This window comes from Hibiscus syriacus, unplaced genomic scaffold (assembly GCF_006381635.1).
Source record: "Hibiscus syriacus cultivar Baekdansim isolate YM2019G1 unplaced genomic scaffold, ASM638163v2 tig00110123_pilon, whole genome shotgun sequence".
NCBI classification, from domain to species: Eukaryota; Viridiplantae; Streptophyta; class Magnoliopsida; order Malvales; family Malvaceae; genus Hibiscus; species Hibiscus syriacus.
In genome coordinates this window covers 121272-193360 of record NW_024062599.1, presented here as the reverse complement: position 1 = coordinate 193360, position 72089 = coordinate 121272, and the positions used below count along the sequence as shown (strand labels likewise).

At 34.1% G+C, this 72089-nt stretch overlaps 1 pseudogene; it reads left to right on the top strand.

Moving 5' to 3' along the window:
• The first annotated feature begins 27831 nt into the window (after positions 1–27831).
• On the top strand, positions 27832–34470 carry LOC120215574 (annotated as a pseudogene).
• The last annotated feature ends 37619 nt before the right edge of the window (positions 34471–72089 follow it).

Sequence of the window (72089 nt, the reverse complement as noted above, 5' to 3'; positions counted from 1 at the left end):
TCCTTCAACTTTATCCATTCCTAATCAAGAAAATGTAGTTGGTGTTGTTGATGATGATGATGAAGATGAGGAGAGTGAAAAGGAATACCAACCTAGAAAAAGAAACCCTCATCGAAATAAACAACCACCACCTTATGGAATGCATTCAAGAAGGAGGGAATTTAAGTAACTGTAATGTTTTTATTTAATGTTATGTTGTTTTTCATTAGCTTACATGAATTATATTTTTTATATTTTGTTTTTTATATGTTTTTATTTAATGTTATGTAGTTTTTCATAAACATGGTTTTTTATTTATTTAAGTTTATCTTTTGTTTTTATATTATATTTTTAAATCCCATTAACAACTAAGGAAGAACATAACTCAAAAATGAAGAAAGACTCATTTTTACATGAATCACTTTTTAATACCACAAAATTTTGGTAAGTAACCAAAATGTAATTTTTAAAGTTTAGTGACCAAAGTATAAATTTTGAAAAATTTTGAAAAAATTAGGGACTAAAGTGATAATTTTCCTAAAAACATTATCTCGTAAATGAATAGTTCACCCCCAAGATTGATTTTTCACGGGTTTCATATTTTTGATCCGATTTTTTTATAAAAAGCTATAAAGTGATAAAGTTTGGTAAAATATTCGGATAATCGGATCAAACCTGGAATTCAGGAAAATTTGAAGGATGACAATATAAGGTTAATAATGTTATTTTGATATTTTAATTTAGTATAACTTAACATGGATCATTGGATTTATGTTGATTTTCCATGTTAAATCAAAATCTTTGGATTAAAGTGGCCAGATTGTATTTTTGGAAAAGTGCAAGGGAAAAATGGAAACTAATAAAATATTAGCTTATATTTGACTTGATGATGTAAGGAATGATGTCATGATAATTGCATAGTGGTAATTATCATGATTTAGTAATGATAAATTGGTAATTTTTAATTAAATGAATTTTTAATTCATTTAATTAGTTATAAGACAGGTGTTATTAGATATTTTTTAAAATAGAATCAAGACTTCTCGTTCCTCCATTCTTCTCCAAGCCGTGGGTTCTTCCATAGGTAGGAAAAATTTATTTTTGATTTTCAAGCTTAATTATTTGTTTTTTTTTGGATGAAATAGGAAATTAATCTACTTCAAATTCACTATCATTTTATATAAGTAGTTCATGCTTTTCTTGCTTGAAAGATTGATTTCATGAATATGGTAGATGAAGGGGAAGTTGAATTTTGAAGATTTAAGGATGGATTTTAATGTTATTGATGTTGTAGAATCATTTCCATGCTTGATACATGATTGATAATAATTAGAAAAGGTCGAATCAAAGTTTGATTAATTATGGAAAGTTGAATGTGAATTGAAATTGAAATTGATATGGAATTGGTTGAATAAATGGAAATACTATTTAGAGGTTGAATTCATTCTTGAATCAAGTTGGAAATCATGCCCAAGCATGCTTGATATGTTCGGCTATGAGGAAAATATTACGGAAAATATGGAAAAATTTCCGTAAGGCTAGAAATGATGTATGGATGATTCTACATACTTTAGAATGTTGTTTGGATCAATTTGAAAGTTTGTACAATTATAGGGATCAAATCACAATTGAAGGAAATTTGGGGAATAAAATTAAAATTGTTTTAAAGTTGATTCACTAAGCTTGAATACATTGTTGGAATACTTGATTGTGAAGTTTGAAGCTTAAATTGAAGTAAAATGGCAAGAGACCATTTTGAATAAATTGGAAATGTTGAGATGAAATCTAATTTTCATGATTAGATTATGGAAATTGAAATGAATATGCGAGTTATTAGTTGGTATGAATATTAGAAGGATTGAAGTTGTATTTTTAAGTGTCGTGATATGAGTTGATGTTATGGAATAAATTTAGCATCGAACAAGTATTGAAATAATATTTATGATTTTTATTATAAGGTTTCATTTATATTAGTATGATACTAACATATGATTCGAATGGAAAGTGTTCGGTAAATGATGCTTGTGTAGATTGTGATAGAGATCGAGATATAAACAAGCTTAAATCATATATATATATGAGGAAGACTTGCAATGAGTCAACCTCAAATGTTTTTGGAAGTGAAAAAGTTTTAAATCATATTATGGTATATTTTCCATAATGAGATTTAGAAATGGTTTATGAATGATTTAGTTATGAATTGCCCAATTACATAATATTTTACTAAATGATCATGTATGATTTCGGGTATGAACTGCCTCACTGCACTTTTTATATGATATTTTGAGATGCTAGTATCTTTGGATACTCTTTAGAAATGAATGATACATGAAATGGTTAAAAAGCCCATTGTATGTGCATTGAGATTTGTTTGTACAATTGGCATGCCATGAGGTGGAGTGTTTATCGATCGATCATATATGGATATATTCGTATACATTACAAAGAGAGGACAAGATACATTTTATGACACATATATAATATGTTGTATACAGATATAATATGCTAGTGCGATGTATCATGGTTATAGGTACATTGTTGATGTGTTCTACAATACCTCTACTAGTAGTACAAGGAACTATAAGTGCAAAGCGGTCCTATGGTACCAATGGTGCAATTGATTCGTAGTGAACTAATGTGCAATTTATTCACAGGTAGTTATATTGGGTACAATACATTCATATATTTGATTCGCACACCTTACATTTTCATTCATCATACATTGGGTCATATTTGAAATGAAAAGTACATGTTATATGATGTGAATATGTGAAAGTACAAGTTGCATGAAGTGAATATGTGAAAAGTACAGGTGATATGATTTAAATGACATCAATTATTTTGCTGAGTACTTTGATTCGGCATTATATGCCTTATGAGAATGATAAAATAATGACTTTATTAAGTCAGTTTTATATGTTTATATATTTTTATATGATAATTACAGTACTTCAATTTTTAAGAGATTTTTTATATTGAAAAGCCTTACATTAGTTTATAAATGTCTCACTAAGTGTATAATTAGCGTGTGATGATTTTCACGCATGAAAAGAAGATCAAGTGGAGTAAGGAGCTTATCATGGCATCACTTATCGAATACTACACATTGGTAACATTAATGACATCCTACTATTATTTTAGGATTTCTAGTTGACATGTATACGTGTATAAACGCTCATAATATTTTAATATGGTTAAATTTGAAATGGATTTGAAACACTCTAATATGTCTATAGAATTTAAATGGTTTGTGATAATTTATATGAATAAAAATTTAGTAAGTAACATATATAATTAAGAACACGGATCTTGAATTTATATTTTGACAACAGTTATATTTTATTAGCATAAAGATGATTTTTTAATTAGGTAGTTTAACTATTTATATGAAACATTATTGAACTACCTTATTACTACCTAAAATTGAACTCGATTTGAATGTTAAAATATTATATTATGATTTTACGCAATTTATTAGTTTTTTATAAATGTTAAATTTAGAAATTTTAAAGGAACAAAATTTTACTGATTTTGATCAAGGTATGTTATAAATATTTGACGTGACATCCCTGACTCGTATTCAGGGTCAGATATGGGAAAAAGGTTTTTACGCACTTCCTAAGGGCCTATAAGTATGTTTGAGGTTAAAACTATTTTGATCACTTAAAGCAAAAAAAAAAAACAACTAAAAAATATGAATCTTTTACTTTCAAAACTTGAGTTTTTTGCTAACATGACTACTATTCTGGAAATTATTTTTTATGATTGCAAATCTTTAACATGTTTGTAAAGCCCCAAACTATGGGTCGGTAATTCCATGTTAACCAAAGATGAGCTTTGAAAAAGCCTTGTAGTTGTCCCCATTCTCTTTTTCCTCATTTACATTATCTCATTCCTTCACCCAACCTTTCACCTTGCTTCTCCCTATTCTTGATAAAAGGTAATAACTTGGTAGCCTTCTATCTCTCACTATGAATTTTTAAGGTAAGAAATGAAATATCCATTCCATAAGTTCCCATTCAAGCTCCTCTATACACGTTTTGGCAATGAAAAACATTAGGTGGGGGTTGGAGTTGGGTTTTGGGGTTTAGAAATTCAAGGGTGTATTAATCCATCATAGATCTTAGGAATCATGTTTTTAGCCTATTAAAGTCTCTATATGGGTTAGTAATCTATCTTTTTACTTGTGTTTAGTGAAAGAGAAAGGGGAAAGCTATAAGGTAAGAGGCAAGGAAAAGTGGTTCTTCGATGAGCTGGGGATGTTTTCCAGCTGTCTAGAACTATGGTAACACATTTCTAAATTTTCTATACGACATGTAGCTCATTATATGTGCATGGTTGGTTTGTTAAGTTCATGAAGCATGACCAAACATTTTCTTGGTGAATATCAATTGTGATGTTTCTAACTTTTCTATACCACATGTAGCTCATAAGACTTAAACATTGCTTAGTGGACTTAGGAGGGAGAATAGGTAGGGTCAGGTATACTTTTGTACCCAAAATAGGGCATTATGGGCCCGAGTATGAGTACTTAAGGAATGGTATTGATATTGTTCTTCAGATAATACAAAACAAGGCAATTGGGGGTCAAGAGTATAAATACCAATTAATAGGGTATATATATTGTCGTAGGGGTATCAATACAAAATTTTAGTGTTGCATTCCAATAAGCCATTTTGGTATCGGTACTCAGGGGAGTATTGATACCATAGTGAAGGTAACGATACCCTAGATAAGGGTATCGATACTTAACTTATTTTTCCAAACATCAAACTAAATATTTTTATCGATACCAAGGGGAGTATCGATACTTCAACTTGTTAGTACAAATGCTCTAAGTAGATTATCAATACCCTCGTCATGATTTGGATAAGAAATCCATCTAAGTTAAATCTTTGGGTAGAGAGGGTCAAGAGTCATACGAACTTATGAAATAAGACTACAAGCGATAACACCTTAAATAATTGTAAACACAACTAGTAATAACACAAAATAGGATGACATAAAACTAGCCCTTGTTTGACGCTTGAGAAATGATCAGAACACTCGAGCTGCTTTGGTAGGTAAACATGGTTGGTTTGCTAGAGTTATTTGCATATGTCAGCTAGTGCTAAGGCACTTCAATTGTCGACTCGGTGCATATTCCCCAAGACTCGGAGTAAGACAGCTAGGTGTATATTTTCGATGCAGAAAATTCTAGATCTCACCCTGATACCTGAGGGTATCCTCGGTAGGCCATGTTTTCATCTTGAGATGCAAAAAAATTCCTCCAATCATACCACTAGACCTACCTCAACACGTATTGAACACTTTCGTATGCTCATACCTATACTTGTCAGGATGTTCATAAAATGAATGCATGTAGTATAGTATATTAATTGGTGTGACACTAAGCTTGTGAGCTCAGTGTTCATAATTTGTTTTCATGTGTATGCCATTAGAGGATCGACGAGGAGCTTATAGTGTAGATACATTATAGATGAGCCGTTGTTCAAAGTATGTCTTAAGTCTGTTAGAGGGTATGTACTTTATAGACCCTGTATTTTTTGAAGTCATAAATCTGTTTAAACTTATTGTATTTTTGGAGACTTATCATTGGGTACTTCCATGTATTTTGTAAACTAAATCATTATAATGTTTTACAGTTTAACAATAATGGATGGTTTTATTATGGTTTATTCTACGTGGGTTTTTAAGAAAACTTTTGGGTCAGTCATTTCAATAGTCTGTGTAATACCTTGGTCCTTCAATTTTTAGGCCAGACTGGATTAGGTTGTTATATTTAGTGGTATAAAGAGTCAAGTTTAGTCATTCCTAAGACCCACATGCCAGATTCAGTGAAGTGTTTGTGCAAATACATGCCTCTAAAGTGTCAAGAATGCTTAAATATTTGGAATGACGATAACAACCTCTCTTCCTTTCTAGTTTCAGACTTAAACAATGTCAAATAGCTCCGCTCCTAGTCACGAGGGTTGAGATGATAGTCGCTCCTCTCTTGCAGGAGATACTAGTTATGAGTTTATCGCAGACTCGGAGCTTGAGATATCGGGAGATATAGGGGTTGACGAGGTGACTTTCTTCAAGGACCTTACGTCTACTCTTAGACAGATAGTCTGTTTCATTCTTAGGATGCCAGCTATACCCTCTGCCGCTACATCACCAGAAGCCCCACCTGTAGCAGCCCCTCAAGAGTCTCCCGATGAGAGGCTCCGTAGGTAAAAGACCACTGACCTTTATGGCTACGAAGGCAAGTTAGAGTGCGTCACTGCCCTTATGAAGGGTGACATAATTAATTGGTGGTAGACAGTAGAGCTGACTATGGAGTCAGAGAGTCCTACATGAGAGTATTTTCTATCAACGTTTCGAGAGAAATATATTGAAACATTTATAGTGTTTTCCATTACAATCAATGCATTAGTAGATCTAGGTTCCACCCATTCCTACTTATGTTATGACATGGTCCAAGAAAGGAATATTTAGTCGAGGATTTAGAGATAGAGGTTTGAGTGTCTAGTCCTCTGGGTTAGATGTCCTTGTTGATAAAATTCATCATTGTTGCCCCGTAGAAATTTAGGGTCAAATTTTTTTAGCTGACCTAATAGAGTTGTCATTCTAAGAATTCGATGTGATTTTGGGCATGGATTGGCTTTCAAAGCATGACGCTAGTTTGAAGTGCAAGGCGAGGCAACTCAAACTTAGGAAAGATTATGGGAATAAAATGATAATGACTAGCGGAAAGTTGAGTTAAGGGTTTTTTCTACGGTAGTAGCTCATAGATTAATTAATCAGGGGTGTAAAGCCTTCTTGGCTCGCGTTGTGGACACCATTCTAACACTAGAACATATTCGCATGGTACGAGAGTTTTTTGATTTATTTCCAAAAGAACTATCGGGGTCGCCTCCTGATCGAGAGGTTGAGTTTAGCATTGAAGTGTTACCTGGCTCAGCTCTAGTGTTCGTTGCTCTCTACCGTATGGCACTGGAGGAGCTAAATGAGTTAAAAACCAAATCCAAGAGTTTTTAGAAAATGTTTTCATCCAACCAAATGTTTCTCTTTGGGGGAGTAACGATCCTCTTTGTTTAAAAGAATGACATATCTATGAGGTTGTGTATTGACTATATGCAGTTGAATAAGTTGACCATTAAGAATAGTTACCATATTCCTAGAATAGTCGACCTCTTTGATTAGCTTAAGGGAGCATGTGTGTTATCTAAGATAGATTTGAGGTTAGGATAATACTAGTTGCAATTCAAGAATGCCAACATAGCTAATACCCTGATTAGAATAAGGTATGACCACTACGAGTTCCTTGTAATGCCGTTCGGACTCACCAACCCTCAGTGGCATTTATAAACATGATGAACCAATTTTTCCACCTATACCTTTATCAGTTTGTAGTGGTCTTCAAAGATGACATCCCCATGTATTATTGGTCAAAGTAAGAACATGATCAACATCTCTACAATGTATTAGAGATGCTTTGAGAGCGTCATCTTTATGCCAACTTTGGGAAGTATGAATTTTGGTTGATGAAAGTTTCATTCCTAGGGCATGTAGTAGCGACAGAGGGTATTCAAGTGGACCCTCAGAAGATTTAAGCAGTGTTAGAGTGAGAACCACCTATGATTGCGCTTGAGGTATGTAACTACTTGGGTCTCATTGGGTACTACCACTGTTTTGTCAAGGGCTTCTCAATGATAGCGACACCATTAACTAAGTTACTACAAAAAGGAGTTCCCTTCTTTTGGGATGAAAAGCACCAAGAGAGTTTTGATTAAATTAAAAACAAGTCTCACTAAAGCTCTCGTTTTAACTCAACCAAAGTTAGGTAGGGAGTTCACTATGTTTAGTGATGCATCACTAAATGGGTTAGGATTTGTCTTGATGCAAGAAGGATAGGTAGTGGCATATGTGTCTCGTTAGCTTAAACTGACTCATGACTTGCCACTTATAGTAGTATTATTTGCGTTAAAGATCTGGAGGAACTAATTATTTAGGGAAAAGTGTCACATATTTACTGACCACAAGAGCCTTAAGTACCTACTAACCCAAGTTAGCGAGCAAGATTAAGAGGTTGTAGAATCCCAAAGACAAGTTAAGAGCTTGAGTAGAGTAAGCCCTTCTTGGTAAGACCCTAAGTTACGAAGTGTATAAGGGAGCAAACTTTACTTTAAGGGTTTGTTGTGTGTACCCATGAATGAATAATTGTATAATAAAATCTTTCATAAAGCGCACTGTAGCCTACTTTCAGTTCACTCAGCTAGCAAAAAGATGTACCAAGAGCTCCACCCACTATATTGGTGTCCAGGTATGAAGAGAGGGGTATCTGAATTTGTTGTTAAATAATTAGTATGCCAGCAAGTTAAGGTGGAACATCAAGTTCCCATAGGGTTACTTCAGCCGACTTAGATACTGCAGTGGAAGTGGGATAATATGACTTGGACTTTGTGATGAGATTACCATGACTAGGCAGAGACACGACGTGGTGTGATTTATAGTTGACTGTTTGACCATGCCACAAGTTAAGGTGGAACATCAAGTTCCCATAGGGTTACTTCGCCGACTTGATACTGCAGTGGAAGTGGGATATATGACTTGGACTTTGTGATGAGATTACCATGACTAGGCAGAGACACGACGTGGTGTGATTTATAGTTGACTGTTTGACCAAGACAACCCATTTCTTTCTGGTGTGGATATATTACACGTTATATAGGTTAGCACAGCTTTACATCTGTAAAATTGTAAGGTTGCATGGGGTTTCGATTTCGATCATTTCTGATAGAGACCCTCGATTCACTTCTTGGTTCTAGAAAGCCCTTTCTGAGTCCTTAGGTACTAAACGACACTTTAACAATGCTTTCCAGCCTCATACAAACAAACAACCCAACCGTATTATTCAGACCTTAGAGGACATACTTAGATACATCATCATAGACCTTGAAAATAGTTGGGAGGACCATTTTTCATTAGCAAAGTTCGAATATAACAACATTTATTAGGTAAACATTCAGATGTCTCCATTCGAGGCTCTATATGGATGCAAGTGTATGACTCCGCTTTGATGGATAAAGTTTAGTTAAGGGAATAGTGGGGCCATACCTAATCTGAGAAACTGAAAATAATGTTCAGTTGATTCAAATTTGATTGAAGGAAACTTCTAACAAACAGAGGTTATACTGACCTGAGGTGCAAGGATATAGTGTTTGTAGTGGGGGACAAGGTGTTCCTCAAAGTTTCCCCTTGGCAGAATATGCTTTAGTTTGGGTGTAAAGTAAAGTTAACTTTACGTTTCATAGGTCCATACGAATTTCTAAAGAGAGTTGGACTAGTGGTCTACCGATTATCCCTACCCCTAGAGCTAGAGTATATCCAGAACATGGTCTATGTGTCCATGCTTATGAGGTACCAATTTGATCATTCTCACATCATACCCTTATAACAGATTGGAGTAAGTCAAGACATGACCTATGAAGTAGAGTCGACCAGGTGAGGAACAAAATAATTCCCTAATAAAGTTCTTGTGGAGGAACCATGGAGTCGAGGAGGTGACGTGGGAAATCGAGGAGGACATGCAGCTCTAATACCCTCATATCTTCTATTCAGGTAAATTTCTGGGATGAAATTTCTTCTCATGAGGGGAGAGTTGTAATACCCTAAACCCCAGGTCGATAATTTTGAGTTAACCCAATATAGGCTTTGAATAAGCCAGGTAGTTATAGGAAGCTCTAGTCCAAGTTTGGTTGAAGTTAGCCTTGGGTTGAGCCCAATTTAAAGTTAAAAGTGGCATTTTTTCTTTATAACCAAAACTTGACTGACCAAGGGAGTAATTACCCCATTTTATATTTCAAAGCCAGAATCCCAATCAATGGGAATGAGGTACAATACCTCCCCCAAACTTGAGGTACAAAGACAAAAGTTGTCTCCCCTTCTCTTTTTTCTCACTTATATTGTCATATTACTTTATCCAACCTTTCATCTTGCTTATCTCTATTCTATATCAAAGGTAATAACTTGGCAAACTTTTATCTCTCACTCTAAAGTTTTAAGGTAAGAAATGAAATCTTCATTCCCCAAACTTCTATTTAAGATCCTACATGCATGTTTTGCTAATGAGAAACCTATGATGGTGGTTGGAGTTAGGTTTTGGTTTATAAATTCATGGGCATACAAATCCGTTTTAAACTGAGGAATCATGTTTTTACCCTATTAAATTCTCTAGATGGATTAGTAATCTATCTCATTACTTGTGTTTAGTGAAAGAGGTGGGGGAAAGCTCTAAGGAAAGAGGTAAGGAAAAGTTGGTTCATGGGTGAGCTAAGGACGTCTTCAAGAAATCAAGCACTAAAGTAACACGTTTCTAAATTGTTTATACCACATGTAGCTCATTAGATGCGCATGGTTGGTTAGTTGGTTTCACGAAGCGTGCCCAAGCATTTTCAGGGTGAATTTCAATTATAATGTTTTTATGCATGAAAAATGACTCCTTTTAACCTCTAATAAATCTCATAAGACTTAAACATTGCTTAGTGAACTTAGGAGGGAGAATAGGTAGGATCTTGGGTATATTTTCATGCCTAAAATAGGGCATTATGGGCCCAAGTATCAATACTGAAGGAACGGTACCGATATTGTTCTTTAGATGGTTCAAAACAAGGAAATTAAAGGTTAAGAGTATCGATCTCAATTCATATGGTATTAATACTATCTTCGGGGTATTGATACTTGGGGATAGGTATCGATACTAAATTTTAGTGTTACATTCCAGTAATCCATTTTAGTACCGATACTCAAGGAAGTATCGATACCATAGAGAAGGTACTGATATAACAGATAAAGGTATCGATACTTACCTTATTTTTCCAAACATCGAACCAAAAACTTGTATTGATACCAAGGGGAGTATCGATACTTTAACCTGTTAGTACCGATACTATATGTAGAGTATTGATACCCTCTTCATGATTTGGATAAGAAATCCATCTAAGTTAAACCTTCAGGTAGAGAGGGTCTACACTGGTCCAAACTTATGGAATAAGACTACAAGAGAGAACACCTTAAATATTTTTAAACGCAACTAGTAGTGGGACAAACTAGGATGACATAAAACTAGCCCTTGTTTGACGCTTGAGAAATGATCAGGACACCCGAGCTACATTAGTAGCTAAACTCAGTTGGTTTGATAGAGTTATCCGGATATGTCAGCTAGTGCTAAGGCACTTCAATTGCTGGATGGGTGTATTTTCCCCAAAACTCGACGGAGTAAGATAGGTAGGTGTACATTTCGGAAGCAAAATTTTTTGGATCTCAGCCTGATACCCGAGGGTATCCTCGGTAGGCAAGGGTGACATCCAAAGATGCAAACAATTCCTTTAATCAACCACTAAACCTACCTCAACACATACTAAACACTTTTGTATGCTCATAGTTATACTTGTCAGCATTTCATAAAATGAATGCATGTAGTATAATATAGTTATTGGTGTGGCACTAAGCTTGTGAGCTCAGCGTTCAAAATTTGTTTCCGTACGCGGGTCATAGAGGATCGACGAGGAGCTTATCACATAGATACATTCCAGATATGCCGCTTTTTAAAGCGTGCCTTTTATATGTTATAGGGGATGTACATTTTGGACCTTGTATTACTTCAAGTCATAACTTGATTAAACTTATTGTATTTTTGGAGACTTTTTGATTGGATACTTTAATTTATTTTGTAAATTATATCCTTATTATGTCTTACATTTTAACTATTACAGATGGTTTTATTATGGTTAATTCCACGTGGGGTTTTAAGAAATATTTTGGGTCAATTGTTTCATTAGTCCGTGTAATACCTTGGTCTTTTGATCTTCGAGTCAGACCAGATTAGGGAGTTACAATGTCTTTCAAAAAACATTCAACTAGACCAGCTAAAGTTGAAAATATCATGAAAGGTTCACCTCTGAAGCAATAGAGGAATATCATCATTATATTATAAATTGTCACTATCATGCACTCAGTTTCATCTAAGCAATGATATCGACCTTGTTGGCATGATTGAAACATACTACTCTCATTATATATCTAATGAGGATTTGTTTGTAGAGTTCGCTGATGTCAACCTTGCTTATATGGTTGAGGATGTCGCTTCCAGCTCGAATATCGCACCAACTAAGAAAAATGATGAAGAAACATATTAGATAATGAAGACCTGAAATTATGGTTCCAATTTGTATGTGAACGAAAGTAAGAAAAAGCATGGAGAATTGAAGAACTTTATATTATTTCTAACGAGTCTACTAATTACGCGGATTAAAATATCATAAAGAATAGAGTTATGTTTATGATTTTATTTAGTTTTTAAGGTGTGTGCAAGGTTAATTGTATTTATGTCCTTAACGCCATGTGTTAGGTTTGTTGTTTTTATCTCCTTAGTTTAATGTTTATGCTTAATTGTTTTTATTTCCTTGATGTCATGTTTTATGGTTTAGGGTTTAATGTATTTTTCATGGTTCATTGTTTTTATAAACAAAATCTATTACAATATCAACTTTAATTTAATTAGTCATACAAAGAACAAAATTTATTACAATATTACTTTCATGCTTCCAAAAACAATAAAAACAACCTTTAAACATGTCATTACATGAGTAATATGTTTGTGTAATCCTTTCGATGTACGAAACTGAAATAATTTGGGAGATAGTGCAGATAGTGATGCTTTTACAATGAATAAGCTCTTTTTTACTTCATCATTAGATGCAATTGGTGAAGAGTTTATAACATTTGATATCCTTCTTGCAACCTCCCTTTTATGTGAAGCAATTGTATACCTAGCATAAGTATCTAAAATGACATTGATCGCTTGTAAATGTCTACGATAAGGCAAGCAAATCTGTGCAAGTATACACAATCGATTCAAGTAATATAGGGTAAGTGAGTATCGTCTCCATTGGGATTGGTCAAGAAATATATTTTCACCATAACTAAAACTAATTTCAAAAACTAAGTCCTATTAAGTTGAAAACTTAAGAACTAATATTAATAAAACAAGAAAGTGATTTAATGAGTTCAGGAAAGTTCGGTCGAGGCAAAATAAATATGCAGAATAACAAAACAAAATAAAATAAGTGTTACTTTAAATATAATGCAAACAACCTCACATATTCAGACATATCACAAAGCACTGATGCTAAACTTTTGCTTCGACAACAATAATTTCTAAATTCAAAATGAATTATTATGACTTACTAAGATGCCCGACATGATTACTAGGTAGTCTTTGACGGTTACTATGGCAATACTACTCAATGTTAACTACAATCCTTGGTTTTTCAAACTTTTGTTGTAGCAATACCTCTCAGCGTAAACTATAGGCATTGTCTATCCTACACTAGTGTCTATCCCTTTTAGTCGATTGAAACTTACTCCTTATTTCTAAGGTAACAAGTTAGAACTTCACCATCCCGGATTCATTACATTGCTCATGTGGATCTATCTTAATTCTCTCGAATCTAAGAATCACTATCTAGACAAAAGGCTATCTCTCAATGCTCTTACAATGCCAATATATGCTTTACGAAAACCCCAGGCGATCTCTCGATGCTCTTACAGCATAAGGTAAAATATTTAAACGATGAGCAAAACAGGCATACACAAAACATAATTCATCGTTCATAAACTAAAAAAATATTGTTCAGGAAAAACAAAGTTTAATACCAAGTAAGACATTCATGGTGCTATCAAAGATCATCCAAAATTCAACGTTTAGTACAACCCCAAATAGATAAAGAGTTAAAAACAAAGTAAGAACGACTCTCAAAACCAGGGGCTCTGTCGCGACGATTATGATCAGCACTACACCTGCCTTGGTGATCACCCTCTCTCGAGGCCTGATCACCACTCAACTAACGTTTGGTTATGGAGGACACCAAGGAATGTCGGTGGGTAGACAGTGAAGAAGAACTGCAGTTGCTTGCTCACACATTGGGTAAAGTTCTTCTCTCTTCTTCCTTTTCTTCTTTTTTTTGGCGGCTACGACTGGTTATTTGTAAGGAAAAATCTCCTAGGGCTTTGTATGCTTTTTGAAGTTTCCTTAAATAACCGTTGTCATATAAATTTCCAGAATTAAAAAGGAAAGGTGGCTTTCAGAATAGCTAAGGCTTGCTTGCACGTGAAGTAGGTCATCCAGCTGGCTTGTGACATAGGCAGTTTTGTCACACCAACTTCAGACTTCCTCAGATAAACCTTGCAAATTTACGTTGTCACGACTGAAATGTTCTTCCTCTGTAAGTTTCCTCCATAAACACAATCCAAACAACCCTTTCTCCTCAACAACATCAGTCAAACCAAATAAATCTTGCCTAAGCAAAATTTATCCACCACAAGCTAATATAACCTAAATGCAACTAATGCAACTAAAATGCTATGCATACTTTGTTTAGAGGAGCAATAACTTAAGTGAAAAGACTAGAAATTAAGTCTTTTTATGGAGTAATCAAACACCCATTGTAGAGGCTTGCTTCAAAATATGACAACCAACTTTAACATTGGAAAAGTACTTGGAAAAACACTCAATTATACCTTCCATAAGCAATACATCTGGATTTTGTTTTTGAAAAATAAACCTTTCGTAAGAGCAGCCATTCAGAACGATCTAAAGGTTTCAAGGCATACCTATGAAGTTGAACATTTACAAATATAAATTTGTAATTTAAAGCCAAACAAAAGTCCCAGCAAGTTAAACGAAGGTTGAGGAAATCCTCAATAGAATTAGAAGAAACACAACGTAAAATCTCAACTAATATATCATTTGGGAGATAAGATTGTAACACCCATTTCCTGTATACATTTACGTACACAAGTCATGGGGGAGTCAGGCAACAAATTATTTGTCAGGCTTAGTTTATACTCCTAGTTATTTATCAACTATTTTTTTCATAGGGGAGTCAGCTCATCACAACTACCATTCCACAATCTAGGTGAAAGTGAGCGTACCTTTCACCCCCAAGCTAGTCGGACAGAGTCATCCTGCGACTACTTTCATTCACTCATATGCCTTGATTACCCTTAATTTCTTATGGAGTTTTTTTGTTTATGCCTTTGCATAGTGAAGTGTTCGTTCTTATTTTTCAAGTTTTCACTTTGCCCTTAAAATATTTTTGAAGTCTCAGCAAGCATAAAGTTCTTTTCCAAAAATTTTACAGACTACCTGAAACAAAGACAACCTACAATCGTGTTTATGAACTTCAAAGAATCAGGCCTAAAGTTGGTTCTCTTCTTTATACAGTCTTAACAATAGTTATGGCCTAGGCAATCAAATTATGCATTCATCATTGGGCATCCCTAATTCCTTCCTAACAATAATTTTAACTTACTTATGTCATGACAATCAAAATTTTTAATCAATTATCATCAACTGCTTTCTAACAAAGTATGGAAGAATATGGTACAATACCTCCCCCAAACTTGAGGGATGCATTGTCCTCAATGCATGAAATTAAAACTATATGAATCTATATGCAGATGCGAAAAAGAAAAACTAAAAATAAAATAGAAACTCATTGTGGTATGGTGGCTTGGTTGGACACCCTCGTTCTACGTTGTTTGGGAGGAGAGGGACTATCGGATCCCAAGTCTACTGTTGTTGGAGAGGGAAAGGATGAAGTATATGTCCTGCCGTTCTCTTGTAGCGCTTTTTGTTGGACGAGGCGCGTGCTAGAGTTGACTGCTCGGCAGTTGGAGTTGGTTGTGCTAGACTAAGGTCTGCTGTTGTGACTGGTGTAGCTTGATGGACAGGGGACTGCAGAGGGCCGTTCTTGGGTTACTACGATGCTGGTGTGAAATCTTCATCAGTGAAGAAGTGGGGTGGTGTATCATCACTGCTCTCGGTGGTTGAAAAAGATGAGGAGCTGATGAACTCTAATGTGTTGCCTTGGTCTTCCTCTGGTACGGGTGGGACATGGGTGGCTAGAGGTGGCACATCATTGGGTACTTCTAGGGGAAATTTTGGAGGGACATGTGATGTCAAGCCATGGAATGTGCTGTCGCCTTGACATACTCGAAGTAAATTTCTATGTGGTCCTCCAGGCGTCTGATCTTTTCACGCATTTCTCGAGTATACGTGACCACAACAACCATTCTAGTCGCGACAACCGATTTTTCTCTCTGCTCCAAACCTTCATGCAGATTGTCGTCATTGAAACTCATCAACTCGGGTATATTCTTCTTGGTGATGCCCTCCTTGGATTTAATGAAATCCTCAGAGTGCTCCTCAGGAACTTTCTTCTTCTTTCATAGTGTGGTTATCAAGTTTGGAAACAGTAGGTTACCCCAGTTCCTCTTGGCGCATTCATGGATCTGCTCGAAGATGAGTTCTCCAACGTCGATCTTCCTCCCGTAAATGATCGAGTGCAAGAGCTTCAGTCTCTTCACGAGGACAGTAGTGTTGTGGGACATTGGCATTAGCTTTCCTTTGAGAAAGTGATTCCACAACTTCACATGCGATTTTAGTGCTCGGTGATCTACTCGTTTCCTCGTTGGGGCATTTCCTTCAAACTTAGCCCACCCAAAGCATAAATCTTGTAGTACTCAGTCGTACATTTCTTGATCGGCCTCAACCATAAATTTCTTATGCTACTCCTCCACTTTTCCCAGCTTAAAGTATCGATTGAGTGCAGAGGGGGGGAAATTGAATGAGCTTTCCTCAAACATTAACTGTTTGGATAAAGGTGTCCTCGAGATGGGCGTAGAATTCCCGTACCATCTCCGGTGTTACGGAGTTGGGATGGCGAGCAAACTTTTTCCAGTTGTGTTTCTTTATCACGTTCATCACTTCCGGTTCAAACGGTTCTTCATCCATGGCTGGGAAAACGAATCCATCTTCCAGATATACTTGACGTTTCTGAAAAATTTTGAAGCGTGCTTCTGCTTCGGCTGTTTGGAAATGTTCGAAACTCTGTGTTGGGGCTTTCCTTGTTCTTACCATTGTTATTGGTTGAAATCAATGGTTGCGATGGGAAATTTTTTTTCTTGCTTAGTGAAGAGAAAGTGAAGCATGATGAAGAAGAAGAAGTTGGGCAGTTTGTTACTTTGGAAAGTAATGGGTGGTTTTGGGGTAGTTTTGTCCTTTCCTAGAGGGAAAAGATTTTTGCATTAATGAGAAATATATGATTGGGCATAATGTGGGGGAAAAGATATTTTTCCCTCTTTATTCTACCGCCAAAACCATGCATCCTAGGGTTTGTTTTCTTCTCATTCATGCTCGAACTCCCCATGCAACCATGTGTTCATTGCTTGCCTACAATAAAATAAAAATGTTAAAATAAAACAGATAATGAAAGAAGAAAATAACTTAATTTATTTATGTACAAAATTCAAATTTTCGTTGCCTAGGCAATGAGATTTGTTCAAGAAAGTAAAGCAAACTCTTGGGTATCATGTGCCAATGATGTCGGTTTGTCACGCATGATTGGGTCTCCTTTGTACTCCTTGAGTCTCTTCCCGTTCACCTTATAGATGGAACCATCATTTTGGTTATGGATTTTAATTGCTACATTGTCATGTACATGGTGTACGATGAATTATCCTGACCATCGTGATTTCAACTTGCTTGGGAATAACTTAAGACGTGTATTGTAGAGTAGTACTTGTTTTCTAGAATAGAATTGCCCCGGTAATATTTTTCTGTCATGCCATCGTTTTGTTTTCTTCTTGTATTGGCAGGCATTCTCGTATGCGTGTGCTCTGAATTCATCCAACTCTTTCAGTTCCAAGAATCTTCTTTCTCCAGCAAGTTGAGCATCCATGTTTAGCTTTTTGATGGCCCAATAGGATTTATGTTCTAATTCAACAGGTAGATGACATTCTTTTCCATAGACCAATTTGAATGGTGATATTCCCAATGGTGTCTTGATTATTGTGCGATAAGCCCATAGTGCTTCATCTAGCTTCGGTGACCAATCCTTTCAATTTGGGTTGACCACTTTCTCAATGATCTGTTTAATTTCTCAATTAGACACTTCGACTTGTCCATTCATTTGAGGGTGATACGCCATAGCAATCCTAATTCGTACTCCATATCGCTTTAGTGCCTTAGCAATCAATTTATTATCAAAATGAGTGCCTTCATCGCTGATGATAGCTCGTGGTGTTCCAAATCGGGTGAATATATTTTTTTACAGAAACTTTAGCACTGTTTTACAATCATTTTTAGGTGCTGCGATGGCCTCAACCCACTTTGATATATAGTCTACAGCCAAGAGGATGTACAAATCTCTGAAATATGTGAGAAAGGGTCCCACGAAGTCTATTCCCCATATGTCAAAGAGTTCAATTTCCAGGATATTTTGCCATGGCATCTCATGCCTTTTTGATATGTTTCTTGTTCGTTGGCATCTATCACATGACTTATAAAATTCATGCGCATCCTTGAATAAGGTTGGCCAATAAAATCAGATTGGAGCACCTTTGTTGTTGTTCTCATTCCACCAAAATGCCTTCCATATGGTGACGAGTGGCATTAGTGTTGAATATCTTTATGCTCTTCTTCTAGAATGCATCTTCGAATTATTTGGTCTCCACATTTCTTGAATAGAAACGGTTCATCCTAATAGTAATGTCGCACATCATGTCGAAACTTCTTTCTGCCTTGGCTAGATAAATCAGGAGGAACAATACCACTAACAAGAAAGTTAACAATGTCAACATACCACGGCGCAGCCATGACAAATAATATTTTCTCATCAGAGAAATCCTCTTTAATTTTTGTTGTGTTAAGACAATCAGGTTTTTTATCTAGCCTAGACAAATGGTCTGCCACTTGATTCTCTATACATTTTCTATCCTTAATCTCTAAATCGAACTCTTGTAGTAATAATATCCATCAAATTAGTCTAGGCTTCACATATTTTTTATTAATCAGATATTTAATGGTTGAGTGATCTATATGCATAATTACCTTAGTGCCTATTAGGTATTGCTTAAACTTATCAAATGCAAATACTACTGCTAAAAGTTCCTTTTCAGTGGTGGTATAATTTACTTCTGCATCATTAAGAGTACGACTCGTATAGTATATGACATGAAAGATTTTACTTTTTCGTTGCCCTAGCACTGCTCCAACTACATAGTCACTGGCATCGCACATGAGTTCAAATGGTTCATTCCAGTGTGGTGGGATCACGACTGGTGCTACCGAAAGCTTTTTCTTCAAATCTGTGAAGGAATTCAAACAATAATTAGTAAATTCAAATGGATGGTTTTGTTGAAGCAAAAGACATAAGGGTTTAGAGATTTGAGAAAAATCTTTTATGAACCTCCTATAGAAGCCTGCATGTCCAAGAAAACTGCGTACACCTCGCACATTGGTGGGTGGTGGTAGGTTTGCAATTATATCCACCTTGGCTTTATCGACTTCAATACCTTGACATGTAATTTTGTGACCCAACATTATTCCTTCGGTCACCATAAAATGGAATTTCTCCCAATTCAGCACTAGGTTGGCTTCTTCACATCGTTTCAGTACCTTAGATAAATTACCTAGGCATCGGTAAAAATCATCACCCAAGATGGAGAAATCATCCATAAATATTTCCATGCATTCTTCTACCATATCTACAAATTTTGCCATCATGCATCTTTGGAATGTAGCTGGAGCGTTACACAATCCAAACAACATTCTTCTAAATTCATAGGTGTTGTACGGTCATGTGAAAGTTGTTTTCTCTTGATCCTCCGGTGCTATGGCTATTTGGTTATACCCTGAATATCCATCGAGGAAGCAGTAAAATGCTTTTCCCGCTAGTCTATCAAACATTTGGTCGATAAAAGGGAGTGGAAAATGGTCATTCTTTGTGGATTTATTGAGCTTCCTGTAATCCATGCATATACACTAGCCCGTGACTGTTCTCATGGTGAGGAGTTCGTCATGTTCATTTTTAATTACGGTCACACCACTTTTCTTTGGCACACATTGTACCGGGCTTACCCATGAACTATAGGATATAGGATATATTACTATGCGTCCAACCATTTTATGATTTTCTTCATGACTACCTTCTTCATGATTAGATTGAGTCTTCTTTAAGGTTCCACCGAAGTGTTATGGCTATATTTAAGGTTAATTTTGTGCATGCATATAGTCGGACTGATTCATTTCAAGTCTGCCATTATCCATCCGAGAGTTTTTCTGTGCTGTGACAAAATATTCAACAAACTATTCTCCTATTCAGAGGTTAGGTTGGTATAAATTATCACTGGTAGAGTTTCATCAACTCCTAGATAAGCATATTTCAAATGTGATGGAAAAGATTTAAGTTCCAGTTTCGGTGCATGTTGCAAGGATGACTCTTGAGACTTTACTTCATCATATTCTAAGGGTTCGAATTTCATACCTGATCTATTATGAAGAAGTCTCGATTAATCCTTTGTCTCTCTTTCGTATCGTGCATTGGTGTCAATTGCAGGGTGTTCATTGTTTAGATTTTTGTTGTCAGGGCCATGAATTTCTGATTCCTCTTCTGAGTTTAATTCGCTTGGGCCAATTATATCTTGTTCATGCATCTCGGTTGTAGGGTCATGATGCAAAGCGTTGTATTCATCGAGTCGTAGAGATTCACCTTGTCATAGGATTGTCTTTTCCTCGACTTCTCTAATGCATTGACACTCTTCTGAATCGTCCACATATTTTATGGAACTGAATACATTGATGGTGACACTTTTCTCTCCTAATCGCATTGTGAACTCTCCCTTTTCACAATCTATTAGGATTCTCCCAGTGGCTAAAAATGGTCGTCCCAAGATGATCGGGGCATTTTCATCGGCTTCACAATCCAGGATAAGGAAATCAACAAGAAAAACAAATTTATCCACCTTTACGATGACGTCCTCTATTCTGCCCCCTGGCTGCACATATGACCTATCGGCTACCTATAAGATGACTGAAGTTGGGCAGGCATGATACCCATCTAGTTTCATAAATATGGATTTTGGTATCAGGTTCACGCTTGATCCCAAATTAACAAGAGCTCATCCTATAAAGTTACTACCAATTGAGCATGGTATTATAAAGCTGTCAGGGTCTTTTTGCTTTGGTGGGAGTTTGCTCAATGCTGAACAGATTTTTGTTGCCGTGGAAACACGCTCTACCTTCCGTTTCTTCCTAACAATGTCTTTAAGAAACTTGGAATATGAAGCCATTTTGCTCGATGGCTTCAAGTAAAGGCACATTAATACACAATTGATCCAGAACATCAACGAATTTCTTGAACTGGATGTCATCATCATGCTTTTTCAACCGTTGAGGGAATGGTGGTGGAGGTCTCACATTATCTGCTGTTGTTGTTGAAAAATTTCTGGCCTCGGTAATGAATTTCTCATTGTTTGAGCGATGCGTTTCTACATATTCAGTTCTTTCCTTCTCTTTAGGTGTTTCCTCTCGTTCAATAATTTCATTTCGAACATCTGGTTGTGTTATGTCATGGTGAAAACTATTGGAGTTTTCTCCCTGAAACTTGTCATCTTGGTTGATATGTTTTCCGCTCCTTAGTGTAAGCACATTACATTGTTCCTTCCCATGATGTTTAGTGATCTCTGTATCACTAGGGAGGTTTCCTTGTGGGCGAGAGTGTAATGTCATAGAAATTTTTCCCACTTGATTTTCCAATGCCCTTTGGGATGAACTGTGGCTTTGCAAAACTGTTGCTTGGCTATGTAACAAATTTCCTTGATTTTTAAATGTTGCAGAATGTTCGTGCATCAAGGTCTTAGTGGAGACCATGAAATCTTTCGTCGAATCTATAAATTCCTGCAATGATAACTCCTAGGAATTAGTATTGGAATTAGTATTGAAGGAAGAAGCTGTACCTTTATTGTTTTGCCAGGGTTGCTGATGATGTGGATTATGAAATTGTTGATGGTTAGAATTATTTTTCCATGGCCTGTAATTTGCTGCTTGAGTGTTATTGTTTCCTTGAAGACTCCATGAGAAATTTGGGTGCTGTCTCCAACCTGGATTGTACGTGTTTGAATAGGGGTTATTGTTGCTCCGATTGTAGTTGCCCATAAAATTGGCTGACTCATGGTTTTCTGGGCATTCACTCTCACAATGGTTGCTGTGACAAAATAAGCATGCGTTATTGGTCACCTTGACTTCTCTTACCTCATTAGGACGTTGCAAAGTTTTCAACATGTTGATTATGGCAGAAAATTGAGTGGCTACCGAATCCTTACCCTCTAATTCATATGCTCCAGATGTTTTTCTGCCGGTTCTTAATCTTGTATTTGGAAATTGATAATCATTATTTCTTATCATGTCGAGGATGTCAAAAGCTTCCTCGGGTGATTTGTCTAGTAAGGTGCCATTTACTGAGGCATCTAGCATCATTCGAGTTGGTGTATTGACACCGTTGTAAAAAATTACCACTTGCGTCCAATCATGAAAGTCATGGTTAACACACTTGCAAAGTAGGCTTTTGTACCTATCCCAACATTCGTACATTGATTCATCATCTCCTTGGAAAAAACTAGCAATGTCATTGAGAAGCTATGTATTCATATTGGGTGGATCATCAAGAATCAGGTTCAAATGATCTCGTATTGCTCTTCATCTTGCAACTTGAAGATTGACAGCTGCATCAGGTCCTTAATCTCCCATGTTGTTTTTCATTTGGAGTTGATTTTATTGTTCTCTGGTTCTTTGAGCTCGCAACCTTTATCTGAGTGATTGCTCAACTTCAGGGTCAAATCGTTCCAAAGGCTTACCAAAACATCTTAAGGTAATGTAATAATTAAAACCTACAAAAGAAAATAGTAAACTATGTTATACTAAATAAATATATTGTGACAAAGAGAACTTGTTATGGCCAAAAAATTTCGTCAGTTGCCAATCCCCGGAAACGACGCCAAAAACTTCATCGCTTGTAAATGTATACGCTAAGGCAAACAAATCTGTGCAAGTATACATAATCAATTCAAGTAATATAGGGTAAAGGAGTATCGTCTCCATAGGGATTGTTCGAGAAATATATTTTCACCATAACTAGAACTAGTGTCACAAACTAAGTCCTACTAAGCTGTCAACTTAAGAACTAATATTAATAAAACAAGGAAGTGATTTAATGAGTTCAGGAAAGTTTGGTCGAGGCAAAATAAATATGCAGCATAATAAAACAAAACAAAATAAGTGATACTTTAAATATAATACAACAAACTCACATATTAAAACATATCACTTAGCATTGATGCTAAACTTTTTCTTCGACAATAATTATTTCTAAGTTCAGAATGAATTATTATGACTTACTAAGCTGCCCGATAGGATTTCTATGGAAATACTACTCAATGTTAACTACAACCCTTGGTTTGTCAAACTGTTGTTGTAGCAATACCTCTCAGCGTAAACTATAGGTGTTGTCTATCCTACACTAGCGTCTATCCCTTTTAGTCGATTGAAACTCACTCCTTATCACTAAGGTAACAAGTTAGAACTTCACCATCCCAGATTCATTCCATTACTCACGTGGATCTACCTTAATTCTCTCGAATATAAGAATCACTATCTAGACAAAAGGCTATCTCTCGATGTTCTTACAATGCCAAGACATATTTTACCAAAACCCAGGCGATCTCTCAATGCTCTTATAGCGTAAGGTAAAATATTTAAACGATGAGCAAAACAGTCATACGCAAAACATTATTCATCATTCATAAACTAAAAAAATATTGTTCAGACAAATCAAAGTTTAACACCAAGTAAGACATTCGTGGTGCTATTAAATATCATCCAAAATTTAATGTTTAGCACATCCCTGAATAGATAAAGACTAAAAACAAAGGAAGAATGACTCCTAAAACTGGGGGCTCTGTCGCGACGATTCTGATAAGCACTACGCCTGCCTTGGTGATTACCCTCTCTCGAGGCTTGATCACCAGTCTGCTAACATCTGGTTATGGAGGACACCAAGGAAGGTCGATGGGTAGACGGTGAAGAAGCACTGTAGTTGCTTGCTCACGCCTTGGGTAAAGTTCTTCTCTCTTCTTCCTTTTCTACTTTTTTGGTGGCTAAGACTGGTTATTTATAAGGAAAAATCTCCTAGGGCTTTGCATGCTTTTTGGAGTTTTCTTAAATAACCATTTTCATATAAATGTCTGCTTCAGACTTCCTCAGATAAACCTTGCCTCGGTGAGATAAATCTGCTCCTCACGTTCTCATCTGTTCCGTTGGCCTTTGCAAATTTACGTTGTCACGACTGAAATGTTCTTCCCCTACAAGTTTCCCACACAAACACAATCCAAAGAACCCTTTCTCCTCAGCAGCATTAGTCAAGCCAAATAAATCTTGCCTAAGCAAAATTTATCCACCACAAGCTAATATAACCTATATGCAACTAAATGCAACTAAAATTCTATGCATACTTTGTTTAGATGAGCAATAACTTAAGTGAAAAGACTAGAAATTAAGTCCTTTTCGTTATCAAACACCCATTGTAGAGGCTTACTTCAAAATATGACAACCAACTTTAACATTGGAAAAGTACTTGGAAAAACACTTAATTATACCTTCCATAAACAATGCATCTGGATTGTTTTTGAAAAATAAACCATTCGTAAGAGCAGCCATTCAGAATGATATAAAGGTTTCAAGGCATACCTATGAGGTTGAACATTTACAAATATAAATCTGTAATTTGAAGCCAAACAAAAGTCCCAGCAAGTTAAACGAAGGTTGAGGAAATCCTCAATAGAATTAGCAAAACACAACATAAAACTCAACTAATATATCATTTGGGAGATAAGATTGTAACACCCATTTCCTATATACGTTTCCGTACACAAGTCATGGGTGTCACATGACTTTTAAAAACATTCACTCATTTTTCAAACCTATAAAATTTTGTTTCGAAAATAAAACAAAACATTTTAGTACAATAATAAAACATTCGTTAAAGCATATTACCAAAATTTATCACTTTAAATACATTCCATAGCATTTTTCTTAAATTCGATTACATGCCAGATAAATTTCAAAATAAACATGATTGTCCTACTATTACTGATGAGTCAACCTTAGATTGATGATAGTTTCTCCTGTTGCACCCCATACTCGGCTAGTCTTTGCTTATACCTACGTGTGAACTCAACACACGTTAAATATTTACTTAGTGAGGCATAATACTGTAAATGAACTACAATTCAAGCATAAGCATGTCATGACTATCAAAATCTGAGATAATTCGTATACTTCATGAGAGTCATTAAAAATCTTTTCAGTTAAACCATGAGTCACACCTTTTATACCTAAATGCATTATTATGCATTTAACTGTCATTAGTGACAGCTTTCTGTCAAAATGCACCATTAGGCATTTAACTTGCATTAGTGGCACATTTCTGCCAAAAATGCACCATTTTGTATTAAACATGCATTAGTGACACCTTTCTTCCAAAAATGCACCATATTCGGGAAAGGGTGCCAAATCGATGTTTTGTTTTTATTTTTTTTAGTATTTTTAGGTCAAATTATTTATTTTTAAGTTATTTAACTTTTTATAAATCAAATCGATTTGATACATGTACAATGTACTGAAATTGTTGGTTTGTTGAAATTTAATTCAACTTGGGCTAGATCGATGGATCAAAATCATCATTATCGTATTTGTGGATGTATTACTTTTATTCAATACATATGATAGACATAGGCATACTGTTTCTATTGTATTGCTGGTACATACTAATATTTGTGTATTTACTTTTGATGTATTATTTAAAAATTCATTGATACTGATCAAAATGAATTGAAATAATCAGTACTAAAATAGACATGATTTTTTACCTAAATTAAAAGACAATTGAATATAATATAGTTAAACTCGTGATATTTTTAAATATTATTATAACGATGATTCCAATTAAATTTGTAACTGAATAAATACTTAAATAAGAAGTTTCAGAGGAAAAAAATAATGAAAAGGTATAGAGAAAGACATAATCTCAATCTTAGTTCATAGTTGAGGAATCCATGTTAAGTGGTGTGTACGTTTGGAATTTTGTCTTGTTTTAGTGCGACCAAAAACATTACTGCCATAATGTCGTCTCGATGTTTCCCAAGTAACACCAAACGTCTCTCTTCTATAAATGTTAAATTTAAGCCATACATAGTACATCCATATTCTCTAAGATTCTATCAAATTTGGGCGTTATCATTCAGTTTTCATTCAATTTTCATTCAAGATGGATATATTTTATTAAAAATATATTATATATATTAAATTCTTTGAGTAAAATCATATGTTTACACTTTTAACGTTTGTGAATAGAGTAAATTAGGTTGGATTGATTACTCTCTTATTGATCTCTATAAAATCATATTTGAAATAGTTGATCAATAAATTGAATGAGTAGTTAAACAAAAAATAATGTATATATAAGTAGTGACAGATCCGTATCTACTTAAGAGTAGTTACATGTCTGTTTTGAAATTATTTTAAGTTATCTACTTTACTAATGATGTTCGCTTTATAATTTTATTTGTACTCATCTCATTCAAGAAAGAAATATTATTAACATACATGTCCACCTTAAAAAAATATAACTTAACTCTATAAAGATTGAGAAGGTTTACTTAATACCCAATTTTATTTCATTTTTATTAAATTTAATATTAAATATTTAATTTGATATTAAATAATATTGAATATTGAATTAAGCCTCCATTGGACAATTCAAACCAATGTAATCGATAAGCGATGAGGATGACGGAACTCGTGAATAGAATGGATTTTATTGAAAATAAATCTTAATGATTTATCAGGTAAGATGGTAGAACAAATCGGAGACAACTTCATTTCTTTTTATTCTGATTTCGATAGGTCATGAGTTAATCTCACAATTGAACTAAATATTGAAACAGTAAATATTTGTCCGCATAATTTTATTTTTATTTTATTTGATTGTTAATTTTTTCTCGATCTGACTCTAATATGAATATGATAAAAAAAACCAAAATAAAAATTTGTTGTTTTTCAATAGTATGAGATGATTACAAAATAACATTTATTCAAAATCTTGGAGGTAAAATTGCTTGAACTCATAATTTCTAGTGAGAATAATATTATCTTAAACTACTAAGATTATATGATGTATAAATTAAATCATGTATAAATTATTATTTTTGAATAGAAAATCATGTATAAATTAGATATCGTTTTATTTAATTTGAATTAGATTGTGAATGAATTGGATAATAAAAAATAATTTTATATTATTAAAAGTATATTAACAAATTACAAAACATTCGGTCATCAAAACCAGAAACAGAAAAGATTAGAATTTAGAAACGCTCTGATTCTCTCATGCATGATGCATGCCTCCTGGACATGGGAGATCACGAAACTGCTGCCCTCTTTCTATCACGCCCTTAAATCCTTTCCTTTTCCCTTTTCCCTTTTCCCTTTTCATTGTCTTTTGTTAGATGTTGGGAGAGAGAAATTTTCTTTTTGAATAAGTTGGGAATAGAAAATTATGAATGTGCTTTAATTCGTCCATTACAAATTAGCTGTTGGTTCTTTGTTTGGGTTTTGATCGGGTACGTTTCCCTTTCCCTTTTCTTTTTCATTTTCCCCGTTGTATATCTGCATTGAATTCATAACTGACAAAGAGAGTTTAGGCTTTGAACAACAAGAGAAAGTTTCTCAGCTATTCGTTGTTTCGTTTTTGTGAGTCACCATGCATTGAACAATTTCCAAATTTATGCATTTTTGTCTATGTTTACATTGTTCATTTACAAGGAGGTTTCATCTTTTTTTTTTGACAGTGTTTCCTCTTTTATATTGATTGGGGTTCCTTAATTATGGATTGATATTTTACAGTTTGGGTATTTGGAGAATTTAAAGCTCTAGAGTTTCCAACATTCCCTCATCTCAAACCCATTATCTATCAGGAGAATGTAATTTGAGATCTGGGAGTTCTTAGGAATTCAAGATCAAGACGATGTACGCGGTGGGGAGACTAGGCAGCTATATCTCTCGCGGTGTATATTCTGTTTCAGCTCCATTTCATCCTTTTGGTGGGGCTGTAGATATAATTGCAGTGGAACAACCCGATGGGAGCTTCAAATCATCGCCTTGGTATGTTTGGTATAGTAAATTTCAAGGGGTTTTAAAGACAAGGGCAAAGGTAGTTACTATCAATGTTAATGGCCTTGAACCCAATTTCCACTTGTTTCTTGATCATAAAGGGGAAGCATACTTTCTCAGGGAGGTAGACATTGACGACGAGGAATATGAAGCCTTTTCATTTCCTTTTCTTTCTGGATATGAATCAGATGAACCATCCTGTGGTAATAGGAGACCATTGAAATCCTTAAGTTTCAACTTTGACGGTGGTAAGTCAAATTCTGCAGAGCAAATTGATGTGAGCCAAGGTAAGATTGTTGGTAGGACATCTTCCCAACCATCTTTGTTGTTAGATAGTGTTTTAGAACAGAGTTCAGAAGAGGGGGATGATTATGGGGAGGATGGTGGCAGTGTAATGAGATTAGATTCCTTGGAGCATGCTGAGATTGCTGCAGGCCTGTTGGAGACGAATTGGTCCACTAATATTGTCTACGATAGTTTAAATGACAATGCTAGTGCTAGAACATCGTCCTTTGAACAAAGCAAGTTTCAGTCTTCTATGAATGATAAAGGGGAAACAGACCTCTGTAGAACCTTGTCATCATGTGAAGGTTTTATGGAAGGAAAATCAAAAGTAATAGCCAATATTTCAGGAGCTATTGATGGTAATAGTGTTGGAAACTCTCATATGCAATGTCAACATAAGCTTGAACCGTGCGAGGACAAGCAGTTTGATAGAGAAGCAGCTGATAATGAAAACAATGTTGGTTTACGAGTTTGTGAAATTTTCAACAAGGAGGCTGTTTCAGACAGTCTTCAGTCTTTTGTTTCAGAGAGCTCGGCAATAACATTGAATGGTTCCAGTGAACAAACTCATCAGACACTGAGCCTTCCTGATCTAGGGAATGGGGAAGTACATGTTCATGCTGAAAAATGGTAAGAACTACTGAGCTAGTGCCAGGGATGAAATCTCATCCAATGAACAATGCTCCATCATCAGAGACTTCTGAGGATGATCAATTCCTTTTCAGCGACCTTGCTGAATTCGAGCACCATGAGACAGATTGTGTAAATAAAGATCTTCCTTCAATTTGTACGAAAAATGAAAAAGTAAATGGTTTATGTCATGTGAATAATGAGTCATATTTAAATTCTGACAACTTTGTTCACGAAAATTCATCAGCTAATATGGAAAACTCCATAGAAAAGTCAGGGATCATCTCTAATCCTATTAATATTTCTAGAAATCACAGGGTAGCTGGTAAACAAATTGGGTGGCTGGAAGAATCACTTCCTATTATGCAGTCTTCTGCTGCCAAGCTCTATTCAAACAACAACAGACCTGTAAGCCATTCTATAGGCTCAAATTCTGAAACCATTGGGATGATATCAATCAAGAAAGATGATTCAAATGAGATAAGGTCCAATGCAGATGAGGAACAGCAATTAGTACATGAAAGTACTAGTAGAGAGGAGACTGAGACTTCAAGGAAGCTGAAAAATAAAATTCGCAATTGTGCTGTAGGTGAGAGAATTTAGTTATCTTTTTCTTCAATAAACAAGAGAACTAAGTTATCAATTTATCATGTATTTCTTACATTTGTTTACTGCAGAATGCACTGAAATGAGTTATAATTATAATTTATAAGTCCCTTATATGAAGAAAGAGGAGAGTAGAAAAATCATTCAACAAATTAGTTGTTTTCTGTAATGGATGAACCCATAGAGTCATGCGGAAGTACAACATATTATTTGTTATGATCTTAATTAAACATAGAATAAATATCCTGTCTTTCTGTGGAAATTGATGCTTTGTGCTTTGTTCTTTGTGCAGAGGTATCTCTTTGCAAACACTTGCTATATGAATGGATGGGTGCTGCAGCTGCCTCTAAAGCTTTTGATACTGGAAAACTGGATAGCGAGAAATTTAGTTGTTTAGGTGCAGCTGTTGTGAAGAATGATAGGCTTGTTGTTCGAATTGATGGCTGTTACTTTCCGTGGGATGCAGCAGCTCCTATTCTGTTAGGAATGGTTGCATTTGTAAGTGAAGAAATAATTGAACCCAAAGGCATGATACCTGTTGACAGAGTGGGGAAATCCATCGAAGGAGATCCATCAAAAGCCATAGTTCCCCAGAGTGGAAGATGGAGGCTTTGGCCTTTTTCTCTTAAAAGATCAAAATCTAGGAAGATTATGCAACTGGATGCAGTTGATACCAGAGGCCTGGATGCTGAGAGTGTTGCTAGTGACGATGATGAGAATTTTCTTACACCCAAGCCGGTGAAGAAGATAATTAGGGCAATTACTCCAACCTCTGAACAGCTGGCATCATTTAATCTAAAAGATGGGATGAATCAAATAACCTTTGCATTTTCCACTGCTATGTTAGGGAGACAGCAGGTCCTTTTTGTTGGATTCTTACTTGAAGTTACATATTCTTTCTGAATTCTTATTTAATTTTTTGTTGTCAAGATAGTTTCATATATATTTCTTGTTGTCTGGATGCTGACTCAAAATCATGTATAAACAGGTTGATGCTAGAATCTATTTGTGGAAATGGACCACTCGTGTAGTAATCTCAGATGTGGATGGGACAATTACAAGGTAAGGAAGTTTCTCAGATTTTCTGATGCGGAATACCCTCTTATGCTTGTGTACTGATTCATGTCAATGTTGTGTTATTAGTTTCTCTTTCTTTCAATTAAATGTCAGGTGTAGATGATAGTCACATTTTGCGAATGATAATTCAGTACATACTTCAAATTATGATGGACCTGACATTAAATTGGTAATAGAAATTTAACTAGCTTATTAAGTATTGCTCAGCCTAGGTGGTAAAGGTCGGTAATAGTTGATTTAGGTGGGGAATCTCCATTCAAATGGACTCATCCCATCTATGGACCGAGTTTTGGGTTAATTGCATGAGAGCCATACATATACAATAGAAAGAAGAAAACATACATATGGATGGTATTCTATTGGTGATGAAACTGAGAACAAGGATTTGGTGATTTAGTAATAAGATATAACATGTGCATAAGAAAAACCTTTTGCACAATGTTAGCTTTTGGTAGCTCCAAAAATGGGCCATGGTTTAGATTTCAGGTTATATATATACTTTTGGCATTTCATTCATTTTAATTGTACTTCGTAGGAGTTTGAGCTTTTCAATGGCTCACATTTTTCTATAGTTCTTTGTATTAATAAATTATTCTTATTTATTATTATGGTCAGTGTTAGCATTAACTTTTGATGAAGTCTGACTACTGTTTTGTTTTGCTTCAAGTCATAGTTTTGGGCTTAAAATTCGGTAATGTCATTTCTCAAATCGAATAGCTTGTTTTTCATAGCTCTAACCTTGGCCCGCAAGGTATTGGAGACATCTAGCTTACATAACCTGAATTGGTCCCCAAAATTTTTACTCTAGGTTTCCTTTTAATCTCCTTCTTTCCTGAGTTCTTGGTACCACATGGACACGGTTTCATTTTTTAGTTTCTAGCTTCCCTAATATAATGTTATTGTTACAGATCAGATTTCCTAGGTCAGTTCATGCCGTTGGTTGGGATGGATTGGTCACAAACAGGCGTTGCACATTTATTTTCAGCTATTAAGGTAGAATAGTTTTCACCTAACATTGTTACAATCATTTTTTGTAAAGAAAAAAACATTTCTAGAGTTCACATGGACTCTTAACATCTTCAATAGATCAAATTTCTTCTTCTATATTGCAGGAAAATGGGTACGAATTTCTTTTTCTTAGTGCACGCGCAATATCCCAGGCACATCTCACGAGACAATTTTTAGCCAACCTTAAGCAGGTGATCTATGCTAGTTTGATGCTTTTCTTATATCAAGCAAAATGAGAATCAAGAAACTAAAAACTTCTTGTTTTCCTTGTCATTGTTCTTTGTTTAACTCACCACCATTGCACCTAAAAGGACCAACTGTTTAACAAGCATGTCTTCATATTTGTAGGATGGTAAGGCTTTACCAGATGGGCCGATTGTCATTTCGCCTGATGGAGTTTTTCCATCTCTATACCGAGAAGGCAAGTGTTTTTGCAGTTCAATGACTTAATGAAAGAGTTTTCTGGGGTTGTGTTTCATATGCAAGTTTTGTGATTGTTGAATAAAGCTATCTTTTGTTATGCAACATATACCACTTAAAGGCTATTGAAACCATATACACCATTACATAAACCCTTAGACAGATTTATGACATTTATGCAGTTAAATAGGATGAGAAATCCATATCTGTAACTTTGGAAATAGATGCATATTGGGACCTGCAGTTGCAACATGAAACACTAAAATTCATTTCTATCATTTTGAGCTGAAATAAGTTAAATGAAAGCTTGTTCTATTCTATATTATTTGCAATCCCTAGTATGTGCCTTCTATGTAAGAAACTAAAAGTTTCCTATACATGGTCACTTTGAAATTCAAATTCAAATAGATGTTTAAGCAGGCTTCTCATTTGTCATTACTATGCTATTGTTTTCGATTTGGAGTGTATGCATTTGACGCTTCATGCATATTATATCTGTCGCTTCCTTCCCCTCCTTATAACATCTCTAAATCACATTAATTGGATTGAAACATTCTATATTCTTCTCAGTTATTAGAAGAGCTCCTCATGAATTCAAGATTGCATGCTTAGAGGTTAGTTTTCTGCTCTCAGACACTTTCTTCTGATATGATATTTTTGCTGTACAGATAAATGATGATTATTTTGTGCATTCCAAGTTTTTATATTTATATCCCAATGGTGTAAAATTTAATCAGTTGAATGGGTTGCATGCAAGTCTGAGAGGAATGTACAGTGTTTTGAGGGAGGTCTTATTTTATTCCTCTACTCAACAAAATGAAATTTTAATTGTTGAATTATAAAACAAATACTAGGTTATTCAATTCTTGAATAAGTTTTTGGTCAGAAGTCGTTTCATGTGATATCAATCTGTCTTATATGCATTATATAGATAGAGAGTTGTAAAGATGTAAAAGATTTCTAATATAGATAGGTCAATGATAGGTATGTTGCAAATTGGGAACATTTTAATGCACTTTGACATCTTTTGACTTATAGGAAATAAAAGCATTGTTCCCATCTGATATCAATCCATTCTATGCTGGTTTTGGGAATAGAGATATAGATGAAATCAGCTATCTTAAGGTTGGAATCCCAAAAGGGAAAATCTTCATTATTAACTCAAAGGTATTCTATCCAAGGTTCTGATGCCTAAGAAAGAGAACCGATTGCTTTTAATATTACAGTCCCAAACTTCTCTTCTAATAGTTTCAAATTTGCAGGGTGAGGCTGTTGTCAATCACATTGTTGACGCAAAATCTTATAGTTCCCTTCATGGTCTTGTGCATGACATATTTCCGCCAGCAACTACTTTTGAGCAGGTTACCTTTTCTTTTCCATTTATTTCCCTCAATCTAGAGTTTGTTTCCAATGCTATAGACCATTATCAATTGATTTCAAACTTATTATTAATGGGACCTCTTGTGGATATTTCTGTTTCGAAAACATAGCTGCAAAGGAAACTAGGCTGAGTTTTGTTATTCTTCAGGCCGAGTTTGTTTCCAAAGCTGTAGTCTATTATCAATTGACTTAAAACTTACTATTAATGGGACCTCTTGTGGATATTTCTGTTTAGAAAACATAGTTGGAAAAGAAACTAGGCTGAATTTTGTTATTCTTTAGGGAAGAGACCCGACTGTTCCCCACTTTCTTCTAGATTTTCACTTCTGCACTTGGGTGAAATCTATAATGTCAGATCTAATCTTCCAGTGTTACTCATATTTGGGTGTGAGTTTTAGATACATGTATGTGCCCGACATGTGTATGTTTAATTTTTTCTATAGGGACATATTCTCGCACCCATATCCAAATATCTGTCAGATGCAAGTACTTCAAAAGAAAATGAAGAGCTGGAGCAACATAGTCACCTTCTGATAAAATGTTCTATAAATTTTCAGTGTTGTTTAATTCTCTATGGGGGTATCTTACCTTTTTGTGTTCTGCCTTTTTTTAGGAGGATTTTAATTCATGGAATTTCTGGAAATTGTCGCCACCTCTGATTGATATATGATGTCAGCTAGAATAAATTGCTTGAGCATTTGGATACTGAGATAGATGAATGGTTTCCACTATCATTCTGAACCGATCCAGGTATTTGTTTTCAATTTTTCGTGGTTGTTAAAAACTTGGGGTGAACTGGTATTTATCTGCCAATTACTTTCTAGGTTCTGCTCGGAAAATGGGTGGCAGTTTATTTTACCCATAGAACAGTGGCTATTAGACATTTAGTAGACTTTTTAGCTCTTTGCCTGCAATTTCTGGGATGCAACTTGCTCTTGCCTATGTTACTTAGACTCGTAAGTGTCTGATATGAGTATGTATCCGGCATAGGTAAATTCATTCTTTAATGCTTTTCCATATATTTTGATCATATCTTCATGCACATGTCTGAATATGTTTCAGACGGGGATAATATTAGGGAAATTAAGAGTTCAAGCGAGAGGCCAAATATTAGGGAAAAAGAAGAGTCCAAGTGACATGCCATTGCCATTGAAGTTCTCTCGGATTTCTAATAACAAAGATCCCGCTGGCAAAATATAGGTAATACGCGGCAATGTCTTTTGGAAGAGCTTCCACTGTGCCGCTGAAAGCGCAGAGCCCGCCTTCCAAAATAAGTTTGATATGCAAACAAAGAAAAGATTTGTTCTCTCAGTTGATTTATTAGCCTTTCTGAGTAGTTCGATTTGATAATTTGTATAATGAATTCATCCAATTCCTTACGAAACATTCATTAAAGCTCCAAAGGAAGAAGGGGTAGTGTTAATTATAGGTATTAATTGTTCATATAAAACCAATCTTCTCCATTAGTTCAAAGGAGATTTCTGTATTCAATCTACAGTTTAGTGGATGACAAATATCAGAATGCTGATATAATATGGATATCTTTGTTCTTTGACCTTTCAAAAAGATTTCCTACAAAAATTTTGAAGTAATCTATTTGTAATTTGAGTGCATTAGAAGAAAGAAACTGTATGGTTGTTTGGATAATTAACTCATTCATTTCAAGAATTCAATTGACCGATGAACATACGACTCAAATTAACATTTCAAAAATGCAAAATCCTCACTTTTAAATGTTTTTCTACAAGATCTGCGAGGTTTTTGATCTAATTGTCATCAACAAATCCGTTACCATTGGCGTCCACGGATCGTATACCACACTTGCTCTTCCTACTAGCAAACCATCCACCTGAGACTCGTATGGCATCTGCAAGTTCATCTCTTCTAATCTTTCCGTCTTTATCTTCATCGAATTTCTTTAGCCATCTTTTGAACTCATCAATTGTCATTACGCGCTTGCCATCGACGGAGTAACTGCGAGTTTTAATAGCCATTTCTGTAAATCAAAGCCCTCGAAGTCTCACTATTTTGCTTGCTTTCTTGCTATCTGTATTCCCAATATACAATTGTTCGGCTTCTCATATTTATACCATATCTCCCCCCTTTTCCCCTTGTGCTTTAGGCTTTAAAAAAATACAATATGGGAATCGGAATAACACCATTAAAACATGTAATGGAAGATGCCTATTAAAACAAACCAAAGAGCCTTTAATAGTTGTAGATAGGCAAAAGATTTATTAGTATTGCTTTTGCAAAATTTGCCTAATATTCCATTATTCCGTTTTAAAGATATACAAAGGAAGCTCATAGATGCAAAAAAGTACGGCAGAAAGATTATAATTATAGTAAACATTTGATGGCTGTCCAAATCCAAGGAACCTAGAATGAAAATGGGGGTTATTAATCTATAAAAATTGTGTTTGTTTTTGCCGCCATCCTCAGAAAGTGCCATTACAAAATGGCATGATCTGATCCTTTAAGTGAGCAAAACAGTACCAAATGCATTTAACAGTTAGATTCCTTATAGGGTTGATTGTTTTTAGTATCTTTCATGTTCATTTTATGATTTTTTTTAGATTTGTTAATTTTGTTTTTGCTTAAATATAAAATAAGTGCTCAAACTATAGTGCTTTTCACAGATAGAAGTTTAAACTATTTTTTGAATGATCGCAGTGTCTAACTTTATAAAATTATCACTTTAGGTGCCCGAGCCACCAAAATGTTAATTTCCTCCTTTAATTGACACATTTCACAATCTGATAATTTTAAATTTTATTTTAAAAAATATTAAAAATATCATATTTATAAAAAAAATCCTAATTTCTCTTAAATTATAAAAACCCCAATATCCTCAAATTTTAACCCTGATCCGTCGCCCATTCTGGCCATGATCACCATCGCTGACATAGTCCCTGACATCCTCATAGTAATACATTGTCTTAGTTGCTACCAATTGGCTGTCAGAATCACATGGGATCGTGATTTTCATCCTGGGGTTCGCGAGGTATAAAACGTCAAATTGCCATCGATTGGTCGTCGATCGGTTAAGATTTCATAGGAGTTTTGGTCATCGGGGAGGTGATGTCGGGTGGAGCTTCGTCGACAGCAAAGGGCGGTGGTAGACGTGGGTTTATGGGTTGAAATAAAGGTTTTCAAAATTTTGGGGTTATTTCAAAATTTTTGTGTTTTTAATTATAATTATAATTTTTTAATTTTAAATAAAGTTTTTAAAAATATCAGATTGTGACATGTTTCATTTCAAAAAAGAAATTAACTTCGTTCACGGCATAATGGTAATGTTGGTAAAGTTAGACACCGAGATCATTCAAAAAATAGTTTAGGCACCTCTTCGTGAAAAGCGCTATAGTTTGCAAAGTTATTTATTTTTAGGGTAAATTGTTACACCCCAATTTTCAATATAAATTTATTGAATAAATTATTTGATTTTAAGGATTAAAGTGCAAGTTTTGAAATTTTTTGGGCTAATTTTGAAAGTTTGAGAACTCCATGGACTAGCTCCATAAATTACCCAAAACAAAGGAGAATGCCCAAGAATTCCATAGATTTCTTTTCCCCATCTGAAATCAAGCAAACCCTAAAAAATAATACAATCTTTTATTTCAGCCACCCCATAACCCACTGCTGACCACCGTCCTCCGCCCATCCGTAGCGGTCGCCCCGCCATTCGCCTCAGCGGCAACCCGTGACAAAACCCCGACAGGAAAACCTCCAAAATCGGCTACCATTCATCGCGTATGAGAAAGGGAAACTCGCTGGCTCACCCTCCTCGTTCGTCGAAACCCCTTTAGTCGTCTCAGATTAATCACTTTTTTCGGTCGATTGGGTGATCTGTTCATCACACCGCTACTCCATCTGTTTCCCTGCTCTGTTCTGATCGAAACCAAACCAAAATCATCACTTTGTCGTTGGTTTTTCGCCGTCCACAGTTGGATAAGTTCGGTTTCTTTTTATTTAATTTTTGATTGATGTTTTGGTTGGATAATTGGGTTAATATTGGCTGTTTTGGCTTGATAATGTTGTTTAGCTACTGAGGGAGTAATCAGCCGTTCGAAACAGCTTCTGTCTCCACCGTGCACGCTGCCACGCACCTGCACTGCGCATGGGCCTTTCTTTCTAGCCGAGACTTCTGGAAAACTGAGTTAACTCAATCAAGTTGAAAGAGTCAATCGAGTCAACCCGTTGAGTCAGCTCAGACAGAGTCAACCTGACCCCGGACCGTTGACTTTGACTGGGTTGATCGTTGACTGTTGACTTTGACAAAAAAAGTCAAATTTTCTGAAAAGTCGTGTTTTATGTTTTTCGACGTCTTGAATCTGAATCTGAAGTCTGTTTTGTTAAATTCGCACTCGATAAGTCGTTTTTCAGTGTTTTATTTTCGGATTCAATTTTGGTTTTTCGATTAAGTTCAGTTTTGATGTAAATTCATTTGCTTTTGTAATGCCATAAATATCAAATTATGGACTTTATTGAAAGGACTTAAAATTTGAGGATTTATTTGATTAATTGATAAAAGATGAGAATGATTTGGAATAGTGGTTTAGACTCAATTGTAGTAGTGGATGATTAAGAGAGCATTTTGGTCCTTTAAAGAAAAAATGAATTTAAAACCCATTGTTATCAAGGTATTTAAATAAAAAGAAAAAGGGAAAAAAGGAAGTTAGCTAAAAATTATCTCTTTTCTTCTTCTTTCCCCGTGGATAGCTCTCCTCCATATCTCAAAGGTGAGTTTTGCAATTGCTAGTTTATCCTTTCGTTTTTGGTTGGTTTTTTATGCCTTGGGTATGATAGAAGCTTAAGGAAGGATTAGATGGGATTAAAACTATGAGATAGAGGAAATAATGGAGATTTTAGAAAATGGGTTTTGAAATTATTTGTTAATATATGAGTGTTTATTGATGTTTACTGGTAGATTTGACTTGTCAAAGAGGTAAATGAGAGATTATAAGCATTGGATAAGATTAAGAACATGTTAGAAAAAGTGGTGTGATTCTTAGATTTGAATGTTCTTGGAAGATTTTAAATGTTTTAAGATGATAAATGAAGGAAAGTTAGTATGGATAGGTAAAGAAGAGTTAATAGTATTGTTTGGGTGTAAACATGACAAAATTTGACCCCATTTAGGTAATAATCGGGTTGAAAACTAGAAAATATGGGCATGTGTATCAGTATTGATAGAATAGTACCGATACTATAGGCTTAACATGGGAAGAACAGTTGGGTAGTATCGATACTGAAATGGGGGTATCGATACCATTGATAATCGAATGCAAAAATGGTATCGATACAGTAATAGAGTATCGGTACCATAGTATAGTAGTATCGATACCATGGTAGGGGTATCGATACTATTGAGCCAGAAATGTTAAGATAAGCTGAGACTGTTATAGAAATTTAATAATATGTACTTTTGAGTATTATTCAAGTATAATTATTAGGAAATATACTAACAATTGACATTGTACGTGTCTTTAATAGATGCTTGAGTAGATCGAAATCAAGTTCCTGAGATAAGCAAAACTAAGGGCAAAGGCAAAGTACCGGAGTAATCAGTTTTACGTTTTGGATACATAGCGAGGAAAGCCAGGTAAGTGCATTTAATTGTGTAACTATATGTTGATGAACAACCATTTCGGCACTAAGTGTGCAATTCACAGAATTCATCATATGTTGATGAATAACTGTTTCGACACTAAGTGTGCAAAGTACATAATTTGTAACACCCATAACCCATATAATTATACCTCTACAGATGTCACCCAAATGTTAAAACCATTTATTTTAAAACCGATTCAAAATTTACTTTCTTAAAATAGTAATTGATATTATAAAAATATCATATCATATAATTTATATTTTGTTATAGCAATTTAATTCAAAAGATTTTTTTGCTACATTGCATCGATAAGCTACAGTAACTGCTACAATAACTTCTGAAAATACATATAAATTCATAAAAATTAACCTTTCATCACTATAAAAATTTCCAAAATTTATTCAACAACTAAATTGAACATTTTCAAATTACATGCCACTATCTAAAATCAAATTCCATCGTAGGATGTCTTACTGATATTGAAATATACCTCTCGATGCTTGATGTCACTTTAAACTCTTTAATCCACTATTGGCTTTTTACCTACACGTGAAAATCATCACACGCTAAGTATATAGTTAGTGAGGTAATTTAAACAATAAACAGTGCAATACAATTCATGCATAATTTCATTATAAAAACCAGATACCTTAAAATCATATTATCAGCATATCTAATATTTTACCATGATCAAAATAATATCACTGAGTATAAAATTCCTTACCAATATACTTGCCATTATTTCCTTAAGCTCGTAAGCTTAATTTCTTGCTTACCATTTATTAACCAATAATCTATAAAACCATAGACAATAGCTAAATATATAACCCTGAGGACCCTGGGTATTCGAGTAATATTTGCACCGTAGTGCTACACATAAGGTCGTGCCCACCATATACACCGAAGTGTATTACACATAAGGTCATGCCCACCATATACACCGAAGTGTATTACTCATAAGGTCATGCCCACCATATACACCGAAGTGTATTAAACATAAGGTCGTGCCCACCATATACACCGAAGTGTATTATAAACCTGCAGCTGCTATACTCTATGGCATGCCAACTATACCCTGTCCCTCAATGACTTACTTGGGCATATAGTTTATTTTATTCGATCCATCCATGGCAAAGTATATTATCATAATTTAACATTGGACAGTTCATACCCGAAATAACATTCATGGTAAAATATCACATTTTCCAAAATCAAAGCATTATAATTTCATACTATGACATATCAATGTCATATCAATTTATAAAAATATGGTATAATATCATGCTGATAAAACAAGGTCGAATTATCGCAAGTCTTCCTGATGATGTATAAAACATCCATGTATAATTTCATGCATGTATTGCACTCACCTTGACACTTTATAATTTTCCAAAATGTAAGCCTCACTATTGTCCACAATAACCCTTTTCTTTTATACTCGAATTGTTTTGAACACCGAGTAAATCACAATCTGTACAAAATATAGATTCATATTTATATATGTTAGTATTGTACTAACATAAATATATTTCAAAAATAAATTCCATCATCATACTTCAAACTATTCACCAAACTTTTCAAACTTCCCAAAATAGTCATTTTCACATATAACACACATTTAAATTCCCAATCAACAATTTCTAGCATAGTACATCAATTATATAACACTTACACAACAACCACTAAATTTTCCAAAATTTACAAATTGATCTCCAACTTCTCAAAAATTATGAAATGGTCCTCAAATTTTTCTAAGACTTGTAAAACACTTCCTTCATCATTTCCAACCCATATATAATTTTTTTCCATAATTTTTCTCACTCAAACAATCCATGACCAAAACTCATAGAACAAGTTCTAAAAAGATTTAAACATGTTCTAATCATCACACATGCTTGAATATGAATCTACTACCTCACTAACATCAAAATCCATCATCAATTTCATGATCCTTTATATGAACACAAACCCTTAAATTTGGGATCTTTGAACACCAACAAGATTACCATGCAATATTGGTACCAAAAGATAGAGTTTTTCGCGTATAACAATTTCCTATTTACAACTTACTCAAAATCCTAAGTAAATTGCTTGAAAATTTGAGTTGAAATTTTTCTCTTACTTTATTAGAAACCCACGACTGATTTGGGAGAAGAATATGAACAAATGCAATGATATGTTGGGTGCATTTCATAATATTTTACATTATATTCCCCTTAAATGAATATAATATTCAATTAATTGGGATACGACCAAATCAACCTTAATGAATCTTCTTATTTACCATAAACCGTGACAACTCATCCTTATCATATTTCAAAGTCAAAGATGAATTATTTTTACTTTAATTTCCAAAATTTCCCATGAAATTTCAAAACTTGCATTTTAGTCACTAAATTCCACTATTTCGATTAAATATGAAAAATTGAACATTTCCAGACCAAATTTCTCTGATCCAAAATATTAAAATAATACTTCCAACCATTTTATAACATCCTTCAAATTTTTGTAAGATTTCAATTCAATCTGAAGTTACCGATTCCTTATCGGTTTTAACCATTTCAAATTTTTATTTACTAAAATTCCAAATCCAAAATATAATTTCCATAAAATCCCACTCTCAAGAGTAAACTATCTATTTATAGAATAAAATTCTTTTTAGGAACTTTATCACTTAATTCCCTTAAATTTCTTCCAAGTTTTATACTTTGACCATCAAACTTTCAAAAGTTACATTTTGGTCATTAACCAAAATTTGGGGTATTATAATTCTCCCCTCCTAAAATAAAATTCATCCTCGAATATTTAGTACATTTATGATGAAAACATATGAGGATATTGCTTCCTCATGTACTCCTCTCTTTCCCACGTAACTTCCTCAACTTTATGATTTCGCCAAAGTACTTTAATAAGGGGAATTATCTTGCTACATAGTTCTTTGATTTCTCGAGCTAAGATTCGAACTGGTTCTTCTTAATAAGTCAAATCTGATCGGATTTCAATTTTCTCTGGTGCAATGACATGTGAAGGATCTGATCGATACTTCCTAAGCATCGACACATGAAACATATTATGAACCTTATCCAATTCTCGAGGTAGTGCTAACTGATACGCCACTAGTCCAACTCTTTTTAATATTTCATAAGGTCCAATAAATCTTGGACTTAATTTTCCTTTGCGCCCATAATGAAATATCTTTTTCCAAGGTGATACTTTAAGAAAAATTTTATCGCCTTCATAAATTCAATCTCTTTTCGCTTCAAATCTGTATAAGACTTTTGACGATCAGCTGCAATCTCGAGATTATCTTGGATTATTCTCACTTTATCCTCAACCTCCTTCAATAAATCAGGATCAACTAGATTCCGATCTTTTAACTCGAACCAATTTAATGGTATCCGACACTTTCTTCCGTATAAAGCTTCGTAAGGAGCCATCTTGATGCTAGATTGATAGTTATTATTGTAAGCAAATTCTACTAGAGGCAAATACTTTTTCCAAGATCATTCAAACTCAATCACACGTGCCCTCAACATATCCTCTAATGTCTGGATAGTCCACTCAGACTGAACATCCGTCTGTGGATGAAACGCCATACTGTAATTCAATCGAGTACCTAAAGCTTTATGCAAAATATTCCAAAATCTTGAAGTAAACCTTGGATCTCTGTCAGATATGATTGATATTGGTACTCCATGTAACCGAATTATCTCTTTGATACACAACTCTGCATATTTATCCAAGGCATAGTCCATTCGCACCGGAATGAAATGTGCCGATTTAGTTAACCGATCAACTATCACCCAAATGTAATCCTTTCTATTTGATGTCAATGGTAGCCCTATAAAAAAATCCATAGTAACTCTCTCCCACTTCTTTTATGGAATAGAAATTGGTTGTAACAATCCCGAAAGCACCTGATGTTCAGCTTTCACTCGCTGACACGTCAGACATATAGAAAAAAAATCAAAAATGGCTCTTTTCATACCCGACCACCCAAAATCGACTCTTTTCATCATGATACATTTTGCTCCCATCTGGATGCATAGTCATTGGACTATAATGTTCCTCATAAAGAATATCGTTCTTCAACTGATCATCATGTGGAATATAGATTCTTCCTCGGTAATATAGACATCCATTAGACTTGATTTCAAAGTCCATAGTCTCACATTTTTCCACTAATGAAATATTTTCCATGCATCTGTCATTTTCCTTTGTAGATCTATTATTCGATCTAAAAGCATCGACTTTATTTTTAATTCAGCCAATAGTGCGCCATTTTCTTTCAACAATAGTCGCACATTCATAGCTCTCAAAGCTGCAAAAGTTTTCCGACTAAGTGAATCTGCTACTACATTTGCTTTGCCTGGATGATAATCAATGATCAAATCATAATCCTTTAAAATTTCTATCCATCATCTCTGTCTCAAATTGAGCTCATTTTGAGTCAACCAATATTTCAAACTCCTATGATCCATTTAGATGGAGCGTCTCTCACCATACAAATAATGACGCCAAATCTTCAGAGCAAATACAATCGCTGCTAATCTAAGATCATGAGTAGGATAATTCCTCTCATGTAATCTTTAATTGTCGAAAAACATAGACTACTACCTTACCTTTTTTTCATAAGTACACGTCCCAACCCATTATGAGATGCATCACTATACATCACATACTCTTTGCCTGATTCTGGATATACCAACACTGGTGCTTCTGTTAAAATCTTCTTTAGAGCTTCAAAACTCTCTTTACATTTCTCAATCCAAGCAAATGAAACATCCTTTCTCAAGAGCTTGGTCAAAGGAGAAGCAATCATCGAAAAGTTTTTCACAAACCTTCGGTAATAACCAGCAAGTCCCAAAAAACTTTGGACCTCTGTAACATTCTTTGGATGTTTCCACTCTAATATTGCTTGAACTTTCTTAGTATCCACTCTTATACCTTCTGCTGAGACAACATGACCAAGAAAAGAAACTTCAGATAACCAAAACTCACACTTTGATAGCTTGGCATATAACTGTTTATCCTTAAGTATTTTGAGCACAGTACGAAGATGAACATCATGTTCTATCTTTGTCTTTGAGTATACCAGAATATCATCAATAAAAACCACCACAAATTTATCTAAATAAGGTTGAAATACTCGATTCATCAAATCCATGAATTCTGCTGGAGCATTTGTCAACCCAAACGACATTACTACAAACTCGTAGTGTCCATATCGTGTTCTGAAAGCTGTCTTTGGAACATCTTCCTCTTTAATCTTTAATTGATGATATCTTGATCGAAGATCAATCTTAGAGAAAACAGCTGATCCCTTAAGTTGATCAAACAAATCATCAATCCTTGGAAGAAGATACTTGTTCTTAATAGTCACCTTGTTCAATTGTCGATAATCTATGCACAAACGCATTGATCCATCTTTCTTTTTCACGAACAACACCGGTGCACCCCAAGGTGAAATATTGGGTCTTATAAATCCTCAATCCAGTAACTCTTGCAATTGATCCTTTAACTCTCTTAACTCTATTGGGGCCATTCGATAAGGAGCCATCGAAATAGGTGTTGTACCTGGGAATACGTCAATCCCAAACTCCATCTCTCTATCTGGAGGTAATCCAGGTAGCTCGTCCAGAAACACCTTTGGATATTCATGTACAGTTGGAATACCTTCCAACTTAACTTCTGTAGTTCTCGTATCCAACACATTTGCTAAAATTGCTTGACATCCTCGTGACAACAATTCTTTAGCAGTAAAAGCTGAAATCACATTGGATAAAGGATTTAACCTTTCTCCAAAAAATATTACCTCTGAACCCGTTGTATCCTTTAAAAACAATCTCTTCAAATGACAATCTACTCAACCATAGTAGGAAGATAGCCAATCCATGCCTAAGATTATCCTGAATTCCTCAAAAGGCAATTCTAATAGGTTTGCGGGAAATTACACTCCTTGTATCTTTATCGGACATTTGTTACTAATCCGACAAATGTTTGCACAATGGCCCAATGGATTGATTGCCACAATATCCCTAGAAATAGGTTCTAAAAAGATTCCTCTATCTCTTACCAGTTTTGTACTTATATACTAGTATGTAGAATTGGGATCAATCAATACGAAAATAGGCTCATCAAAGAGATAAAATGTACCTCCTACAATCTCAGGAGCATCTCTGTCATCATCAGTCTTGATGTGATAAACACTTGCAGTAGTTCTGCCTTCATGATTAGATGCAATCTCGGATATACCAGGTTTACCCATTTTGCCAACTCTACTTTTCTAAGGTCCTGATATTGTCTGATCTGGATTTAACTCTGGACAATGCCTTTTATAATGACCCACTTGTCCACAGTTATAACATTTTCCTTCAGCAAACCAACATTGACCAGAATGTCTCCTTCCACAAAACTTACACTCTACAGCCGGACGAAACCCCAAACTTTGAGTACCCACCGAAGTTATCGATATCTGCTTGGACTTTCCTCCAGAAAATCTTTTTTTTCCTATGGATACTAAGGAAGCATAATTTTTCTGTTGTTGGCCCTTGTTGTATTTGGAAAAGGGTGTAGGTGCAGAGTATGAGCTTCCAAACCTTTTGTTTGTCTGAGCCTTATTCGCCTCTATATCTTCAAGATCAACTTTTTCCATAGTTTTAACCTTGTTTACCGTTTCTTCAAAAGCAGTAAAATGATGAGAAACCAGAATTCTCTTATATTAAGAATCCAATCCAGAAATAAATCTATCAATTCTAGATATCTCAGTCAGAATAAACTCCGAAGCAAATTGACTCAGCTTGTGAAACTCGCATTCGTACTCGTAAACAGTTCTGCCGGATTGCTTCAAGTTTAAGAACTGTTGTATCATCTTATTGACAAACACGTCCCCAATATACTTTTCCTTGAATTCACTCAAAAAGAATTCCCATGTAATCTGCTCAGTGAAAACTCGTGCGACGACCGTATTCCACCACACACTGGCTTGCTCCATCAGTAGAGACACAACCCCTTCCAATTTTCCTTTATCATCATAAGGAATCCTGTTGAGCATATTCTTGACATCATTCAACTAGAAGTCAGCAGCCATCAGATTAGCATCTGAATCACCTCGAAATTCAGGTGCTCTCATCTTTCTTAGTTCTTTTGAAACTGACACTGGGGTTCGACGGTTAGTAATGGTGTCTAGAGCTTGTAAAAACAATCCCCGATCATGAACAGACATATCCTATTGATTCATATTAGATAGCTCTACATTCGGCTGAGCATTGGGTGGTTTCTGATTCACCTCGTTACTCCCACTCTGTATAGGAGTAACATGCTCGCCTGCCCTACTTGATTCTTGATGATCTGACATCTGAACACAGTCAAAATCATCGTCCATTAGTAAAGAGTAACTTTACTCCTAATAAGCTTCATCACAGTATATATACAACTATCAGTACTTTTGACATCCTAGTGGCTTGTATAAACTTTTTAACTCAAAACAAACTCGGTTTAGTCCTAGAATCGGCTAAACCTGTAGCTCTGATGCCAATAAATGTAACACCCATAACCCTTATAATTATACCTCTACATATTATAGATGTCACCCAAATGTTAAAACCATTTATTTTAAAACCGATTCAAAATTTACTTTCTTAAAATAGTAATTGATATTCTAAAAATATCATAACATATAATTTATATTTTGTTATAGCAATTTAATTCAAAATATTTTTTATGAACAGTGATGAACAATACCCGTGTACAGTGAATAGTGTATCGATGCATCAAAACATCGAATTAATATTATGCATCGATACACTACAGTAACTGCTACAGTGCATCGATACTTGATGTCACTTTGAACTCTTTAATCCACTATTGGTTTTTTACCTACGCGTGAAAATCATCACATGCTAAGTATATACTTAGTGAGGCAATTTAAACAATAAACAGTGCAATACAATTCATGCATAATTTCATTATAAAAACCAGATACCTTAAAAACATATTATAATCATATCCAATATTTTACCATGATCAAAATAATATTATTGAGTATAAAATTCCTTACCAATATACTTGTCATTATTTCCTTAAGCTCGAAAGCTTAATTTCATGCTTCCATTTATTAACCAAAATCTATAAAACCAAAGACAATAGCCCAATATACAACCCTGAGGACCTTGGGTATTCGAGTAATATTTGCACCGTAGTGCTACACATAAGGTCGTGCCCACCATATACACCGAAGTGTATTACACATAAGGTCGTGCCCACCATATACACCGAAGTGTATTATAAACCTGCAGCTACTATACTCTATGGTATACCAATTATACCCTGTCCCTCAATGACTTACTTGGGAATATAGTCTATTTTATTCGATCCATCCATGGAAAAGTATATTATCATAATTTAACATTGGGCAGTTCATACCCGAAATAACATTCATGGTAAAATATCACATTTTCCAAAATCAAAGCATTATAATTTCATACTATGACATATCAATGTCATATCAATTTATAAAAATATGGTATAATATCATGCGGATAAAACAAGATTGACTTATCACAAGTCTTCCTGATGATGTATAAAACATTCATGTATAATTTCATGCATGTATTGCATTCACCTTAACACTTTATAATTTTCCAAAATATAAGCCTCACTATTGTCCACAATAACCTTTTTCTTTTATACACGAATTGTTTTGAACACCGAGTAAATCACAATCTGTACAAAATATAAATTCATATCTATATATGTTAGTATTTTACTAACATAAATATATTTCAAAAATAAATTCCATCATCATACTTCAAACTATTCACCAAACTTTTCAAACTTCCCAAAATAGTCATTTTCACATGTAACACTCATTTAAATTCCCAATCAACAATTTCCAGCATAGTACATCAATTATATAACACTTACACAATAACCCCTAAATTTTCCAAAATTTACGAATTGATCTCTAACTTCTCAAAAATTACGAAACGGTCCTCAAATTTTTCTAAGACTTGTAAAACACTTCCTTCATCATTTCCAACCCATATATAATTTTTTTCCATAATTTTTCTCACTCAAACAATCCATGACCAAAACTCATAGAACAAGTTCTAAAAAGATTTAAACATGTTCTAATCATCACACATGCTTGAATATGAATCTACTAGCTCACAAACATCAAAATCCATCATTAATTTCATGATCCTTTATATGAATACAAACCCGTAAATTTGGGATCTTTGAACACCAACAAGATTACCATGCAATATTGGTACCAAAAGATAGAGTTTTTCACGTATAACAACTTCCTATTTACAACTTACTCAAAATCCTAAGTAAATTTCTTGAAAATTTGAGTTGAAATTTTTCTCTTACCTTATTACAAACCACGACTGATTTGGGAGAAGAAGATGAACAAATGCAAGGATATGTTGGGTGCATTTCATAATATTTTACATTATATTCCACTTAAATAAATATAATATTCAATTCATTGGGATAAGACCAAATCACCCTTAATGAATCTTCTTATTTACCATAAAACCATGACAACTCATCCTTATCATATTTCAAAGTCAAAGATGATTTGTTTGACTTTAATTTCTGAAATTTCCCATGAAATTTCAAAACATGCATTTTAGTCACTAAATTCCACTATTTCGATTAAATCTAAACAATTGCACATTTCCAGACCAAATTTCTTTGACCCAAAATATTAAAATAATACTTCCAACCATTTTATAATAACCTTCAAATTTTTGTAACATTCGAATTCAATCTGAAGTTACCGATTCCTTATTTGTTTTAACCATTTCAAATTTTTCTTTACTAAAATTCCAAATCCAAAATATAATTTCCATAAAACCCCACTCTCAAGAGTAAACTATCTATTTATAGAATAAAATTCTTTTTAGGAACTTTATTACTTAATTCCCTAAAATACGGGCAATTCATAGAATTTATCATATGTTGATGAATAACCGTTTCGACACTAAGTGTGTAAAGTACGGAATTCATCATATGTTGATGAATAACCGTTTCAACACTAAGTGTGCAAAGTACGGAATTCATCATATGTTGATGAATAACCATTTCGGCACTAAGTGTGCAATTCACAGAATTCATCATATGTTGATGAATAAATGTTTCGGCACTAAGTGTGCAAAGTACGTAATTCATCATATGTTAATGAATAACCATTTCGGCACTAAGTGTGCAATTCACGAAATTCATCATATGTCGATGAAAAACTGTTTCGACACTAAGTGTGCAAAGTAAGAAATTCATCATATGTTGATGAATAACCATTTCGGCATTAAGTGTGCAATTCACGGAATTCATCATATGTTATTGAATAACCGTTTCGGCACTAAGTGTACAAAGTATAGAATTCATCATATGTTGATGAATAATCGTTTCGACACTAAGTGTGCAAAGTGCAGAATTCATCATATGTTGATGAATAACCATTTCGGCACTAAGTGTGCATTCACAGAATTCATCATATATTGATATAACCATTTTGAGACTTAGTGTGCAATTCACGGAATTCATCACATGTTGATGAATAACCGTTTCGGCACTATGTGTGCAACCCACGGAATTCATAATGAGTTTATGAATGACCGTATAGTCACTACGTGTGAATTGTAACGAAATGATATTAACTTAGAATTAATGAATGAGTACTTGATCAATATGAAATAAGGAAATGATGAGTTCATTGTACTATTAGTATTGCCACACTAAGTAAATACTTAACGTGTGTTTATTTCACGCGTAGGTCATAAAACAAGCGGGGTAAGGAGATCATCATACATCAAAGCAAGGGTCGCCTCGTCAGTAACAGTATGACATACATGTCTACTTTTTGATGTATTTAGTTAGCATGTAAAATATTTAGTAAAAACGCTCTGAAAAACATTTGATTTACCATTTTGTAAAATGATGAAACATTTGAAAGATACTTTCTGTTATGTAATTAAGTTTACTGAATGTTTTATAAAAAGAAACAAAATTTTTATGGGTTTTTTTAAATAATTGTTTTAAAAGTGATGTGACATCTATATCTCGTGTACGGAAAGGTATACGGGAGATGGGTGTCATAGCTTTGTATCTGAGAAATTATTAGACGTTGAATCTAAGTTCGAGAGTGATCGAATGGAGTTTAAATGTTCGATCGATGTAGCATGAAGATCGAGTTAATACTTTACTACAGTTTGTATGCTTCCTGGAACTTGTTGATAATTGGTAACTGCATCGATGGAATGATTGGTCCTTTGGGTAAAATTAATTATTTTTTGGACTCGAACACAATTTTGATAAAAAGACAGTAAACTGCATAAGACTCATATGACTTTCTTAAGAAACTAGAAGATCATCGAAAATAATTATAAGTTCAGTGATTCATTAATAAATGAATTGACTCCAAGATCCATAAATTTTGATTAATTTCTTAAAGGTTAAATAACATGAATATTTGGATAAGAAATTACCAAAAATATCCCTATGGGGTAAAATTATGAAAATGCCCTTGTACTATAAAAGATCACGACTTCCCCTAATAGTAAAAATAACCCAGAAAGGACATACTTAACTAGTTATTAGAAAAAGTGCATATATTTGGATTGAAATGGAATTATCGAAATGTCCTCGAGCTATGAAATAACTAAAATAACCTCCAATGATCAAATGACCAAAATACCCTAAACTTTAAAGGAACTAGAATACTTTGAAGCCTAATTTATCGGAAGTAACACCATTGACAGAATTGAATGGAATGATGACCATACGCTTAAAATGTAAAAATGACTATGGATGGCTATGATAATGGAGATGACCTGAGAACTCAAATTTTGAATCGCTTGAACCTTATAATCACCCATTAAATCCCTGATCTATTTGAAAAACCTCAAAAAATAAATTTCTACATTTGGAAATTCTTAATACGGCGATTCCCTTATTTTTGATTGATCATTTGAAGATTAGATTACTGGAAGTGTGACACATCACTGAAGTATTTAAATGATGGATTATTCTCAAGTTTTGAAATAACTAATGTGCCTGGACCCTAAAATGACTAAAATAACCTCAAATATCGAAATGAACTAAATACCTTTACGACTTGGATTAGGTGAATGTCGTTAGATAGACTATGAGAACATCGATGCACCTAAATGATGTACTGCCTCTAAAGGTTATAGAGCACGACCCAAGTCATCAGACATTTTGGGATACTATTACAATGTGGAAATGAAATAAATACCAACGGAATACCTATTCGTCTCCTTAATAACTGGTCAAGGATGATTTTAATATTGATCATATCAGCTGGTCAGTCAGTAATAAGAAGTGAATAATAGTGAAGTATAACAGTCCTAATGATTAACAAGTATCACAGTATTGAGATTTGTAGTTCAATCGGACTCGAAATCATGACAATTCTAAATATAATTTTAAATACCACAAATCATCGCTCTACTCTTATTAGATTAAATTACTAATAATTCTCCAAGATCCAAATGTTTAAAATGCTCTTATTTTCCTGAATAATAGGAATACTCACGTTATGTCTAAATCTTCAATAATTATGATGTAAAAGATTCTGAATGCCTTCTTGATACTCAATTGCCTACGAAAAATATATGAATATTGTATGATCTTGATAAATCACTTCCTGAATAAATGGTGAATCAATTAGTTATCAAACCCTCCTTTTATAGGGATCTTGATTATGAAATCCTATTAACTTACAAAAGTTTCATGGTCCCCTACCTGATAAATACCAAGTATCTCCGAATAATATATTGATCCTCTAATGTGTTCCTTTTGTGATATGTAAATGTTTTAATTGTTTTAAAACATGGTTTTCTTAAATCACTGATTTACTAATTTATTGGTTTATGGACTATGGTTACCTAAAATATTTTCTCTGGTTACCTGTTTTCACTGTAAAATATGATCGTTCCAAATTTATGAATCATGGAATCTACTGGTTTATGAACTATGGTTACCTAAACTATGTTCTTTGGTTACCTATTTTCAGGTAACCATAGTTCATAAACCATTAGATTCCATGATTCATAAATTATGTTATATGATTACCTGTTTTCATAGAAAAATATGATCATTATTGATTATGGATCACGGAATTTATTGGTTACTACTGGAACTGTCTTCTTGGGACATTATCTGGGTAGACTGGAGTATGGAGTTTCAATTCTGATCAAGCTAGTAAATCCTTACAGACCTAAGGTGACCCTTGGGTAGGCTCTGAGGCCCCTAGAAACTTTCTTGGGTTGGCTCTCAAGCCCCAAGGCACTCCCTTGGGTAAATCATGGGAATATATATGGTATACGAGTGAAGGGAAGTTATATGGTTTATTTTATTGGCACACTTATGTGATTTTACTAGATTACGATCCATATATTAGTGTTTACTGTTAAATCTGATTTCTAATGGATATTGTGTGGGTAGGATTCTGGAGCATGGAGGTTCAGCTCTGATCAAGCTGGTAAATCTTTAAATACCTAAGGAGACCCTTGGGTAGGCCCATAGGCTCCTAGGAATTCCTTTAGGGTGGCTCCTTTGTTGTGTGCTTAGGGTAAGTCCTTATGGATGCAGTTCTGGGGAACTGCATAAAGTTAATCGGTGGGAGGGTTCTACTATGGTTTTAAAAATATGTTTTAAACTGTTATTGTTTTAAAAAATATGTAACTTTTCACTGGTTTTGGTTGGAACACACTAGACATCCTATTTCGATCTCCTGAAAACTTGATACTCTGAATGTTTCCTATGTACTGAAATATTCATGGCTTTTACTCGATGAAATATCAGTGAAACGTCAGCACATTACGAAAACTTGTAGACGACTGAGTCAATAAGGAAAATTTATGATGTTCCTTTTATCTGCATGTCCTTCAGCATCACTTGGTAGTTCTGTATTACTTAGTTTCCTAAATATCATTTTTTACTCACCATTTCAGGTTAAATGAATCAAACAGTGCAGCTATCGACATCAGTAAAGGAGTTCCACCGGCGTTGCTTGCGGAGTACGGTGCATGTGATTAGGGGGTATGTAGGTTGTATTATGTTTTTATATCAAATTCGGAAACTTGTATGATTTTAATTATGTTAATATATATGAATGATTTTCTGAACTTATATTTTAATTATAAATTGTTTTATGATTTTTTTCACGTTTTAACAAAAAAATTAAATTTTTCACAGATTTTTAATGTGGGTCGCTTCGGTGGCCCTAATGTGACACCCCGGATCGGATCGGGTCACCCGCATCGGTTTGTGGGTGTTACATAAATTATACCATTGACCACCTAATTATTTCCCCTTTTCATTTTGACCATCATTTTTGAAATTTTGTCAATCAGGTCACCCAATTATTTAAATACATTCAATCAAGTCTCTTACTGTTAACATTTAAAAGATAATGTGACATGGTTGTTAAATATTTGTTTATAATTATACGTTTAGTCCATATTACTTACATATTCTATCAATTTAATCCTAATTATAATTTAATTTGAAAGATTACCAATTAGGAGGTGCCACATGTCATCACTTTATTAGAGAGATTTTTAAAATTAATTTTAATATTTTAATTAAATAATGTTTCTACGCGATGACTGAGAAAATGAAATCTGGGACCAAAAGAAAATCTAGCAACCTCAGCCACCGAGGTAAATCACATATTTGTTATTTGTTGTCAAAATGTTTTCTATATTATGATATAGATTAGCCAAAAATAAAAATGAAAAGCCATTCAAAGTTCGAACTTGAGAGCTTATAACATTATATATATATTTAATATCTTTTAATGACAAATATTTATAGTAAATATATTCAAGAATTATATATTTGTAAATTAAATTTATACAATTATTTTTAAATGATTATAAATTTAAATAAAATGAGAAATAATTTTAAAAATCCTTGAAAGATAAAAATTTAAGATTTGAATTATAAATTTATCTTATGATTCAAGTTGTGCTCATAACTTTGGGTTCGTTAAATGAAATTTTAATATAATTTTATTTTAAAATATTGCATTTAATATAATTTATTATTACTTATATAATTTAATATATATATATATATATATATATATATACTTGCATTTAATACATAATATAATTTAAACTCATTTTTATGTTTTGATATGCCTTGTTGCCCTTTTGTTTCCATTTTTCTAACATAATTTGAAAGAACATAAATAAACCTTTTTGCAATTAGAGTTAAAAATGGGGTTTATCCAAGTGGTTGAGGCGCGATTATATCATCTTGGTGTCAGCTGTCACTACCTAATTGGTGAATATATTGTTTAATCAAATTATTAAAATAAATTAAAAAACCTTCCAATTAAGTTGTGAATATATTATTTAATGTTTGATTAAGGATTAATTTTTGAATTAAACTAAAAATTAGGACTAAATTAATAGAATATGGTAAGTAATGAGTACCAAATATAGCATTATGTCAATTTTACTAACAGACCCTGCTAAATGTTAACAACAAGTGGCTTGATTGAAGGTATTTAAATAATTAGGTGACCTAATTGATAAAATTTGAAAATTTGGTGGTCCATAATATAGTGTACTCTTATTTTTATAGTATAAAACTAAACTATCTCTTTAGGAGTATAATGTACTATAATACAATACCAAACATTTACATATAAATTAGGGTAAACTACATGGGTGGCCACTCAACTATTTCTGCCTTTTATTTTGACCACTAATGTTTTGATTTCGTCAAACGGACCATTTAACTATTTAAATACTTCAATCATGACACTAGCTGTTAATATTTAACGAAGATAGTGACATGGCAATTAGGAAAATTTGTGTAATTATACATTTGATTCTCATTACTTACATATTTTATTAATTTAGTATTAATTTAATTTAATTAAAAAAATTAACCCTCTAACTAGGAGATACCACGTGTCAATAGATTATTATAACATATTTCACTATTGAGATGTGTCACAATCTGATTAGTGGGAAAAATCATTCAATTAATCTTAAAAAAATTAAACATGGAACGAACACTTACTCTGTTTGTGCCTTAACCATTGTCATAAACCCCATATTTGTTATATGTTTGGAAAAATATTTTATATATTTCTTTGATTTAATTTCCCTTTAAACATGTGATGACTTATGCCACTAGTGAAATTTGTTACAATAATTTGTTGACATGTATAACTTCTTGATTGGAGGGTGTACTTTTTTAATTAAATTAAAATTATAAATAAATTAATAAAATATGTAAGTACTGAGTATCAAACGTATAATTATGCTAATATAGGTACAATAGAAGCTACGGAAGGATATGCCATCTCATGGATGGTTAACTCAACCTATGACAGCTCGTGCTAGCTCAACCATATCAAAGGATAGCTTAACTTAGCTAATCGAGCCTAATGAATAAGGATACTAACTCAGAAGTAGCTAAAGGAGATGAACGGGAACTGAAATTAGCTGGAAAGCAGTTGAGGACCAAGTATTTGAGTTGAGGACTTATGGTAGCTGGAGGCAATAGGAGTAATACCCCAAATATCAGGTCAGTGACTTTATTGAAAAGATTTAAAATTTGAGGACTAATTTGAATTAATGATAAAGGATAAGAAATGATTTAGTCATATTGTTTAAGACCAATTTGTAATAATGGAAAAATAAAAGGGCATTGTGGTACTTTAAGGGGAAATGAATTTAAAATCCATTTTATTAGGGATTTAAGAAAGGGAAAAAGGGGAAAGTTAGATCAAAACTAAGTAATCTACTATTCTTCTTCTTCTCGTGTTCACGTGATATCCTCCATAGGCAAAGGTAAGGCTTCATTTAACTAGTTTTTTCTTTCGTTTTTGGTTTGTTATTGAAACCTTCAGTGTTATAGAGGCTTAAGGAAGGGTTAAATATGATTAAAACTAAGAGATGGATATTTTATTTGAGATTGAAGGAAATGGGTTTTTGAATGATATATTAGAATGTGAGTTTTTATGGAGGTATACTAGTATATTTGACTTGTCAAAGAAGTAAATAAGAGATTACAAGTCTTGGATGTGATTAAAAACATGTTAGAAAAAGTGGTATGATTCTTGGTTAGAGATGTTCTTTGGAGATTCTAGATGTTATAAGAAGCTAAATGAAGGAAAGTTAGTTGGGATATGTAAAGAAGAGTTTAATAGTATTCTTGGAGGTAAAAGTAAGGGAATTTGTCCAAATTTAGGTAAAAATCAAGCTGAAAATGGAAAATCTGGGTAAGGGTATCAGTATTGAAAGAACAATACCGATACTATAGGCTCAAATTGGTAAAAATATGCTGAACAATATCGATACTGATGTAATTAGTATCGATTCTGATATGGGTATCAACACTAAGAGAAAGGTATCGATACCAGGGATTTCAGAATGCATAAATGATATCGATACTAAAAGAGAGTATCGGTACCATATTATAGATGTATCGATATCATGGTAGGGGTCTTGATACTATTGAGCTTGGAATTGTAAGATAGGCTGAGATGGTAATAGAAATTAAAAATAATAGTACTTTGGAGTATTATTAAAAGTATAAATGTTAGAGAGTATACTAACATTGGTATGATATGTGTATTTAATGGATGCTTGTGTAGATCATAACCAAGCTCCCGAGTCAAGTAAGAAAAAGGACAAGGGTAAAGTTGTAGAGTAGATGAAGACATTTCATCATACTATGGAGGTATTTAAGGTGAGTGCATTTATTGTAATTATATAGGACGAGGGAGACTCACAATGAGTTAACCTATAATGTTCAGATTAATGTATGTTTTACCACATTCGATATATGTTTATAAAGTGTATGGAATTGATATTATGAATAATTTTAGAGTATGAACTGCACTAAGATGAAAAGTTAAGTGCCTAACTATACATTTTCGCAGAAAGGTGCCACTAATGCAAGTTAGATGAAAAGTTAAGTGCCTAACTATGCATTTTGGTAGACAGGTGCCACTAATGCAAGTTAGATGAAAAGTTAAGTACCTAGCTGTGCATTTTGGCAGAAAGGTACCACTAATGCAAGTTAGATGAAAAGTTAAGTGCCTAACTGTGAATTTTGGCAGAAAGGTGTCACTAATGCAAGTTAGATGAAAAGTTAAATTCCTAACAGTGCATTTTGGCAGAAAAATTCCACTAATGCAAGTTAGATGAAAAGTTAAGTACCTAACTATGCATTTTGGTAGAAAGGTACCACTAATGCAAGTTAGATGAAAAGTTAAGTACCTAACTGTGCATTTTGGCATAAAGGTGTCACTAATGCAAGTTAGATGAAAAGTTAAGTGCCTAATTGTGCATTTTGGCAGAAAGGTGACACTAATGCATGTTAGATAAAAAGTTAAATGCCTAACGGTGCATTTTGGCAGGAAGGTGCCACTAATGCAAGTTAAATGAAAAGTTAAATGCCTATCGGTGCATTTTGGTAGAAAGGTGCCATTAATGCAAGTTAAATGAAAAGTTATAACCGTGCATTTCGGCATAAAAATGCCACTTATTGTTTTAACTAAAAGGGATTGTAAAGGATTCTCATGAAGTATATGAATTATCTAGGATTTTGATAGTCATGACATGTTTATGAATAAATTGTAGATCATTTGCATTATTATGCCTCACTAAGTAAATACTTAACGTGTGTTGATTTCACACGTAAGTAAAATCAAAGATTAACCGAGTAAGAAGTGCAACAACATTAGCTATCATCAATCCAAGGTTGACTCGTCAGTAATAGTAGAACAATCATGTTTATTTTGAAACTTAGCTGGCATGTAATCGAAATTACAAAAAATACTTTAGAATGGATTTAAAGTGATAACTTGTAGTAAAATATTTCAATAAATGTTTTATTATTATACTAGAATGTTTGGTTTGAATTTTGAAAAAAAAATTATGGGTTTTACAAATGAATGAATGTTTTTATAAGTCATGTGACACCTATGACTTATGTACGGAAACATATACGGGAAATGAGTGTTACATTTATTGGTATCAGAGCTACAGGTTTAGCCGATTCTCGGCCGAAACTTGGTCTATTTGAAATTTGAAAAAAGGATTACTTTCGATTAAGATTGTCAAGGTCACTAATATGGTGTCATTAGAGTGTGATTGATGACGCTCCTTACTAACTTTAGTGTTATTTTTATTTATGTCCTAAAAGATGTCGGAATCCTTAAACTTTCGAAGAGCGGGGGAATAAGAAATTAGAGAAGGAACTGGTAATAAAAGTTACGAGGCTCATAGTGAACAATCGATTCCATCTGAAAATTCAAGTGCACCTGCACATCAGGGGGTATCAGTTCCTGAGTTTGGAGATTTTATGCAAGCTCTCGATGCCATCCTAACATGATTCCAACCTCCCCCGTCTCCTCCTTCTCCTCAAGTACCGAGGATGTTGATCCCAAAGGATCTGAAGAGTTTAGGAGCTCCAGAATTCTGGGGAGAAGAGGATGAAGGTCCTACGGAGCTGACTTATGGCTAAATGATGTAATGTTAATGCTTGAAAGTGTTCACTGCTCGGATTCAAAAAAAAGGGTGGAGATATATCGTTACTAAGGGGATCAGCTTGAGTGTGGTGGTCCTACAATGTATGCACCACCGGAACAATTGACCTGGCAGTTCTTCATGGAAGAATTTAACAATAAGTATATTGGTGAGCAGTTTAGATAAGCTATGCTACTGAAGTTCCTTAATTTGAAATAAGGTGATTGAGCAGTACATGAGCACAAGTATGGATGGGCATGGGTTGGGTCGGGTTGGGTTTTTTGTCCACCCGACCAGAAAACAAGGTGAGACCCGACCCGATTAAAATTTCACCCGACCCGATGCATAACTTAAAAACCCAACCCGACCATAACTGATATATTTTTTATTTACTATAAACCATACCTGACCCGGTTCGACCAACCAGCACTACAAACTTCAATTTTTGCTTTCAAAGATTGAAAATAACTTACTGAAGAAAAAAACTATTTTCTTTCAAAGAAAACATTAAAACTTACTGAAGAAATAAACAATTTCTCGAGTTTTAAGAGCAAAAGAAAGGCATTATAAAGTAGCAACAACAATATTTAGTTCATTTTTCTCATTTCATCAATAACTCACCACATATCTAACAAACAACAACAACAATAACAAAGAAGAGACAATACCAGAAAAGCCGAAGAAAATAAAGACTTGAGAAATACACTATACAAACGTTGAAAAAAATCAGATTCAGTTCAGTTTACTCCATTTTTCTCTATAACCAAATAGATAAAAGCAAAATTTAAGAATAAAACGACTAGCGAATAGAGAAACAAGAGAGTGAAGAGATACCTTAAGCTCCGAAGAACAACCTACAAAGGTTGAATAATGAAGAGGTTTTAATGGAGAGTAAAGCAAATCACTGTATAAATGGAGAGAAAAGTAAAGCAAAGTCTTGATGGAGATGGCATGCCGACCCCAAAGTAATAAAGTAAAGCACCAAATTAGGGAAAGTAAAAATAATAATAATTGGGTTACTGTTCGGGTTGGGCAGGTAGGATTATTTTAACCCTAAACCTAAACCTAACCCAAACCTAAATCTAAATATTTTAATATAAAACCTGACCTGACTCGAACCCGAATTTATTTTTTTAAATCTGACCCGATCGGGTCGGGTCAGAACCCGTCGGGTTTAGGTTCCATGCCTATCCCTAAGTATAAGGTTGAGTATAATAAGTTGATCCGTTTTGCTACAGAGGTGGTTCCCAATGACAAGGCTTGACATGATTGGTTTATTAAAGGATTGATGCCAAAGTTGAAATAGATGATGTTGGCTTTGAATTTGCCTAGCTTGCAAGAAGTCATAAACTGAGCCAAGGCTATTGAAAGAGCTCAAGAGGAGACATAAGAAGCGGAGCAGAATTTACAGACGGAAAAAATAGTTGGAACGCCTTAAACTCCCCATCATGCTAAGAGAGGTAAGGGCTTGAGTTCCTGATATACTAACAGAGATGGTTCTGTTGCAGCTTCATAGAAAACTATATTGTCCCAGTCTTTTGTTGCTAGATCCAGTAGATAATTTGGAGAAATAATTTTATGTCAGACATGTGGTAGAGTGCACTGGGGAGTATGCAGACTTGTTAGTGGAGCTTGTTTCAATGTGGTGAGACTGGTCACTTTTCCTGAAGCTGTCTTAAGAAATATGGGGATAATTCAACATAATCTGAAAGATCTGTGGCAGTCTCTAATAGAAGTAGAGGAAGGGGTAGATCCAGGGGAAAATTTGAATCAATGCATCGACAAGAAACTCGGGGAGTCGCCAGAATTTACAACATTAAGACCAATAAGGATCGGGATAACGCGGAGATCATAACTGGTACATTACATTTTTAGATTAGCATGTATTTGTTTTAGTTGACCCTGGTTCTACACACTCATACATTAGTACAAATTTGGTTAGATCTAGAGAAATTCCTTGAAAACCAATTGTTAGTGAGATGATAGCAGTAAACCCTATGGGTCATAGTGCGAGAGTCACTCGGGTATGTATAAAATGCCATATAAAGATTCAAGGGATTATATTTCCGGTATATGTAATGGAGTTGCCTTTTGACAAGTTTGAAATCATTTTGGGCATGGACTAGTTGTCTCCACATCATGGATGGGTCGATTTTTACCAGAAGCGATAATTTCTGAAAGATGTAGAAGGTTCAAAAATCGTAGTGATCGGCAAAAAAGCGAAATCACCATCCAATGTAATTTCAGCCATGACTGCAAGACAAATGATGTCAAGGGGGTGTATAGTTTTTCTAGCCAATGTGATAGATAATCAAGTACCAAAAGCGAGATTAAATGATATCCCAACAGTTAAGGAGTTTCCAGAGGTTTTTTCGAAAGAATTATCAGGTTTACCTCCAGACCTTGAAGTAGAATTCAAGATTGAGGTTTACCCAGGTATCGAACCAGTTTCTATGGCTCCATATCGAATGGTTCCAACAGAGTTAAGAGAGTTAAAAGCCTAATTGCAAGAGTTGCTCGATAAGGGATTTGTGAGACCCAGTGTTTCTCCTTGGGGAGTACCTGTGCTGTTTGTGAAAAAGAATGATGGGTCTATGCGATTATGCATCAACTACCGTCAGTTAAACAAAGTAACAATAAAGAATAAGTATCCTCTTCTGAGGATTGATGATTTATTCAATCAATTGAAAGGTTCAACAGTGTTTTCTAAGATAGACCTGAGGTTGGGGTACCACCAATTAAAGATAAAAGAGGATGATATTTCCAAAATAACTTTTCGGACTCAGTATGGACACTATGAATTTGTGGTGATGCCATTTGGATTGACAAATGCTCTTGTAACATTTATGGACTTGATGAACCTAGTATTCCAGTCTTACTTGGATCAATTTTTGGTGGTTTTTATAGATTATATTTTGGTTTATTCCAAGTCAAAAGATGAACATGATGCTTATCTTCGGGTGATTCTTCAGATACTTCGAGAAAAGAAGTTGTTTGCCAAATTGTCAAATTATGATTTTTTGTTAGTTGAAATTGCTTTCCTTGGTCATATAGTCTCCGCATAAGGCATAAGAGTGGATCCTAAAAAGATTCAAGCTATAGTGGATTGGTAACAACCCAAAGAATGTTCCTGAAGTTCATAGTTTCTTGGGGCTTGTAGATTATTATAGACGGTTCGTGAAGAACTTCTCAATGTTATCTTCACCATTAATTAAGTTGTTACGGAAAGATGTGCCTTTTGTTTGGCTGAAGAAATGCCAAGAAAGTTTTGAAAGGCTAAAAAGAATTGTAACAGAAACCCCAGTGCTTGTACAACCTTAGTCGGGTAAATATTAGGTAGTCTTTAGTGATGCATCTCATAATGGGTTGGGATGTGTGCTTGTGCAAAATGGAAAATTCGTGGCTTATGCCTCAAGATAGTTGAAAACTCACGAGAAATATTACCCAACACATGACTTGAAATTGGAAACTATCGTGTATTCTTTTAAAATTTGGCGTCATTATCTATACAGTGAGCGTTGTCATGTTTATATGTATCAAAAGAGTCTAAAGTACTTGCTGACTCATAAAGAACTGAACTTGAGGCAGAGAATATGGATTGAAGAAAGATATTCTGTTCTAGGCACACTATAGTCCTTTGATGATGCATCCAGGCAGGAATAAGATGTATCAGGATTTAAAGAGTCGTTATTGGTGGCCTCGAATGAAAAACGTTATATCAGAGTTTGTTACAAAATTTTTAACCTGTCAGCAAGTGAAGCTGAACATCAAGTGCCATCTAGATTGTTACAATCGATATCCATTCCTGAGTGGAAGTGGGAAAGAGTTACAATGGATTTTGTTTCGGGGTTACCTTTTTTATTAGGTAAAAAGGACTTGATATGGGTAATTATAGACAGATTGACCAAGACAACTCACTTCATTCCAGTTCAATTAGATTACTCGATTGATAAATATGCGGAATTGTACATAAAAGAGATAGTTTGACTACATGGAGTGCCTATATCGATAGTGTCAGATCAAGAGCCATGGTTTACTTCAAGATTCTAGAATTCTTTACATGAGGCATTGTGTACTTGATTGAATTTCAGAACATCTTTTCATCCAGAGACAGATGGGTAGTCAGAACAAACTATTTAGATATTAGAGGACATGCTAATGGCATGTGTGATTGAATTTAAAGGATAATGGGAATGGTATTTACCTATAACAACAGTTACCAATCGAGTATTAAGATGGCCTTGTATGAAGCTTTGTATGGGAGAAAGTGTCGAACATCATTAAATTAGTTTAAACTCAAAGATCGAGACCTAGTTGGCCCGAAGTTGATGAAAGAAATAGAGGAGAAAGTAAAAGTTATCCAGGATAATCTGAAGATAGTCTCTGATCGATAAAAATCTTATGCTGATTTGAAAAGAAAAGAAATTGAATTTCAAGTGGGAGACAAGGTATTTCTGAAAGTGTCACCCAAGAAGAAAATATTATGGTTTGAGTGCAAAGGAAAGCTGAGTCTGAGATTTTTTAGACCTGATAATATCTTAAAAATGGTCAGACCCATAGCTTATCAATTAGCTTTGCCTCCTGAATTGGACAAGATCCACAATGTCTTTCACGTGTCGATTCTTAAAAGGTACCGATCATATCCATCCCACATTATCACACCGGAAGAAATAGATATCTGACCAGATTTAACTTATGAGGAAGAGCCAGTGCGGATCTTGGCTAGAGAAAACAAGGAATTACGTAGCAAGAAGATTCCTTTAGTTAAAGTTCTCTGGCAGAATCATAAGCTGGAAGAAGCTACTAGGGAAAGAGAGGAGGACATGAGGAAGCAATTTCCATACCTCTTCGTTACAGGTACTTCGTTAAATTCGAGGATGAATTTTCTTAAGGGGGAAGAATTGTAATACTCCAAATATTAGGTCAGTGACTTTATATAAAAGATTTAAAATTTGAGGACTAATTTGAATTAATGATAAAGGAAAGAAATGATTTCGACATAGTGTTTAAGACCAATTTGTAACAATGGAAGAATAAAAGGGCATTGTGGTCCTTTAAGGGGAAATGAATTTAAAATTCATTTATTAGGGATTTAAAAAAGCGAAAAGGGGGAAAGTTAGAATAAAACTAAGTAATCTACTCTTCTTTTTCTTCTTGTCGTGTTCATGTGTTCTCCTCCATAGCCAAAGGTAAGACTTCATTTAACTAGTTTTTCCTTTCGTTTTTGGTTTGTTATTTAAACCTTGAGTGTTATAGAGGCTTAAGAAAGGGTTAAAGAGGATTAAAACTAAGATATGGATATTTTATTTGAGATTGAAGGAAATGGGTTTTTGAATGATATGTTAGAATATGAGTTTTTATGGAGGCTTACTAGTATATTTGACTTGTCGAAGAAGTAAATAAGAGATTAGAAGCCTTGGATGTGATTAAAAAACATGTTAGCAAAAGTGGTATGATTCTTGGTTGGAGTTGTTCTTTGGAGGTTCTAGATGTTACAAGAAGCTAAATGAAGGAAAGTTAGTAGGGATAAGTAAAGATATTTTTGGAGGTAAAAGTAAGGGAATTTGACCAAATTTAGGGAAAAATCGAGCTGAAAAATGGAAAATCTCAGTAAGGGTATCGATACTGAAAGAATAGTAATGATACTATAGGTTTAAATTGGTAAAATTACGATGAACAATATCGATACTGATGTGGGTGTCGATACTAAGAGAAAGGTATCAATACCAGGAATTCCAGAATGCAGAAATGGTATCGATACTGAAAGGAATTATTGGTACCATAGTATAGAAGTATCGATACAATGGTAGGGGTACCGATACTATTGAGCTTTGAATTGTAATATAGGATGAGATGGTAATAAAAATTAAAAATAATAGTTCTTTTGAGTATTATTAAAAGTATAAATGTTTAGAGTATACTAACAATTGTATGTTATGTGTATTTAATTGATACTTGTGTAGATCATAACCAAGCTCCAGAGTCAAACAAGAAAAAGGACAAGGGTAAAGTTGTAGAGTACTTGGTCGACATTTCAGCATACTAGGGAGGTACATAAGGTGAGTGCATCTATTGTAATTGTATGGTATGAGGGAGACTCACAATGAGTTAACCTCTAATGTTCAGATTAATGTATGTTTTACCGTATTCGATATATGTTTATAATGTGTATGGAATTGATATTATGAATAATTTTTAGAGAATGAACTGCTCTAAAATGAAAAGTTTATAAAGGCGCCACTAATGCAAGTTAGATGAAAAGTTAAGTGCCTAATTATGCATTTTGGTAGAAAGGTGCCACTAATGTAAGTTAGATGAAAAGTTAATTTCCTAACTGTGCATTTTTTCAGAAAGGTTCCACTAATGCAAGTTAGATGAAAAGTTAAGTGATTAACTATGCATTTTGGCAGAAAGGTGCCAATAATGCAAGTTAGATGAAAAGTTAAATGTCTAACGGTGCATTTTGGTAGAAAGGTGCCACTAATGCAAGTTAGATGAAAAGTTAAATGCCTAACAGTGCATTTTGGCAGAAAAGTGCCATTAATGCAAGTTACATGAAAGGTTTGAACCGTGCATTTTGGCATAAAAAGTGACACTTATTGGTTTAACTAAAAGGGATTGCAAAGGATTCTCATGAAGTATATGAATTATCTCGGATTTTGATAGTCATGACATGTTTATGTATAAATTGTAGTTCATTTAAAGTATTATATCTCGCTAAGTAAATACTTAACGTGTGTTGATTTCACGCGTAGATAAAATCAAAGATTAGTTGAGTAAGGAGTGCAACAACATCAGCTATCATCAATCCAATGTTGACTCGTCAGTAACAGTAGGACAATCATGTTTATTTTGAAACTTAGCTAGCATGTAATCGAAATTACAAAAAATACTTTAGAATGGATTTAAAGTGATAACTTGTAGTAAAATATTTCAATGAATGTTTAATTATTGTATTAAAATGTTTGGTTTGAATTTCGAAACAAAATGTTTTTATGGGTTTTACAAATGAATGAATGTTTTTATAAGTAATGTGAAACCTATGACTTGTGTACGGAAACATATACGGGAAATAGGTGTTACAGTTGGATTGTAACTAGGTACCTAGCTAGCTACCTACACTTATTTATTTGGCCAAGAACATGTACTTTCATTAAAGCCATGTATTTTCATTAAAAATTCATGTATTTTTCAAAGGGATTTCTACATTAGCCGAACCATCATGTATCCATTCTACCTAAATCCTTTGCAAACTATATATAATCCATGGCCTTTGTATTAAATCCTCTTTTGCATATCAATATATTATGAGGTTATCCTATTTGTTTAAGTTCTTAAAGAACTTTTATCAACTTATCAAGTATTTAGGTGTTTGTGGCGTCAATCCCTTCACTTCCATTGATACTTGTGTTTCCTAGTTGCTTATAACTAGTGGGGCCAAGTCCTATTCTACCACACTTAAACAATTTATAAGGATTAGTGTTAGGTTTTTTTATATCCTGGTTTCTTCCTTAATTGTTTAAGATATTATCCACCCTTATCCGTTTGTTTCATAAGCCCATCATCACGCCTAAACTGCTTCCGCAACCATACTCTTTCATTATCATCATCTTAGCCCACCATTATCACCTTTCATCAACTACCAAACCCTTCCATTTGAACATATCTTCTTGCAAGTGTTTGCTCATTCACTAGATCCACAATCAAGGGCACGAGTGTCTTACATAATAGTTGGTGGTCTGATTGATAAAATCAAAATATTGGTGATCAAAATGAAAGAGAACAATAGTTGAGTGGTTGCCCATATAATTTATCTTATAAATTATTGATTTACTAATGGACCCGAAAAGGTTATGTATGAATTGGGGAAGAAGATTAGGCCAATCACAAAATGAGTATATCTTTTGGAACCCATGTCGAATCTCGTAGAAAAATAGTATGGGAACTTTCGAGTTACCTCTTGAGGGGTCCATCTCTTCGCATTCAATCAGCATATGGCGGTGTAGTATCCAGGCGGCCTGCACTTCAGTTGGGGAAATCTATCTCTGGTGGATGTACTATTATTCGTTTTAAGGTTAAAAAGAATAGTTTTGACCTCGAAATTGATAATAAATATTAGCGTTGTTTAATGTTTATTACTTTTAATTATATTAATGTTTCTTTTGAGATCGATTTACCCTAATATTATCTTTTATAAATTAAAAGTTGTTAATAATTATAGTAATATGTGATAGTTAATTGTAGTGACATAATGATCCACCATACTGATAAGACAATTTATAGTTAAAGGACTAATTTAAAAAATCTATGCAACTTGGCTATTGAAGACCAAGAGTGGGACTTGCTCTTCGGAGCAGTTCCATGGAACGTTTTGCTTTCTAGAAATGCAATTGCTTTTGATTCCCATTTGGAAGACAACGTTTCTATCATTGACAGAAGCCGTAGACTCCAACTGATGAGCGTCTGAGCTAACCAATCAGCACGAACTGCACACAACGAGGAAGTAAACCGAGAATCTATGAACACGGAGGTGAAGCAGACCATCTGGATAAAACCATTAACTGATTGGTACAAAGTTAACACAGACGCAAGGCAGAATACCATCAACGAAAACACAACATGTGGACGAGTCATTAGAGATCATAACGGGAAATGGATTGTTGGGTTTTACAAATACATCGGCATTTGCTCCATCCTCGAAGCAAAACTGTGGGCGGTCTACACAGGAATGATGACTGCATGGGATCAAGGAGTTCGACAGCTAGAGGTAGAAACAGACGGTAGAGAAGCTTATAAACTACTCGGCAGCAAGAATAAAAGCATTGGTGCATAGACTATCATGTCCCTTATCCTGAATTTGGAGAGAAGAGAATGGTTAATCTACTACAGTCACGTTTGTCGTTAAGGAAATCAAGTAGAAGACTCGCTAGCAAAGAAAGCAAGCTCGGGAGAGCTCGATGTGCGCATAATCCACGAACCACCACAATCGGTGATCAAGATGCTTCAGGATGAAGGGTGAAGGACACCATCAGTAGTTAAATGTTTAGATTCTTTTTCCTTACCAAAAAAATCAGTTAAAAATTGAAGGGCTTAATTTAATTTTTAGATAGTTAAAAGATATATTGAATTTGTGAGGAAAGATTAAAATTTGACAAAACTATTGAAGATTTAAAATATTAAAATATTAAAATATTTTAGAAAATTAAATATAAAAATATAAAAATAAATTAATTATTTTAAAAATAAATAAAATTATAAAAATATGAAATTATACAATGATAAATTATAAAATTTTTAAAATAATCATATAATAATTTTTTAACTAATATGACGTAAATACATGCTAATATATTTTCAAAGATAACTCTCAACATTAACATTGAGCACTCATTCACATAGCATTCATTGTGCTCAATCGAGCAAGGAGTAATAACAACTCATTTATCACTACAACCACTTGGTTAAGACTATTTATACAATAGTAAAAGAATTGAACACTTTGATCGAAAATGTTTGAAGTCTCTCATCAACTTAAGTCTATTGTTATTCCTTAAATATGTTTTTCCTAAAAGCAACCATCTATTAGAGCAACAATGACTTTTGATGATCCTTATACTATTTTAAAATGATCAGATAAAATTTGAATCAAAGTGATATTCATGGGTGCTATTTTAAATATCAAATTTTGATTTCTCAAACGTAATCTATACAATAAGATGAGATACTACTATCATAAATGGTTAAAAAAGATAATCATGGCGAGAATCTCCGAAAAAAAAGAGATAAATTTTCTGTAAATAATGTTTTCTATTTATACAAAGATTCACTGCATCACCTATTCACTGTGGGGTGTAAATAATGAACTTCTGCAGAGTAATCTTCATTTGACTGCATATTTGATAAGATGAGACACATTTATCAAAAGTGGCTAGACAAAATGACCATGCAGAGAATCTCCGCAATATGAGAAAGAGTTTTATGTGAAAAGCACCTTCCATTAAAACAGAGAATTCCTACATCACTTATTCTTCATGGGATGTAAATAATGGACCTCTACAGAATATTCTCTATGTTTGATAAGATGAAACACAACTGTCGAAAATGACTAAACAAGATCATACAAAAAAAGTTTACAACAGGCGAATATGTTTTTTTATGAAAAGTGCATTCCGTTTATGCAAAGAATCTCAACATCACATATTCACTATGAGGTGCAAGAAATGGCATTCTACGTGCATAGTATTATTCATTCATTTGATATGTTTGATAGGATGAGACACAATTATCGAAAATAATTAGACAAGAATAATTTCTACGTGCAAATAATTAGACACAATTATCGATAATTAGACACAATTATCGAAAAGAATTTTACAAAAGAAAGGAATAATTATTGTAAAAAACGCCTTCTATTTATACAAAAAATCTTTGCATCGCCTATTCACTATGAGATGCAAAATAATGGATCTCCACAATCAAGTATTTGTTTTCACGTTTGAAGTATGATCTATATATTCATGTTTAGTTGTCGTTTTTACTGTCTCATTTGTTATCCATCTTTTTTGTTCTGCTATAGAGAACCTTTATTGCGATCCTCACTCACTCATGAACACTGAATCATTCACATTTTTAATGGCACCTAAAATATTCTTATTCTATCTCTCAAATGATATATTGTTTAATATTCTAGGATGTTCTATTAGGATTGTATTGAGAATTTCCTACCCATCTGTTTAATTTGTTGGGACTTTTGCTTGTCATTTTAAGATGTATATTTGCAAATGCTCAATTGTATAAGTATGCCTTGAAACCTATAGATCATTATGAATACTTTCTATTAGGAAAAGCTTTCTTAAAAATATCCCCAAACATTATATAGGAAAGGTATATTATATTGATTTTACATGTACTACCTCAATATTATTATTGGATGTAATATTTTGAAGAAAACCTCTACGATGGATCTAATTAAAGCAAACTTTATGCCTTGGGTATATGATTGCTTTGCATTGAGGGGAGGTTGCGATGAAGATATGAACTGTTACATGATCTTGGTCCAATACATTTAATAAAAAAGCAAAGAGAGCTTCTGTATTATAAAACAATTACAATGTATACTATTGTTAACATTTTGGCAATTTCATACATCATAAGATTCCACAAATATTTTGCTCATATGGTGAAATTTATAAAAGTTTTTTTTTATATTTTTGAAAACATGAAAGTAATATTGTAATGGATTTTTTTATTAGTCAGATTAATTAAATGTAAGATTTTTTATTTTAAGATTTCAAGTAATAAATTGGTCTACATAATCATTTATTTATTTGTGATTCATATTTTATATTCTGAAAATAAGTGTTCCCAAGATAATTTTATATTATGTTTGAAATTACTGCAAATTTATAATATTTTTATCTTATGTTTGAAATTGTTGCAAATTTATATAAATCTTATGTATTTTAGTGGCATTTTCTCTCTTTTAACACTTAAAATTAAAAACGCTAAACCTTAAATCTATATATTCTTCTATATTTTTATAATCTATAATATTAATTTATATATTCTTATATTTTTATAATAATTAAAAGATATTTTTAAATCCTTAAACCCTAATATATTAATAAAACCTAAACATCCAAAATAGAATTAATAAAAAAAAATAATTCAAGACTTATTCTGATTAAAAAGTAATTTTAGAACTTAATTGAATGATGGAAAAATTTTAAATACCTTTTTAAAGTTTAACCCTAAATGTAATAGTTAAAAATAAAAACACTAAAGTAAAGTTGAAGTGGTTTTAGGATTTTAATATGGCGATGGAGCCCGAGCAACCCGCCTGGGAGCACTTTCTGGAGGAGTTCCATCAAAAGTATATAGGTGAGACTCATACGAATTCTTTAAGGGATTGGTTCCATCAAAGCTCAAGGCCCTGTAGAAATGACAAGTTTACTTAGAGGACAACTTTTTCCTTCCTAGAGACTGGCAAAGAACCCTTTGGACCACAAGTAATGGACATCGTCTAGAAGCATAAGTAGGAGAAATTTACCCGACACCCAAAGACGGTGGCGCCAGCCATGGTCTGAGAGTTTTATACCCACCTAGGCGACCCATCCCAGCACACTGTGTATGTTAGAGGGAAATCAATCTGATTCACTCCCTCAACCTTAAACCGCTATTTAAACTAGGCAAGGTGGAGGAACAACATAAAACATTTCTTGCCGAGGTAGATCAAGAAACATACGATGGTGTGCTGAATGTAACCTGATACCTACCTCACACAACACAACAGTATTGGTGAGGCAATTGATGTTGCTGCACTCTATCATCTATGGACGATCGATCGATGTAGGTGAGATAATTTTCAAGCAGCTTCACGAGTGTGCAAAGCAAACGCGCGATAATCTTCTTTTCCCCAATTTGATAACTGCTTTGTGGAGGTAGAAAAAAGTCCTTAAGGAGCCTTTTGAGGATTTTATCAAGTCGATGTAAGGCATCATAAAAAAGAAGGTGCCCGGACTTATGAGTTTTGATGACAATGCTCCACACGAGGTCTTAGAGAGAGGAGTAAAATCAGTTACTGCGGCAAAAATGGCAACCGTGGTCACATCCACTAGGGAGACGCGAGAGGGGTTGGAGCGTCTGGAAGGTCACATGCAGACCTTCTTCAACTATGTCAAGAATCAAGATACACAAATGAATGCTTTCTTTAAGGAGATGCTTCTAGTTACCAGGGAAGACCTACCAGCTTTTCCCGATGAAATCCTATGTTAATCGGTTCCTACAGGTGGCAGTACATTTCATGCCTCGGCACAAAATGTTCCACCCGAGTCCCCCATAGATATCACTCCTCTTGCCATGCATGTCTCCCCTATACACGAAGAAGGCCACTGCGAAACAGATGAATATCTCAGCTCCTCCTCATCTTTTTCCGAGCACACTCGAGAAATCCCACTAGAATTATTTGATTATGATGATTTTATCCCAGTCCCTGACCCACCTAGTCCTGAACAAGTATCTGAACAACCCCTGTATCTCAATGTTAAACCAGCTCTTGACCCTGAAGCAAGCAAACCTCACGATGTCCCTACGAAGCCCTCGTACAACAAGGAGATGCCATCACCGACTAGTCCTCTGAGTATGCGACATCGTCTCAAGCGCACAACTGGTTATCTTACTATGCCATCTTCTCCTTTGCTTCCTTTAGGAGATATTCGATCCGAAAGCCCCCTACTCTCAAACGACGCAGAACATGCGCGTCCAGTCGAGCCTCTCCACAACAATGAGGTAATATTCCTTTCATTTGCATTTGTATTAGCATTTTAGAGTAATTTTCATTACATTCATATTCATTGCATTGAGGAAAATGCATCCCTCGAGTTTAAGGGAGGTGTTGTACTCCATACTTAGTTTTTGCATTTTTTATAATAATTGGTTGAAATAT